Source organism: Schistocerca americana, chromosome 2, assembly GCF_021461395.2.
Source record: "Schistocerca americana isolate TAMUIC-IGC-003095 chromosome 2, iqSchAmer2.1, whole genome shotgun sequence".
Classification (NCBI taxonomy): domain Eukaryota; kingdom Metazoa; phylum Arthropoda; class Insecta; order Orthoptera; family Acrididae; genus Schistocerca; species Schistocerca americana.
The window spans coordinates 525,529,075-525,601,163 of NC_060120.1; the positions used below are offsets into that span (position 1 = coordinate 525,529,075).

The 72,089-nt window shown below is 40.4% G+C and overlaps 2 protein-coding genes across 2 annotated transcripts; both read left to right on the top strand.

Moving 5' to 3' along the window:
* The first annotated feature begins 9,558 nt into the window (after positions 1-9,558).
* LOC124596317 lies at positions 9,559-17,390 on the top strand. Its single transcript, XM_047135418.1, has 3 exons — positions 9,559-9,619; positions 14,292-14,516; positions 16,965-17,390. The coding sequence occupies exons 1-3, from the start codon at positions 9,592-9,594 to the stop codon at positions 17,024-17,026; spliced, it is 315 nt and encodes a 104-aa protein (XP_046991374.1). The 5' UTR covers positions 9,559-9,591; the 3' UTR covers positions 17,027-17,390.
* A 15,859-nt stretch (positions 17,391-33,249) lies between these two features.
* On the top strand, positions 33,250-45,410 carry LOC124596316. Its single transcript, XM_047135417.1, has 3 exons — positions 33,250-33,305; positions 42,038-42,265; positions 45,095-45,410. Exons 1-3 carry the CDS (start codon positions 33,278-33,280, stop codon positions 45,154-45,156), a joined length of 318 nt encoding a protein of 105 aa, XP_046991373.1. The 5' UTR covers positions 33,250-33,277; the 3' UTR covers positions 45,157-45,410.
* Positions 45,411-72,089: the final 26,679 nt, after the last annotated feature.

Consider the following 72,089-nt stretch of genomic DNA (forward strand, 5'->3'; position numbering starts at 1 on the left):
TGACAACATAGCATATTTGCGCAGGTAGAAATATTTCTAATATTCCGTATACACCATAGAACAAAGAAGTTCTATGTACTGCAATGATTTAAACAATTTATCATAATTTTCTATTCTGCTGTAAGTGAAAAACACATTCCATGAAACACCCGAAACAGTCAGCCTTCAATAACATAATTAAACTCTCTGATGAACAATGCACTTCAAACTGTATAACCAATCTGCTGTATGCTTTGTTAGGGGTCTGGGACTTCAGCCTTCATGACACTCGCCATCCACGGTGCACTTCTGTTACATGTCACTCCATCTTCAAGAGTGCTGTGTGAGCTGCATTCACTGATGGTGAGCCACTGCATGTCTGTGCCTGAAGACTTCCGTTTTGCCTATCTCCGTCACAACGCTGGTGAGACCCGACGTGGCAACGCCCACAGCCTCTATAGTGGTCCATTCACATAGTTGACTATGCACGGGCCTGCGACTCGACGCTCCTGAAACACAACTACTTGCTGCGATGTGATGGAACTAATGCATATCCCATGTGTGCAACAGATGGTTCTTAACTTAGCGCAAAGTATGTAAACAGCAATAGCTATTAATAGTAAGTTTTGCTGTCAGGCATTAAGACATTTATTCTTTGGTGGTGTTACCCTTGATATTAAATGTACGGAAATTGTCTTATGGATTAGCTTCTACACTGGTATTACAGTGAGTTATTTAATTCTTAAATTAAAACCTTATTTTAGGTGAAGACAGTGCTGAGATATTTGCAACTATCAAAGAGATATTGGCATGGTGCCTAATCCATAAGATCCACTTTAAACTGTACATGGCACATATACTGCCCAAACCAATGAATGGCATGCATAATACCCAACTATTACAAATTGACGGAAGTTTCCATCAAGAATGGCATGACTGGAACAAACAAACCATTTGCCTGGCGGCAAATGGCAACAACAAATTTTCCACACATAGTTGTGCAAACTATTTCTTCAGAATTATCACTACAGATGAAATTAATTAAAACAAAATCGAGTTACTCATGTGAAGTACGTAAAACAGAATCCAAATAACCTCAACTCCTCTAATGTACTGGAAGAGTGTGTCAACATCGAACGAATCAGTTTAAGGGGTAAATCAAGATGCATGGGGCATCAATGGAAATCCGGACTAAGGAAGGGGCCAAGCTAGGGTAGTCTTAGCAACTGTGCAAAGCCGTTCTGCCAGGGTGCTGACACGAGAGGGAGATGAAGGTTCGAATCCCAGGCTTGGTACAAGTACACGCAAAACTAGAAGGAACAAATTTGAAAGTTGTAACTAATGTAATAGAAAGGCAAGGGGATACGTAGTGGTATCAGGAGTGAAAGGTTAATTGGAGCGAGGAGTGAGTTAAGCTGTGGCAATCCAAGCAGCTGAGCAGAGAGACTCTGCTCAGGGTGTCGTCGTAATTACCGCATCTGGCTAGTGAGCATTAGACATTGGATAGAATCTTTGCCATGGTAAGATTCTCATTTTTCACATCAGTCTCTCAATATATGTTTGACACTTAAAAAGCTGCATGGAACCATATAGTTTCATTTGATCTACCATGTCGGTTTCTTCATTTGAGGTCTGGACATCGTTGGGGAGAAGTTCAGTATTGTCGTAAACAAATTATTGTGAACTATGATTCTAAAGTAACAGGGTTTGGAAATGATATTACAAATTAACTAAATGATATTAAAAATTAACTAAAATTTACTATAAAAAATTACATCTTCTGATATATTATATGCAATCCTTTGTTGCTGATTACATTTTTAAACAATACTTCTTGCATTACGAAAAGATTTTTTATTGACAATAACTTATCGTTTATTAATAATTTGTCATTATTTGCTATTTCCATGGTGTTTTTTACATAGATTTTCTGCGATAAGATATTTTTGCTGTATTTATACACAATCACACACACATGCACACACACACACACACACACACACACATACTAGTGACTGAAATTCGAATACCTCAGAGTCTTTAGTAAACAACAGTCTTAAATTCTGTTCAGAATGAGAGGATTGGTACTCTACAAGTGAAAGTTATCTTTTTTTCAAAACTTAAATGTTGTCGAAACAGTAGGTGGAATCACTTAATTAAAATATGTAGATGGCTTGTCTGATTAAGACCTTGATTGTAAGAAATTCACATCGAATGCTGAGACACACTTCTTCAGCTTTGAACAGAAGAATGCATTTGGAGTAACGAACATATCTCCCAAATATAACCTCATTGATCTGAATCTTCATTTTTTGAGAGTGTATAAAATGACATTTCAGAAGACGAAACAGGTAAAATCGATGTTTCGTGAATCAGACATCTGTATCTAAACAACCAGTACCAAATATAATTAGGCAGACGGTTAAGTAACCCATTCTGCCTATCTTCTGTTTTTTTTTCATTAATAACGCTATTTAAGCTCTCCTGGTGAACTACTACTGGAGATCATTCAGACAGATCAAGCTTCCTAACTTTTTTCTCTGGAGCAGTATCTATCGTCCTCTTCAGTTCCTATCGGTGGGTGACCTGCCTTTTGTATGTCCATGGTAGTGCTTGATTTTTCTAACGGCCTAGTGCAAAAACGTAATATTAATGTAATATTAAAGTAATTATCCTCAAACTGCAAAACTGAGGCCAGTACTTCAGGTTTCACTGCTGCAAGTGCAGACGCCTAATTCTTCACTAAGATCCCTAGTGGCCAATTCCCATTACTGGAGTGTCAGTTAAGTTGATTATAAATGACCAGATAAATATCCAGAAATGGCCACTGGTTCTTTACGAAATGTTGAAGATCATTTTACATGAAATGCGCGTTATTGTGGCCTTAACGACTGAAGGAAGTAAGTTCAGAGTTTAACGTCCTGTCGCTGGCGATGCCAGTGATATAGATTTTCATATCTGATTTGACATGTGAAAATGAGAGATGATTTATGATAGTTACATTTCTGGAAGCACGAAGTGAAGAATGGCTGTGGAAAATGCTTGGAATTGCCTTATGATGTACAAAATACGAGGCCTGTTCAGAAAGTAAGCTCCGATTGATTGCCAAATTGAAACCACAGTGAACATCAGAAATGTTTTACTTCTAACAATTAGCTACACCTTTCAGCTACTTCTCTACGTAGTCGCCGTTCTGACTTAGACTTTTGTCATAGCGTTGTACCAACTTTTCAATAGCCTCATCATAGAAGGCAGCCGCCAGTGCTTTCCGCCAATTCTCCACGCTGGCCTACACCTCGTTGTCTGTGTCAAAATGTTGTCTTCAAAGACAGCGGTTCATGTGACCAGAGATGAAACTCAGGGGGAGACAATTGCGGACTGTATTGTGGGTAATCTCACATTTCCATTTGAAAACGATGCAGGAGCACCTTCATTGCCCCTGCAGAATGCGGCTGAGAATTGTCTTGAAGAAGAAACAGCACGACAGTTATGTAATGTTAGCTGCATAGCTTCAGGCGAAATTTCTCACCAGGCCCTCGTACTTGGCGGCAGACACTATTTTCTAGACATCTTTACGCACTCACTGCGAGCTCAGAAATGAGAAGAGCGACGTGATGCTAACTGGGGTTATACTAGAGACACTACCCAACACATCTGTGCAAAGCTTTATCGGATTTTCATAGTCGTTTCCATTTCGCGACAGATCGGAGCTGACTTTCTGAACGCCCCTCGCATAATGACGTCCTAGTATATTAACTGACTTCGCCTTCGGCAAATAATACTTTGATGTTCTAATTCGGTAATTCTGTATTCTCTTCACGGATCCGAAATTAAATTAGTCACGGAATTACCAGTGAATAAAAGTTTATTTAACGTACCTATTTTAATGTACATATATCTGATCTAAATATTTTAAATCCTGATTATTCACCACATCAAATGTTGTACTCATTGATTATTTTCGGAAATTGGTTGAAAATGTGTATTATTATTAACTGATAATTCCTCAACCAAAGAAGTCAGTAGCAGAAGTACATGGACAACTGTTAGTTACTTTTGGATTCTGGATGGAATCTGTCGCTTTCTTGAGTGACTCTGGCGTTAATTAATGTACACCACAAGAGTCATCAGTCCAAACCCATCAGTTTCCTTCTGGATTACCGATTCGTTAATTTATGGTCCATTAAGATTTGTTGCCTCAAATAATGTTCCGGCGATTGGAAGGAACAAAGGAGAAGAACTGTATGGCGTAATGAGTGGCGGTGGACAAATTATTAAAGAGTTCTGGACATGACATTTGTTCAAGGTTTCAAAACAGCCATTAAAGCTTCGGAAAAAATAACCACACAATTGTGGCCTAGATTCCACTAGAGTTTTTAACTTTAAGAATTTGTGACACTAGTTACCGTCAGTAGGCAGAAGGTTGCAATGAGGAAGGAAATCAGGGCGCACTTGGCTGATAAAACTGTGTTTTCGGAGTTAATATTTGAATTCCTTAGGCGGTTTACCGAATAGCGGGAAGAGGGGTGGGGCCGGAGTCGGAATGCGGTGTATGCAATGTGTTCGTCACTATAATTATATGGATATGGTGTGTATCGATGCTGAAGTAATCTCTGCCACTGAAGTGACGCTGCAGCTATGCCAGTATAGCGGTAGAAGCGTGGGAGTGACTCTGTACAGCGACAACAAGCAGGAATTTCGCGTCTCGATGTGTGCACTGTCAATGCAGATAATTTTTCTTTACTTGGCCCTAGACGGTAGGTACCGGGTGGTCTCTTACTATATGTCATCATGTTGTATGTGTACTGATATCTGAAGTTAGATAAACGAATAAGCTGGGTAAAAACTGTCTACCTTATCAGTGTTGTAGAGTCGCTAATTTCAGATATGGTGTGATGATCATTCTGTCTCAGGTTATGACTTCTTGCGATCAAGCAATGCTATTATCTCGGAAGTAATTTCAAGATGTGGTGCCAAAATTGAGACTCTGGTGTACACATGAACTGTAAAGGCATTGTTTGAGTCGTTGTGCTCCAGTTATATTCTCCTCCACGCTGTGTGGCCAATGTGAGTAAAATTAATATAAGGTGATTTAACTACCATTTGCGCATGTGCCGCTAACTCAGTGGTAACAACTGCTGAGAATGCATTAAAATATATACAATGTATTTGCTTGAGTTTTCTTCCCCTGCATTCAAGTATTAGTGAAATAATATAGTTCTGTTTCTGATACTGCATTGTTTCAGGTTTACTATGAGATACTTTGATACTGTATGGAGGAATTATTAACAGTCTTTGATTGTTTATTTTGTATTTAATATTTAAAACAAAGTATTCATAACACTCAGCTGATGCGTTGTTCGACTGGCCGTTCGCATCTTCACAGTCGAAATTATTTGTTAAGTACTGAAGATTAATACTAGTGTCTCACAGCAGTTTACTGAAACCTAAGGATGCACATCGTAGGTGAATTTTATATATCTCTACTTTCTGAGTTAGTGCTTTTGTAGTTCTCGTTTTCGGTAGCTTTAACCATGACTTTTTGCTTCTGTGTCTCCATAACAGAAGGGTGTATGTCTTTGGATTTTTGTTGTAATTATTTTCAAGTATTCCAAAAGGAATTTTCATCTCTAAATTTAATTGTGAGGAGTAAACCGAGAGAAGTCTAGTAAAATTATGAAAACACTCTCGCTGTATATAGATAAACGTTAATTCCTTCACGTAGGTTGTTGCAAAGCAATATTAGTTCTCATTTAACTTGCAATTGGTGACTCTTTCAAATTTGTTGAAAAACTCTGTAGTTAGTCATATACCGGCGTAGGTAGGAACGTTCTGTATATCATAGCCACATCTTTGTGTGCTACATTTTGATAAAATTTATTTTGATATCCACAGTCGTATATGAGAGGTGCAAGACGTGGATATTCATTTCAGGCTGTATTGCTTGTGCACACGATAAGAAATATCATTTTGTTACTGGACTGATTGAATACGAGAGTGATTTTGAGTATAGAAACATGGGTTTAGTGAGGTGCTGACTTTGTTCTCGTCCACATTATTTTAAAAACTCCCGCATCTGCAGAATGAGGATTGGTATAAGCACTATCAGGTGTGTGGGATATATGTGTTTTGAGCTATATGATTACTTTAGGCAGAGTATTTTTGCACTGTTGACTGAAAATGCGTGTTACACTGACGTCATTCAATTACGTGTTAATATACTTCCATATACCTATTTACCATTTAATTACATCATGTTACTTTATTTCTCTGTATTAAAATGCCGCTTGTGGTAGAACACATCGTTCTGCATATAAATTATTCTGACCACTGGTTTTTCTACGATCGGGTGTTATTTTAAACATGGTTCTGTGCGGTTCCAACAGTTTGTTGTCAAAGCTATTCCTTGTTAGTAAAAAATACGAAAGTAGCCCATAACATTGTTTACAAAGCAGGAGAGGATGAAGAAATTAAAAGCTCATCAACAAAATGGAAATTATACTGTTAATGGGGATGTACTCCAAGGAAGTCTACATTCGTGACTTCCTGATCATGTTCAGCAGGGGCTGCAGGAACAGAAGTGCATGTGCTCTGTAGGAAAAAAGTGTTTGACATTTGCTGTATCAACAGTAAATGATAAGACCTCAGAGTTCATCTTTGTTGTCACATCTGTCCGCTTATTTATTACAGAGTACGAGGTAGTTCCTGATGAGAATCGATAGTGAGGTGCGACAGACTGTCCAGAGTCCTCGAGATCACACCAGAATTTACAGCTAGGGGAAGAGCCCGAAATGGCGGCGGATCAGAGTTCAAGCGGCTATCTTCATAAATTATTATTTACATACATTATTTCGGGTTTTTTGTATCCCTCGTTTTTGTAACAGGCTTACTCCTAACCGAAGTCAGCTTTATGATACTAGTTGCTACATTGTTAGTCATGAAATAAATATATATGTTTATATCACCGCCACGAATCAGCCGATGGTTGAAAAATATGTAGGAGCTCAAAAATCAACATTTATTTTTGTCCATGGCCGTTGCATACAATCGTGATTGTTGACCATTAGAAAGAAAGCGGCAGAGGAATAAAAATCGATATCGAAGTATATTTTTGTGCGTAAGAAGCCACGTAATGTGGGAAGATAACTATTTCTTGAGAAATGGGACACAAGCTCGGATATTGATATGGTGGGAAATCAGTGGCGTCGTTTTTTTGAAAGGAACCATTCTGACATACTCTTTAAGCCACAAACGAAATTCTCACAAAGTCGAATGAGATATGATATCTCTCTACTCGAAGTGAGAAAGGCTGTACCGTTCATTATGAAGATTTGTCTTCAGTAAAACTTAACAGAATGTCGTCTCTGCCATGATTACTTTAGGCAGAGTATTTTTGCACTGTTTACTGAAAATGCGTGTTACACTGACGTCATTCAATTACGTGTTAATATTCTTCCAAATACCTATTTACCATTTAATTACATCATGTTACTTTATTTCTCTGTATTAAAATGCCACTTGTGGTAGAACACATCGTTCTGCATATAAATTATTCTGACCACTGGTTTTTCTACGATCGGGTGTTATTTCATCGTGAAGTCACTCAAAAAATATAGAAAATCTCTCCATATGTCTTCCTCAGACAACTGATTAAAAGATAGTAAGTATATAAGTATTCGAAAGAAGCAGTAGGAAAGTAAATGGTAGCAGGATATGTGAAACGATACAGTGACATCGGAATTTGCTGTTTGCAAGATCTGAAAGCTGTGAAGCGATGTTAATCGTTATTCATAGTTCTTCTCTATTTATAGGAAGAGCGAACGGATATTCGTCTTGTTGCAACACCTTTGGGGAAGTGCAGTGCAACTGAAATTAATAGTGGTCTTAGCTCTCTATGGCCCATAACGTCTCTGTGCATGAGGTTCAAGTCTATATTACTTCCTGCAAAAGTGTTTATTAACGTGGCTTGTTTCTGTTCCTCTAGAACCATCTTCAGATCTGCAAATTTCGCTTACAGGAGGCAGCATGTGAAGGTTGCTGTGTGCGGACGGGCTACTCCTGTAACCGAAATTTGCATATCTGAAGATGGTTCTAGAGGAACAGAGACCAGCAACTTGAATTACATTTTTGCAATCAAGACGGATTATAAGTTTAAAAAGTGTTTGCGGTATTCCACCAGACATTACGTCTGTTTTTGCAAAATGCGAGGTTCAAGGCATTTAAAAACAATTTATTTCACTTCTTTTTCTAAGGAGAATGTGACATAATTAACTTCCACTTGGAAGAATGTACTACATATATAACTAATATGTCATTTATGCTAAAACCCAAAACAATTAAACATTTCTCATGTTAAGTACGTATGTGTACCTACGTGGAGCTGTTAGTGATATGTGAAGCATCGACTCTTTCTCTGTAAGTCGTTCCTTGTGTGACATTCCCTCTAACAGAAGGGTGAGGGACAAGGTTGTAATTCGAGACAATTTACACATTTTCGCTTCTAGCCGGCTGCGTATTTGATCTTTAAATTATTTCCTTATTTCTTATCCACTTTTTATGTGCTCCAGTCTTTTTCTGCATTTTAAATGCATTTTCCAAGCCACAACATTGTCTTGTGTTAAATTACTACTTACTAAGGTGCACGACCAACGCAGTATTCGGAAACCGTCAGTACTTTATATAGGATGTCTTTCCTAAGAGACGCTACGCGCCCTTTCTCTAGAGCTGTACCACATATTTGCCATTTCCGTTATGAATTGTGTATCTAGACTCAATCCTAACAAATAATGCTCATCTAGTCTTTCGTATGACGGCCAGTGTCTACAGAAGGCGTCAGTTGGTTCTTCTTTACACGCAAAATGATTTTTTAAGGAGGGGAATTTTACGTGCCCATAGGATATAGTGCTCCCACATTTAATCTCCTGCATAAGTATATGTATAACTTGGCATAACAATCTGTAACTTAAGAATTAACCAGATATTTCAAATATATTTAATGTATTACACAGGACTTAAAGGTGTACATCTCGAAAAATTACAAATGCTGCTTTATTGAGAAAAAAAATATTCCTTTCCAGCATGTGCCTAAATTGAGTTGTACTAATGTTAATAAGTACTACCAGCAATTTCTAGAAAATCGCTTCTGTAGAAATTTGTCTTCTAATTGCGGATTTGACAAGTACTGCCCCTAAGACGTGTGTGAAAATATCAACTCCATTGTGGTGGTGAGCCTTGGCACTTAATTTCCCTGGACACCTGTCTTTTCGTTCCCTCGCCTCTACTACAGTAACACACAACGCAAAAAAAAAGGAAGGGAAGAAAAAAGCAAATTAAACGACCCAGTATGGTAACCAGTTTTACTGAATGCTGTAGTTGTAATGCTGATAATACGTATGAAGTTGTAATGCTGATAATACGTATGACACAGCGAACGATCACAGATCCTTTCAAGTACAAGGAAAGTCAATCTGCTGCTAGTTGCTGCAACCACAGTACACGGAACGGAAAATCAGGAGGGAACTTAACGATAACATTCGATGATGACATTGGGTGTCTAAACATATATATATGGAAATATAACGCAGAGAGCGGTAGTAGTTTTTGTCGAGTACAATGAAGGCTGCTTTGTTGCTTGTTGCTGGTAAGTATCGGTAGAATTTATTATCTTTCATTCACGATAAGCATATTTTTCTTAACTCCATTTTACATTATTTCTCATCTATTGATCCTTGTGAAATGCTATATCCATGTATTGAAAGATGGTTGTATAGCGGAAAGAAAAAAAAAGTTTCCAGTAGACTTTAAAATGCATATCTTATTCCGAATGAGAACTTTTTAATCTTCGCTACTGTGAAGCTTATCTCGTCTACTGTAAGCTGTTTGCTATATCGAATCTTCAGCAGAGTGCATTAAGCAACTGAGTAAAGCACTTAGACCACATTACATTCTTGTATCATAAGAAAATACTCACATATACTCTCCTGTGTATAAAACTGTTGCACAATAAGTGCTTCACGATGGAATTTAGACAGTTACAACCCGATCGTTATTGCACGAGTATTTTCCGTGTACAACCACCTTATAAATGTAAAAAAAAAGAAAAAAAAGAAAGGCAACGAACGGCCGTCTTACTGTAGAAAGCCGTAATTATGTATGACAAAGTTGTATGAATGAATTTAGAAATCAGAATAAAATTTTTTTCATCTCCAGAACGATTGAAAGCTGCTTCTGGTAAATAGCTAATTACACTTAATTCACGCAAATACTGGACAACGAAGGTCACGCCTGAGCTTAGATGTAAAAGAAGAAGCGTTAAATGAATTCCAAAGACGGAAAATCTGTGATGAAATATTTTTAGTAAAAATTTTAATTGTGACTAGCAACACTTCATAGATACGGTACTGCGTCGCGCAATTCACGATAATGCTGCCTCTTTGAAAACGTCTTTAGTCGTAACAGAAAGTAATTAATTCCTTATCTGATTCTATTCGAGTAGTGCCGTAGAAACTTTCCTTTAAGGCTACAACCTATTGCCAGTAGTAATGGTATGAAGAGATATGTCATTTACAGAGCACAACATAAAATCATAAAATTACTTTGGCTACAAGACAGCCAGTATACTTTTGTCACTCAAGCCTGTATTGCGCTTCTATCACATTTCGTTTCAACTGATTGTCTGCGTTACCATAGCAGTGCTGCACCACATGAAGAACGATAGTTGCTACAGCTTTCTATTACAATGACTACTTGATTGAAAATGAGTTGTCAATTAAACGGTTCCTTTTTCTTTTACCTATATTTTTCCATTAGGTTTTTCTTGGAAGTTATGATGAGAGGATAGGACTACGTTCATGGTTTGACTAAACCAATCTAATGTTCCAAGAAAGCTCCAATTGTACTGGCTTGCGTATAACACAACTATAAAATTACTGGATGGATCTTACTTTGCGGTGAGTTGCTAGCGGTACGATATAATGCTTTTTATGAAATTCAATATAGACGGTAGTCTCTTTTTGATAGCGATCAACTTGAATAAACCTGGGCCACACTGATTTTTAATTAACTCTAAAAACCTTCTTGCGACCATGTACTACGCACATACACGTGTGCTCCCTCACTTATACCTTACCTTTCGGTATTCTCGTACGTTGTCCACTAAATGACAATTCGGAACTGTATCGAATATTGTTCGGAATATTTCAAGGAACGAGGCTTCGATGTCAGCGACATTGGCCATACTGTGATTCCTAGTTCATGAGTACCCCAAGACTTCTGTTTGCTGAATCAGTATGGTTTATTATGGAGGACACTTCCGTCTTCCGGGGTTCATTTATTCTGCAACGACAACGAGTTAAGCATTCAATCATGTGTGCTTTTTTCGAGTCACTTGGAATGCTTTGCCTCTCTTTCGACTTACGATTTACTTCTGCTGGAACGGCAGAAAGTTGTGTATAGGGCCTTAAAGACATCTTCTCAGATCCAGATACATTTCCACTACTGAGCGGTTTTAGTTTCTATTGCTCGATCAGTTACGTCAATGTCGACTAGATGGGTCTTATGAGACAAATCAGCGTAACCTCCTTGTGTGGTGAAATAGTTTCTGAAAAGCGAAATCAGTAATCCTGCCTTATCTCCGTGATTTGTTGCGAGGGTTCCAGTACGGTCAAAGAGTGACTTAATAAGTGTAGTAGATGTATATATTGGACCAATACATGTTAAGATTTTTGGTCAGATCGGCTAGTGATTGTTTAATTTAAATCTCATGGCTGCTTTCAGGTTATGCTTTTAACAAGGCTCCGAAGTCCTTTAAACCTGTACTGAAGCTCTTAATGTTTTGACAGAAACCTAGTAACGTATCACTCGAACTGTGACGGTCTTTGCATTTCTCTGAAACCTTACTCCGCACATACAGGTCTAAGATGCCGTTTGCAAATACTCGTGGAGTTGACCATTTCGTGTTTCACACCCTCGTCACTAAAGGAGCTGGATATTCGATCTTGACAGCTGAAATACACTGCAGTTCAATTCCTGATATTTCTTCTGAGGGGGAATTCTTTCCTATATCCAGTAACATTCTATTGACACCAATAGCAGTTGAATTAGTAACAGCCCTACGATTACTGACCTTCTCGTTCATAATAACTGATTCGCGAACTATAAGTCTGTTCCATTTAAGAGATTTCCCTAATAGTCACTTCTGTAAGTAAAATGCTGGAGATACTTGTCAAATATGAAGTGAAATGAGCATATGGCATTTGTGATAAAAATTGCCAAGAACAGTCTCATACAAATCCTGCCTGTGACACCAGTTTTAATCGAATGGCTCTATCATTTAATAGCTATATGTATTTTGAGAGTTAGTGACTGGTGTTGCAATCCTTTTACATTTGAGATATAAAGAAGCATGTCGCTAAAATGTGATACGTACTGGAATGCGCACGCAACACCTCTTGTAGGAATGGTGAAAAGAGTACTCCAGCTTTATTTATGCAACAAAAAAGTTACTGCACCAATTACATTTTTCTGACTTAGGACAACAGTTTTCGCAATTTTATTTCACCTTAGAGTGTTGTTGGAAGCAACATAAGTTTTAGATCATTTGCCTGCGTGTGTGTTATTCAATGATTTTTTCCCATGCGATCGTCTCTTTATGTAATTCTAAGAGGATACTACAGATCCGACAGAGAGAGGATACCTTAGTCTTCTTGGTAGATGCCATCGTGCCGAAGAACATTAAACAGTACGGAGGGGTGGACACAGTCCCCAAGCACAAACGCAAACTAGTTTAGATCAATTATGCCTTCCATTATGAAGAATAACCGACACGAATACATTCCTCAGACCATAACGCTCCCTCACTGATTGCAGGTTGTTTGCCCTGAGACGTTTCACGCCGTACACGCCGCCCGACTTATACCCGATCTAGCATAAAACGTCTTTCGCCTAAAACTATGGCCCAAAGCGGGTCCGGTTCAGGTATTGGAGTGAAAATTGAACCCTTCGTCGCCGGTGAACAGCAGTCGACGTGAGCGTACGAATGTGTCACCTGCTGTGGACAGCGGTAAATAGGAACTTTTGTTGGATGGTTGTTAGGCAGACATTGTTGGGTGTCCTATTGGTTCATCTGGGGCGTCTTTCCCTCTACTGTTGCATGCCTTTCCATCCGTACACATCTCCGCACCTGTCTTTCACTCCTGTCATCTATGGCCCATTCTGCCCCACTGGTCATGGTGTCAGTTATCAATAGTGCAGTTTTACCAGGCACAGTTCACTTTAAGCAGGGTGACACTTGAACAGCTTACAAACTGAGACGTGCATCCACTCTTGCCCCGAAAGGCAATAATCATACCCTTTTGGACGTCAGATAAATAGCTTCGTTTCCGCATTATGACACCGACTTCACTGTCCCCCGCGGCTCCCTGATGATCTTTACATAGCCTCCACTGTTAATGCTGCGCCCTACCTTCATTGAGTTGTTATCTGGCGCTGATGTCGAACAAAGGCGGTGGTCACATTACTGTGACGGAACCGTGTATGTACTAGTATCTTGGACTTAACGTAGATAGTGAAAGGACTCTGATGTCTCCCATCGTACAAAATGCGGAACATCACAAGAAGTTATGTGAGACATTCCATTCAAGGCTGTCACGTCTTTTCCTCTAAATTTAGTTTGAATGTAAAAGAAAAACAAACAAATACTAATCATCTCCATCACGGGATTTCGGAGGACGAACAGGGACAATATTTTAATAGGGTACGTTCATTATCTTGATGAGGAGCAAAAGACTTTACAGAGACATCCACTTGGAGATATGTGTGCTTTTCAGCGAAACCCCAGCTACATGATCGTAACGAGGAAGGCTTCCAGCTCTGTAATACTTCTTATTCTTTACGACTATGGGTAGAGTGGGCTGTTTGATGTCAAAACCAATGAAGAATCTAACTTTATCAGCCAAATATCTTGCTAGCTTTTAGTGTGGCAGAGCGTTACTAAAAAGGCAAACCTTCCCAAACATAATTAAGGAAAGAACTAATATTGTCAATTTAATTGTGTGATAATATCAGACCAACAAGAACTTGAAAAACCACTGTATTTGTTTACTGGAACACGAAATTAATTAGGAGAGCTAGTCCGACGTGAGCATAGCGTGCGTGTCGCTGTTGATTCGTTTTCTTTTATTTTCTGGGACGAGCGGACTGTTCAAATAACACCTATGTAGCATACAGTAGTGTTACATTGCTAAATGGGAGAGTTCCACTAGCAGCCGTTAGACGAAATGGCGATCTGTAATTACGTTCACTGACTTTTACAGCACTGGTAGCAGTGGCGGAGGTCCACGGACAACCAGAAGAGTCGACCACCGCCAACATCGGGAATGAGAATCTAAGCATCGGAAATATCACGGCTGAGAATAGATTTCTGGGAAGGTCGTCCTACACGGAAGATGATGATACCATTTGTGTCGCAGCAGACAACAGGTTCTACTTGTATGCTAATTCGTTGAAGCTGTATTCTTGCTACAACCAACTACCGAAAGGTAAGTTACTTTGAACAAAACAGTTTTCTGTTCATAATTGATAAGATAAAACCAGTTTGTTCAGCATAAAAATTCGCGTAGGGTTCCACAGCGAAAGCGAAAATATGAGTGAAATCAGAACATCAATGAACAGTGGCTACCCTTGCCTCGCCGAAATGACGAAATTGCAACTTTTCATGGTTCTTCACCAAAACCATTCAGAGCAATTTGCTGCGCATATTTAGTCCACCTTTTACAATAATTTTCTTTCCCCTTAAAACACCATGTTGGCATTGAATTGGGGCACAGACTCATTCACTGTTTTAGTGACACATCTACAATGTAATGTCGGAGCGAAATATAATCTACTTATAGACTATCACACACCGTACTACAATCAACCGTATAACCATCGCAAAAAATGTCCCAAATTTCAGGAATTTATGAATAGCAGCATGCCTCACATTTTAATCAGGAGTCAGTGAAGGTTGAAAAAAGAACCTGATAAAAACACGTTACTTAGGCGTAGTACCAGTTAAGATATTCATTGAGTTAGAAGTTCTGCCTGCACGCGTGTTGGTTAGCACGAGAGTACATGAAAGTTAAATAATGAATCTTTAGATGGAAATGTCTAGAAAACAAGCGGTAATTTCTACATGTATAGTAAGATTGTTACTACACAAACACGACATTCTCTAGCTAGTCTTTTCGTGGCCACTGTTGTAAGCAGGCTGATACATTGCAGTCACCAAGAACAGTAGTTAAGGAAAACGCACCTTCTATCGGAGCTTTCAGAAGAGCTGAGCTTGTACTGTGAAATTGCTCATCGTGTTCTAGCAAAATATCACGATTAAAACTCACCATGAGCCGACCGAAATGCTCCAGCCCCAGGCGCCATAGTATTGGGGACGATTATTAAACAGAAGGTTGCCTCGCATCTCGCACAAAGCTGAAGTCCATAACTTCACAGAGATCGTGCAGAGTATCATGGTCTCAGTTTCAAGAGAATAATTCTTCAAACTCTAACAAAATGTGAATCTTCTAGAGTTGGGGTAAATGAAAGGTCTCACTACTACAAACGTTTGGTCTGTCTCAAAACAATTAACATTTTGGTGATCTTGCGCTCTCCAAACTTGGCATTCTGAGTGATGGAGAAAGATACCTGAGTCATTCAGTGTTTCTACAGGGTGATTGGGTCGTTTAGCATCCGCAGTTCTGATTTTGAGGACGGTTCTGACAGCGCGGCGCAATTGTAAATTCTTTGTGATTGCGGTTATCTGTTGTCTATTCAAGTATAATAATTGAATTTATGTCAGCGATGGGTCTCTATCTGTGTCCTTTGATGTTCGTGTCTATTAAGTATCGCAAAGGCTAAGTCCCATCACAAAATTAGCAATCAACTATCCCGTTATCTGTCTAAACGGTAAAGACGATTTTACTTCACTCTGACTTCTGACTAATACTTCCAACCGTAAAACCTTTAAACTTCACATCGTCTTTAAATCAACCTAGAAGCGCTTAGCATGCGTACTACTATTGCAAGAGTACAAGAGAGAAATGACGTTACATTGCAGTCACCGCAGACTTACAGCTCGATAGGGTTACAACCCTCTTCTAGGAAAAATGTTATCTTTGGTCAGTTTATGATCTGGGGTTTAACCTCAGTGAATAATAATTTCTTGAATCCTTTCTGTCCCGTATCATATGGTATTCTCTCATTGAGTCCTTTCTTTATGATAAGTATTAGTGTTTACATAACATTCTTGTTAATTAAACTGTCAAGAGTGTAAATTTTGTTGTCAGTACCTGTCATCACTGTCGAGATGACTGATTTTTCAATTTCTTTTTGCAACAAAAGGGTGTTCGTTATGGGTTGGGCGAACGTTCACACGGCGGAATACCGTTCCTGACCTGTACACGAAGGACAGAGTAAACGCATTTCATCCAGTCACGTTGGATCGTTCTACTGTTAAGACAAAGTTTTACGGTTACTGGGGACCAGCGATGCTCGCCATTTCCAAATCACACACTCAGGGATTGCCAGATCAGTTCTCAGCAAATGAAACCGAGGTCCCTCAGGTTATCGTCATTTGCCTCGTCGCAGGATACACGTGTTGCTCACTGAATGCTTCGCACGCCAGGAGCATTACCCTCCTAGAGGAACTTGGTTCTAGTGACACCCTTAAACTTTCGAAATACGCTATAAGTCAGGTTTATTCGCGTCGTCAATCTTCCAACTGTCTGCTATAGTACCAGTAAGGATAGGAACCCTGTAACGTTTCACACTGTGTGACCCCAAATTATCTCTGATACACGACCATAACATAATCTTGTCACAATGCTGACAGTGAAATTCGCGCTATGTAAAAAAGGTGAAGGCTTACCGTTGTCTTATCACTAGTAAAATTAAACTGCTATGTTATTTTTGTAGTTCCTATCTTTAGCAAAGCGCATTTCTCTTCGTTGCAGTTTACGTGGTGAAACCAAAGAGTCAGTGTAAACCATACCTGTCAGATTGTCCCAGGAACTAGGAAAATTGCCAGTCCGTTGCCTCAGCTTGAATCGTCTGCGAGGGAGTGGAGACTAAATGGCTGACCTGCTGACTGAAGACATCTGCTGTTTCCAGAGGAGCCAAGAAACTGCAAGAGTGTCAGAACTTGACACATTTATTTAAACATAAACAATGGAATCTACACATACTATTCTGTGTCAGTTTCTGATTACTTCACGACATGCAGTAAATATCATTACTGTAAAGATTAGTATTAAAAACATAGCGTTTGTATTCTTTTTATGTTTCTGTTGTTTCCCAAACAGTTGTATGCCGACGCAAGAAAAGCGTAGTTTCATGAGGTCAACTGTTATATTAAACGATAGAAGATATTTCTCTACCTACAGGTTCACGTAATTACTGACAAACTACGGCTTGTTATTAATAACATCAAATGCATTTCATCCGTTATCCACGCTGACCTCCTAAATTCCCAGTATCCAAATCCAACCTTAACACACTGACTGCCACGAGGACACCGGCGGCCACAGCAAAGACATACGATTGACGCCTCGGCTGGACCCTACGTGGCATGGGAAAAACGTAAAAAATTTCTAATCCTGAGGAAATGGTGTCATATCTCACGGTTCTATATAAATTTATTGCAAGCTATTTGAAATATCACGACAAGATGCATTTTCGCATTATCGAAGTAGTAAAAGTGACCGTGTGCCGTCTCAATCACTAGATCTTGTAGACTGAAGCGTAAGTAAAGGAGCGTGCCGAAAAGTAATGCCTCCGAATTTTTATATGTGAAAACTTATAAAGCTTTTTAAATAAAATAAACTTTATTAACACTCTACATTCTTATTCTTCCTGTCACTGTGTTTATCCAAACAAGAGAACAGTTTCTTGATACCTTCACTGTAGAATGTTTGACTTTGTTCAAGGGGCCACAACATTACTTCTACTTGCACAGCTTCATCAATATCAAAGTGAAACCCTCTAAAAGTTTTCATCGAGTTTTGGAACGAGATGACGGGCTGATGGGGCATAGTCGGGGTGTATGGAAGATGATCTGTGACCTCGTATACAATGTGTCGGTTTGTTACACCTGTCGCAGCGCTTGTACATGCTCTGTCGTTGCCACGATAAAGGAAAGGTAGCTCCATCTGTGCAAGAACTCTTCGAATTCGTCTTTTCAGTCTCTCGAAGGAATACAACAAGCAGTATCTCGAGCTCTGTCACAGTTACGTAACACACCGCCATGTCACATGCTACAGTACGTAGCCCTCGATCGGCAGAGGGTTGCAATTGCGTTATGGAATCGTGAAAGTCGACCGAGTAATATGCACTATGCGTAATAGGGTAACATGCATTGATAACACGATGAAAAACTCGGAGGCATACATCCCCTCTTATCAATACTTACTTTCATATTTTTCTTGGGTAGCATCAGATATCCAAGGGAAAAAGCATGGTGCAAAGCGAATGCTACAAAATAGTCTTATATCAATAAACAGAAAGATACATAGAGACAGGTAAGAAAATCGTTATCAGTTAGATTAAGGAAACCATACATTAATCATAATTTATTCTGTTCAGTACTAAAACTAAATGTAAATCCCAAATGGCCACAAAACACATAATTTGCTTGGTAGGAGTAGCCAACAGCGCACACGTTTAAGAAAAAATGCCGCACGTCACGGTAGGCATTTGATTGCTCATCCCAGTTCAATATAAAAGTGTATCTACGTAACCTTAGTCCGACTCACTGGTTAACAGAAATGCGATTCAGAAAATGAGGCTCTGGTAATGCTGTTACTGCATGCAGCGGGGCTAAAAGAACAAGTAGCACTAATTCTGGGCTGAGGTGGAGCTCTCCCATTAGGTCGGTGAGACGAGAAAATGCCGTGGAAATCGGAGACTCAGACTCGATGATGTTCAAGTTGAGTTTGCTCCAAACGTTCTTTTTCAGTTAAAGCATCAAACAGTATCCAGTTGAAACCTCCAATTGTGGTATGTTATCTTTTTCTATCTCTCTTTATTTAAACATTAAGACATAACATAAACTTCTGACATATAAAACGTCTATTTTACTCTGTCCATGAGTTAATTAAAAACGGTTGAAAACAATAGTGCACACAATAACATCGTCGGTATCCAATGAGGTAAAAAAGACGCAACACGTAGGGGACACTAAATTGCACATTACGTTACCCATTATAATTCCATTCTAGACACCCATCGCCCAGGCGTATATTCACAGTGCTGGTACGTAGACACACGAACAAATTTCCATTTGGAAAGACAACGCAACTAGCTGTATCATACGTTGCTGGACCCTACACAACCCGCCTGCATAAACTTTCGTTAATTTTGCCTCGCCCCTCCCCTCAACCACACACACACACACTCACACACATACCAAATTAGACTCTAGTGGATTGCCGTCTTGGGATTCTGGACGCCATAATATCGAAGATCCATGACAGATTCAATTCCCTGGAAGTGCTTCAATTCCAAAGTGTGGCAATGTACCTTCGTTCCGAAGCCTAATGAGTAACTGAATACAAAGAAAAACCTTTAAAATGCATTGTGGAATGTGTTGCAAAGGAACTAATTACGCAAGGTACATGCAAATTGTCCAGTATTAGGTAAGGGATCAAAAGTACTTCTTTGACCATTCTAGCCTGTTGATTTATGTTGCTGCGTCAGGAACACAAGCCATGTGCAAGCGTGGTTTTGGGGTAACTTTTCTAAATTTCATGCAGCAATGGCTGGAAGGTAGTAGTTAAGGAACAGAATGTCGAATCGAATGGCTTTCGCGGGTGACGTTGATATTTAGCAAGCTGCTCTAGGAGGCATGTATACGACGTTGCACTTGGGAGGGAATGCAAGGCAAGACGAATACTGTATACAAGTGTGATGAAATCAGGGCAGCACAGGGAAGTGCCCTGCTGTGAATAACCGATACATTGTAGATCGAAGCGCACCTAATGGACTGTGTGTAGGGACCAAAGAGGGCTGAGGGAACCAGAAGTTGTAAAAATCAAAGAGCAGTCCACTTGTCTCCTCCAGAGGAAATACGTCACGGGTCTAGCCCGCAGGCTCAAATGGGGGGTAGTTGTACCGCCACTATGTCCATGTTTAGAATCCGAGTCAATAACGATTGTTTAAATTGCACGCGAACCTCGACGACATTGTGGTGATGACTCTCGGCGGCCAACGGGCCCGCTGAAACTACTGCCAACCTCTGCTGCACAGACGCGCAGTATCTTTGGCGGGGAGGGGCCGCACCTTGGAGGTGCACCGGCACGAGGAACGAGATCTACATCTACATCTACATCTACATTTATACTCCGCAAGCCACCCAACGGTGTGTGGCGGAGGGCACTTTACGTGCCACTGTCATTACCTCCCTTTCCTGTTCCAGTCGCGTATGGTTCGCGGGAAGAACGACTGTCTGAAAGCCTCCGTGCGCGCTCTAATCTCTCTCATTTTACATTCGTGATCTCCTCGGGAGGTATAAGTAGGGGGAAGCAATATATTCGATACCTCATCCAGAAACGCACCCTCTCGAAACCTGACGTGCAAGCTACACAGCGATGCAGAGCGCCTCTCTTGCAGAGTCTGCCACTTGAGTTTATTAAACATCTCCGTAACGCTATCACGGTTACCAAATAACCCTGTGACGAAACGCGCCGCTCTTCTTTGGATCTTCTCTATCTCCTCCGTCAAACCGATCTGGTACGGATCCCACACTGATGAGCAATACTCAAGTATAGGTCGAACGAGTGTTTTGTAAGCCACCTCCTTTGTTGATGGACTACATTTTCTAAGCACTCTCCCAATGAATCTCAACCTGGTACCCGCCTTACCAACAATTAATTTTATATGATCATTCCACTTCAATCGTTCCGCACGCATACTCCCAGATATTTTACAGAAGTAACTGCTACCAGTGTTTGTTCCGCTTTCATACAATCATACAAATAAGGATCCTTCTTTCTATGTATTCGCAATTCATTACATTTGTCTATGTTAAGGGTCAGTTGCCACTCCCTGCACCAAGTGCCTATCCGCTGCAGATCTTCCTGCATTTCGCTACAATTTTCTAATGCTGCAACTTCTCTGTATACTACTGCCTCATCCGCGAAAAGCCGCATGGAACTTCCGACACTATCTACTAGGTCATTTATATATATTGTGAAAAGCAATGGTCCCATAACACTCCCCTGTGGCACGCCAGAGGTTACTTTAACGTCTGTAGACGTCTCTCCATTGATAACAACATGCTGTGTTCTGTTTGCTAAAAACTAATCGCCGCTACCCTCCACTCCGTGGGTGACATCGTCCGGCGGACTGCAAGCTGCCATTCGCTGGGGCGGGTCGGGGGCACCAACTAGCGACCTCCCGGGTAAAGAGCAATCTGCGGTCTCTCACGAATATGCCCTGGCTGCTAAGGCTTACTACAACGATGACGGCCAGTTATTTTCCCTTGGGCGCTGTACGTGGGGTTCAAAATTTGTGCTTGAGGGCGCAGCCAGACACGTCCCAGGCTACCAACGCACATACACGCAGGTTAATGTATCGCGGCGAACCCTTAGCCGCCACGAGGGTAGGAGCGCTACTTATGCAACGCTGGGTGGCTGGACGCCGATGCAGCAAAACGCCATCACTGTGATCAGTGGGAGGCCTGCTGTTTAAATTCTATGCATTAAAGTCAACGAAACATTTTCCGGTTTTTCTATGCATTCGTATGCGTAAGTCACCCCTCTCTACCAAACCGTACCTCTGTGTCGTTCCGACAACCCCTGAGCGCTACAGGACGGTTGTGAAATATCATGTTCACATGCAGGTTGTGTTCCAATCAATAATGATTGTTGTGAGTTGAAAATAACTTCACAAGTGAAGCTAGATTCGTCAGTCCATCCCACGTTACTTTTAAAATGGCCTATATCTTTCAAATGGTGCTGAATCCATTCAAATAACTATACTCTTCCATTTCGGTCTTCTGGCCACTGGTGCTGAATTAGCTTGTTATGATACAGAAACAGGTCATTGTGCATCACTTCAAAAACCCGTTTTTCACATATCTGGAACAACGTTTGGTGATGTAGTAGAATGGTTTCAGGAACTGCGTTATCTGTAGGAGTAGTTTTCGTCCTTGGAAGGCCACTGTGCATTACTTGTATATGAAGGTTACCCGTTTCCCAGAAGACTGTGCTTCAGGTGACGAAAAGCATTCTCTTCAAGATGAAGTCTTCTGTGGTACTGTGTAGCATATCCACGAGCAACAGCAGCCTATTGATCGGAAACACTCAGCAACAAAAACATATTACGATATTTATCTTTTGTGGCTTTCATCGGGAAGCTGCCCTACATAAACTTGACAGGAGCAGTCATGGTTGCCCACTAAGCAGTCAGTAGACACATAAATGCCGGTTAATTTATCCCCCTCTAATGCCATAGGCCACTATCATTTTGTAGGTCATTGTCTTGTGTTCAAATAATGCCCAACTTACAAACTACGATAGCTGGGAAAGGGAATCCAAAAAATGAAAATGAAACCTTAACAAGATTTGAACAACGGCTCTATGGGGGTGTAGGTTTGATGTTTCACCAGACCACTCAGTGACCTGCAAGGCCTGGCACGGTTATGTGGGATGACACACAGTCCTCTTTACATTCCGATGCCCTACACGACGTGACAGTGTTGATAGCTCCTCGTTTTCACGAACTAAGTGGTTTCTAAACGGACACGATCTTGAAAGATAAATTTTTGATTGGATTCTGATTAAAGATTCGCCTGCTGGTATCTATTCGTCACCCTGTATGTTGATTAAGAAAGTTAGCCAACAAGAGTATGTAATAACAATTACTGAAACTACAATCGGCTACAAAACAAGAGTGTTGCTCAGTGGGAGTTTTTGTTGTTTACGTTACGGTATGAAGGAGCTCTACAAGCCTCTTTAGGTCTCAGAATGAGTCGTTTTAACTGATCCCTTTATCCACTCAAGCTCAGACCACTATTTTCTGTTCTCCGTCGTTCTGTTCAGTGCCTTCTTAACAGTTATATGGTGTAGGAATCTAATCTTCGGCATTATTCTGTTGCACCTCATTTTAAAGATTAGTGTTACTTGCTTGTCTAAACAGTTTATTGTCCATGTTTCACTTAAATACACGGCTACACTCCGAACAAATACTTTCACGTAAGATATTCTACACTTTAATTTAGAATCGATGTTAACATATTTCTCTCCTTCGAAGACTATTGTCTTGCCATTGCCAGTCTACATTTTATATCCTCTCTAACTCGGCCACCGTCTTTTTATAGACATCTGCATTTTTGTATCTTCTCCATTTGTCAAATGAATGCAGTATCGGACCTTAGTGTATCCCAGCGTATACAATCTTCAAAAAACTTACAGAAATACAGGCGGGAGACATCTTTGACAACCCCTAATATTTCTACAGAAGCACTGATGCCACTTTAAGAGAAAACTGCAAAAAGTAAGCGCTATGGAAACGAATTTAATAGTTTGGTTTTCGCTGAAAGTCCGTAAAGATAACACACACACTGTCAGCACTGCCGCCAACACAAGTATGGCCGTCGTCATGTGACCGAACCCGCCGGTTCCACGTGTGACCGATTCGTAGTATTAAATAATTCTCGTACTAAATCACGCGTATTCCTATTGTCTTTATGAAATGTACACCACTGGCCATTAAAATTACTACACCACGAAGATGACGTGCTACAGACGCGTAATTTAACCGACATGAAGAGGATGCTGTGATATGCAAATGATTGTCATTTCAGAGAATTCACACAAGGTTGGCGCCGGTGGCGACACCTACAACGTGCTGACATGACGAAAGTTTTCAACCGCTTTCTCATACACAATCAGCAGTTGACCGGCGTTTCCTGGTGAAACGTTGTTGTGATACCTCGTGTAAGGAGGAGAAATGCGTACCATCCCGTTTCCGTCTTTGCTAAAGGTCAGATTGTAGCTTATTGCGATTGCGATTTATCATATCGCGACACTGCTATGAATTACTTACTCCCTTCTTTGTACATCTCCTTCAAGTTCCTCATCCTCATCGCTTTCTCTATAGAGAGATGTTTAACCTAACTTTTGTGGTGTTTCGATAACTTCTTCTACAATTAACGCGAACTTACTTTCATTGGCTGTACACAGGTGAACACTGCCTACAGCTTCGATTACACCTGGAGGAAAGATAAATTCATCATAACTACTGCTTTCAGCTTCGTCAGTCTCTGACAGGAGCCCGTTTTTGCTATCTTTCTCTTTACAAGGTGCTAAAAATTCAGCTGTCACCCTATATATCTCTTGGATTTCTTCGTCCTCCTCTAACAATTACCGCCAGAACCGTACATGTTGCTTTCCTCCTCCTGTGTATCACTACTTGTTAGTTGAACACCATCGACTTCAGCGACACTACAGTCAGTTGCTTGCGTGTTTTGGTCGCCAGTTGGACAGTCAACCAGATTATCATCACTTTCGGAATCACTAGCATCATAGGGAACATCCTTTTCTACTGACAACTGATCACAATAGGAATTGGTTTCGTACTTCAGTTCGTGGATCAGGGGCAGTTCCACCTCCGAAAGTTGCCTCCTTTGGGACAGAATGCAGTAATTGTTGTTTAAATTCGTAGAATGGGATTATCTCGTCAAAATTTATTTGTGTATGCATCTTTGTGCAATACATTTTCCCTATTGAGGGTAGCTCCCCTTCCCAGTCACTACGTCTCGTATTCTGCTCAACCCTCCCATTTTTCAACTCATCATACATGTAACAAAGTTCCCCAAAATACGCAACATCATCTGACTCGTCCTCTATTAGGCCATGATTGCTACGCGAAGCAGCAACATGACCCTCCTTCAGTAATGGCAAAATACCTTGTCTTTGATCCAAGCTCTTCTCCTACGACTTTTTACATTACCCGTTCCGTTTGGCTATGTTCACCCTTCATTACTTGTTTGTCAGTAGTCTGGTTTGCCACACTATGCTTCTGTACACCGACAGTCACCATTACATTGCCACTGCTGGAAAATGTATTTACAACACGGTAACACTCGACTTGCCTACTTCGGTCTCCTTAATACTTCCGTGGTCGCTGTCGTCTTTTGTTGAGCCAGTTCCGTTCCTCCGAGCCTGGCAGACCAGAGATAAGCGCGGGCTTTGGTTTTCCTCATCGGCACTTCCATTATTGTTGAAGTTACCTCGACCACATCCTCTACCATGACCTCTACCACGTCCTTTGATCACATTTATCTGATGACCACCTCGGCCTCCTTTTTCCGATGAGTTCTGATATCTTGAAGATCGATTGTCGCGTGTTTCGCGCCATCGATCTTCATCCTCTATTTTTTCCAAGAAATCGTCAAATTTCGTGTGATTGCTTCCTACATAACGTTTGGTTGCGTCATGTAGTTTCTTCCGTAACTCTCATACGATTTCAAACTCCGATAGTCTGTGCTGAGATACACTAATCGTTTAAACCAATTTTAGCAATACTCCTTCATGGAATACCCGCCATTCTTGCGACGACAAATTCTCGCCACAACTTATCCTTCTTTTGTAAGGACCAAAAGTCATCCACAAACTTTTCTTTAACCTGGGAAAACGTCATGTTTGATGTACCCAAGTTTAAACCCCAGTCTTTGTACTACCTACCATAGCATCAATCGAAAAACTGATCTTTTCTCTGTCTGTCATGGCTGTCAATATAGGTGATTCCTGGCTTCTGGAGCCAGCGACAGTACAATTATGGAATAGTTCTCGGTGGTGTGCAATCAGACATAAAAAAAAACTGCTCTCAAATAGAACTCTGTATGAATAAAGTGGCCTTCTCGAATTGACACAATCCCTATAGCAACATTGCATATTTGGCAGGTAGTCATACTTCTAACACCATAGAACCAGAAAGTTTTCTGTACTGCAACTATTTAAACAATTTATTCTAATTTTCCAATGTACTTTAAAAGAAAAACACAATCGTTGAAACTCCCATAACCGTCACCCGACAATAACGTAATTAAAATATTTGATGAACGATGCACTTCATGCTGTAAATCTAGTCTCCAGTGACTCAAAAATTCACCAACTGTCACACACCGCCACACTCGCAAGAACACACAATACAAGACAAAATCAATTGATAACTAACACAAATATCCACTGATCGAAAATATGACTAACAAAAATTGTTTGATTACACATAGTAAATCTATCATGTCGCCAGAAACAAAAATTGATGGTGATGTAACATCACAGTGTAGCTTTTATCTACAGAGAACACTTAAAGCTTAACCTCAGATTTGTTGGATTAGAATCGCTGTTGTCTAACTATTTGCGTATCAAGCCTGACAAGTGAAAATCTTGTCTTATAAGTCTCAGCAATTCTGCTGTTATTGTGAAACATACATCGCTCTAGTAGGAGGGGGTCCCATTAACTTTTTCAAGGTGCGTTCCGATACTTCAATTAAGTGTTCCGTCTCATACGTGAGCGATAAATGTTTCACAATAACAGCGGAAATGCAAAAATTAATAAGACAATATTTCCACTTGTCAGGTTCATTATGCAGCTAGCTAGAGAACGCCGATTGTAAGTGTGCATGGTTCCTAGGTTTGCTTGATTCAGCAATTCTGGAGGTGCTACAGGAGCCCATCGACCCAAATATATTGAAAGACAGGGAAAGATATGAATAGAAGAATCGTAAACCAATACAAGCCATCCTACGAGCATGCGAAAGATTTAGGAATGCATTCCATTTGCCAGAGATTTAGGGTGAGAGAAGAAAATGTAGATCTGGATCTAGCATGCAAGGTTGCTCCAGTCATAAGTTCGTAACATAGCACATCTGTTATGTCTTCCTGAATTTCATTTGAAAAAGTTATTGCTTAATAACTTTCCACACAGTATAAGACAGGTTAGATGTGGAAGTAACAGTCCTAAGTTCCGTAATCGTCATATGTACGTATCATATATATTATTACACAAGAATATGCAATGAGCATTGTGTTGCAAAATTTAGCCTCTGAAATGACTCTTTTTCGACATTTTTACATAATGTGCGTGTCAGTTTTATAAAATGCGTTGAAAGAACAAATAGGTGATGTACAGAAGCTCTGACTTCTGTTAATTGATGTTTTCCATCCCAAATTTCCTTAAAATTCCAGTAAACAGCAGTAAATAGGGATGTTTTGTATTTGAATATTGTTGGGTCATAGAGACCTGATGTATCATATTTGATACATGGGCTACAGCTGCTTTTACTTGATAGGGACCTGCTGTAACACACGCAATACATGACGCATAGATCAGTAGGTCACGTATTTAATGACACTTTTTTTCAAATTATTGGCTCTTAGCGGTGCTAAGAAGTGAAACATTAGGAATTTTCCAATTCTTTTATTTAGAAGTTTGGTTTCAGGTCTGTGGAGGTTAACTGACTGTGGATAACAATGCAGGATATGTTTGGCAATCGTGTGACCAACAAGTTACTTCATGAATGACACAGAATTTGCCTACACGTATCACTTGAGATTTTTGTATGTATTGCATCAAATAATACGAGTGATTTTCACATAATGTGTGAAATAATGTTATCTACTTACGGTTTTGAGCCCATGGAAATCATGTGACTTGGAAAATGCGATTAATCTCGTCTTTCACGTTGTGAGACAATCCTTCGAAGCCAGGAGTGGAGGAGTAAGAGAGAGCACAATGCAGTAAAAATTTCGCCAGCTATGAGTAAGTTGGTTGCCAGGGAAGGGTGCCTGCTTTGGTTCCTGATTACAGTCTCGGTGGAGGATACACTTTTATCCATTTTGTGTCACAGCTAAAATAAGTTAAATTGAAAATCAATATGGAACTTTTATTTATTTTATTTGTAGCATTCCACATTAGCGAACCACTTCATTGTGACATGGGAAAGCAAGTAAACACAGTTTGTTTCTGTGCCTAGGCTAAATAATACCATAATAATTGAATCTAATGCAGCCACGCTGTTTTTATAGATACTTTATGTTTTACTAAAATCGACTTTCGTGTTATGACTATCTCGGTGATATGAATTTCATTTCATTTAGTACAGTATATATTTTCATAGCGTTTTCCGTTACTTTATTGCACACACCATTGAACATCACAGAGAAGTTAAATCTAAAACAATCTGGGAGAACTAAGTAATTTAACGATTCCACACCTGTATACATCTAGTGGCTGTGAGTTAAAGATGTTAAACACAAAATATAAAGACAGGGATACTGATTTTTAAGGACAGGAAGAACCTGAACCTGAGGTGGCTATTCGAACAGTAGACGACGTTCATCTCCAGAGCAACAGCAACACTGTAGTCAAAGTGAGTACGATCTATTTACAAGCAATCCGTCGAAATCCACTGTAATAGAAGATATTGACGACAGCCTATTAGAAAACACAAAAGAAGGCTGTGGGTATCGTGTCTTTAATTCCTGTAGCACACTAGTGAGACACTATAGGCGCATTAAAAGTAAATCAAATTACCGATAAATTGTAAATTGTGCAGCTAGTGAAAGGCAGCTAAAGATCGTTTTAAAGAAGACAGACTGTCCAATTAGAAGCTCTGAAAGAGCATGTGGTATCTCAATGTGATAGAGAGAGGTCGTGTGGATCGACAGTTCACTGTTGGCATCTGCAGATGTGGGCACTAGAAGCGTCTAAAATGTATGACTTGGATAATTTTAAAGCTTCGAATGCTTTTATCGACAGTCTTAAAGCTGAGTATCGCATTTCATCTAGGCATTTTACAAAATTTGTCACACAGAAAGACAAAGAAGACATTAATAGTATTCGTCAGATGGCACAACAGTTTGTGGATGAAGTGAACGTGTTTATGAGAGAGCAGAGTGTGGAGAGAGAAAATGTTTGGAACAATGACCAGAGCCAATTCCAGTACAAAATGTCTTCACCAACAACACTGTCATGCTCTACCCACAGATACACAATTGATATGGTATTATCAATGAGAGACTGATTAATAAACAAGTTGTACATCTGGTTTCAAGAGACAAAAGACACTATTGTCCCATATATTCAAAGGAACTTGAAACAACCTGCCCACGAAACATTCATGCGGGAGCAAGCAAAAGTAGAACAAGGACCAAGGATCAACATGAAACGATATCTAACTTATATCCTTGGCGAACTCGCAGCAAGTGGAAAGAACGTGTTGCCGCATAATTGATGGGGAGGGTAGACGCATCGTACTCGTCGAGGTGCAACTTTTCCAAACAAAGATCTTATGCTGAAGATATTCCACTGTAATCCACAAAACACCACCATCTCTTGATGGTTACATCTTTCCCCAATATAAGCTCTACATCAGAAGGATTGCTGATTATGTAAGACTACAATGTTCCAAAACACAAGCGAAGATTCACATACGTTTGTCAATATACCTTCGCTCTATTATGTACAAACAACTTGCACTATATATGTTGAAAGGCCTGTTTGACTCTGACATACCCACATCATCATTTAAAATTGTAATTAAGTAATTAATTTCACTTTTGTTGTTGGACTGATTGAATACATAAGTGATATTGAATATAGTAACGTGGATTTAGTCAGGTGTTGACTTTGTTCTAGTCTGCATTGTTTTAACCACTCCAGCATCTGCAGAATGAGGATTAGTATAAGCACTATCAGGTGTGTAGGATATGTGTGTTTTGAGCTATATGATTACATTAGGCAGACTATTTTTGCACTGTTGACTCAAAATTCATGTACACTGTCGTCATTGAATTACGTGTTAACATTCTTCCGGTTGCCTATTTACCTTTCACTTAAATCTTGCTACTTTATTTCTCTCTACTAAAATACTACTCTATGTAGAATGCAGCGTTTTGCATGGAAATTACACAGACCACTGGTTTTTCCGTGATCGGGTGTGGCCGTGCGATTCTAGGCGCTTCAGTCTGGAACCGCGTGACCGCTACGGTCGCGGGTTCGAATCCTGCCTCGGGCGTGGATGTGTGTGATGTCCTTAGGTTAGTTAGGTTTAAGTAGTTCTAGGTTCTAGGGGACTGATGACCAGAGATGTTAAGTCCCATAGTGCTCAGAGGCATTAGAACCATTTGTTATTTTATACATGATTTTCTGCGGTTCCGAAAATTCATTGTCAAAGCTGTCCCTTGTTAGTAAGAAGTAGAAAAGTAGCACGTCACTTTGTTCACTAATCAGGCGAAGATGAAGCAGTTAAAGCTCATCAACAAAATGGATACTATACTGGTAACAGGGATGCAGTCAAAGAAAGTCTACATTCGTGACTTCCTGTTCATGTTCTGCAGGGGCTGCAGGAGTAGTACTGCGCGTGCTCTGTGGAAAAGGGAGAGTCTGACATTTGCTGTACCAACAGTAAATAACAAGACCTCTGCAGAAGTTTTCACAGAGTTCATCTTTGTTGACACATCTGTCCACTTATTTGTTACAGAGTACGAGATACTTCCAGAAGAGAAGTGCCAGTGTAGTGCGACAGACTGTTCAGAGAACTCGAGATCATACCGGAATTTTAAGCTTGAGGAAGAGCCCGAAGTGGCTGACTCGCCGGCGGCGGAACAGATTTCAAGCGGCTGTCTTCACAGATTATCATCTACACACATCAGAATTATAACACAAGCTCGAATAAGGACGTGGTGGGAAATAAAAGGCGTCTTTTTTTTAAGGGAACCATGCGGATTTGCGCCTAAAGCCATAAACTAAATCTTCACGATGTTTAAAGAGGAGTAATAGAATGAGATTTGGTATCTCTCCAATCGAAGTGAGAAAGGCTTTACCGTTCTTTATGACGATTTGTCTTCAGTACCACTTAACAGAATGTCGTCTCTCATGATTAGTTCCAGTTAACAGTCAAATTATCATCAAACTGTTTTGTTTACTTTATTGTCAATGTTGTTAATTTCATCTTCTTCGTGAAGTCACTCAAAAAAATAGCCTTACTAATGGAGAAAATCTCTCCAAAAGTCTTTCTCAGACCACTGTAAAAAGATACTAAGTATATAAGTATTCGAAAGAAGCAGTAGGAACGTAAATGGTAGCAGGATACGTGAAACCATAAACTGATATCGTAGTTTGCTGTTTACAGCATCTCTGCACTGTGAAGCTATGTGAATTCTTCTTCATACTTATTCGCTAGTTATAGGAAGAGCGAAGGGATAATTGTCTTGTTACAACACCTTTGGGGAAATGCAGTGCCACTGAAATTGATTATTATCTTAGCTCTGTATGGCTCACAACATCTCTGTGCACGAGGTTCAAATCTATGTTACTTATAATCCGTCTTGTTGCAAAAATGTTAATTCACGTGGCGGGCTTCGGTGCCTCTAGAACCATCTTCAGATCTGCAAATTTCCGTTACAGGACGCACCATGTGAAGGTTGCTGTGTATAGACGAGTTTCTCCTCTAACCGAAATTTGCAGATCTGAAGATGACCGAAATCAGTCATGTGAATAAATATTTTTGCAATCAAGACTAATTGTAAGTAACTTTGTATAACCAGTGATCGCGGTATCCCACCAGACATTATGTCGTTTATTGCAAAATGAGAGGTTAAATGCATTAAAAAAGTTGTTTCACTTCATTGTTCTAAGGACAATGTGATATAATTTTTTCACATGATAGAATGTACTACATATATAACTAATATGCCATTTACACTAAAACCCAAAACAATTAAACATTTCTCATGTTGAATACGTCTGTGTACCTCTGAGGAGGTGTTAGTGAGAAGTGAAGAATCGTCTTTTTCTCTGTGAGTCGTTCCTTGTGTGACTTTCCTCTACCAGAAGAGCCAAGGACAAGGTTGTAATTCGAAACAATTTACACACTTTCGCTTCTAGCTATCTGAGTATTTGGTCTTTAAAATATTTTCTTATTACTTACCCACATTTTTGTGCTCCAGTCTCTTCCTGCATTACAAAATTTTCTCCGCCACATTCAAGGATTTCCCTTTTTCCAAGTCACAACATTGTCCTGTGTTAAATTACTTCTTATAAACGCGAACGACCGACGCAGCATTCCGTAACCGTCAATACTTTATATAGGATGTCTTTCCTAAGAGTCTTTATGTGCCCTTTCTCTAGAGTTATAGCAAATATTTGCCATTTTCGTTTTAATTATGTAGCTAGACTCAATCCTAAAAAATAATGCTCGTCTGGTGTTTCATATGACGGCTAGTGTCTACAGAAGGCGTCGGCTTGTTACCCGTTACAGACAACATGATTTTTTAAGGAGGAGAATTTTACATGCCCATGTGATATAGTGCTCCCAAAATTAATCTAGTGCAATATGTATGTATAACTTGGCATAATAGACTGTAACTAAAGAATTAACCATATATTTCAAATAGATTTAATGTATTATATAGGACTTGAACGTGTAGATCTCGAAAAAATTACAAATGCTGCAAAAACACAGCCTTACGCCCAAGAAAAATAAAAAAATTTGAAGATTGTGGAAACTGCTTCGGTAGTCTCTAGAGTACACTTCCTCATGTAATTCTAAGATTGGTAACTAGACTGTAGTATATAGGTACTTAGGTTCCTAAGTATACAAACCTCTAGGCACAAGTGTTTCCTCTTCAAAATGGAAAGCTATTTACACTGCACGATGGACGGTATAAACGATCACTAACATTTGTTCACCTCCTTTCATCAGGATTCGAGCCGTACTGCATTAAAAGATAAGCTTTATTGAGAGAAAAAAATATTCATTTCGAATCTGTACCTAAACTGAGTTGTACTAATGTTAAAATGTTGATAAGCAATTTCTAGAAACTCGCTTTAATAGAAATTGGTCTTCTCACTGCGGATTGGACAAGTATTGCCAATAAGACGAGTGTGAAAATATCAACTCAATTGTGTTGCTGAGCCGTGGCAGTGGACACCGGTCGTTTCGTTTCCTCGCCTCTACTACAGTGACACGCAAACCAAAAAGAAGGAAAGGAAAAAAGAAGCAAAGTAAACGACTCAGTATGGTAACCAGTTTTATTGAATGCTATAGTTGTAATGTTGATAGTAAGTATGACACAGCGAACGATAACAGATCCTTTCAAGTACAAGGAAAGTCAACCTGTTGCTAGTTGCTGCAACCACAGTTCACGGAACGGAAAATCAGAAGGAAACTTAAGGATAACATTCAATGATGCCATCTTGTGTCTAAATATATATAAACGAAAATATATCGCAGGGAGCAGTTATAGTCCTGTCGAGTACAATGAAAGCTGCTCTGTTGCTTGTTGCTGGTAAGTATTGACAGAATTTATAAACTTTCATTCACGATAAACATCTTTATCTTACCTCCATTTTAGGTGATTTCTCATGTATTAATCCGTGTGAAAAGCTATTTCTAGAGTTGAGGAAGTACATTTTATTGCAGCAATTTGCGACGTAAAGTTCGGAATGGAAAACACCTTAGAGCGTAGGGAGTGTTCTAAGAAGATTTTTTAATATCCTTTGCTCGCGAGCAATGGTACTTCATAGATAGTTGACGAAAGGTGTTTGTGTTGTCTATATGAAAAGTTTGAATGATTTGAGAGTAAGACCCAAGCAATTACAAATGTACAGTTTGGCTGACTAGTTCTTATACACCCATGAGAAGCAAACTAGGAATCGTAGCGAGTATCGAGATAACAGATGCAAAGATAATCATACAAATATTTTACGAAATTACAGATAACAAAATTACAGGTAAAAGCTGATAACCAATATCACGTAAATAAGTACAATATGTATCTTGTTACAGTTTGAAATATCAGTTTGACGATGAGGAGGTTGAGCTCGTTCAGCATATTCGTAAAGCCCCCGCACTTACTGAACAAAACAACCATTCTTCGTCTTCTCCATCTTCTCAGTCTGTCCTATCGATTCAAGTCGGACGAGAAGTACACAGGAACCTACAGACATTGTGCTTTGAGAACCATCTCTTTCGTGGATGAATTTCATTTCATTAAGAAGTTTCCAATAACTCTCACACTCGCAACTGCTTATCCTGCAGCCAGTTTTACTTGGTCGTTCCACTTGAGGTCTCTTCGGGCTATTACTCCTAGGTATTTCCTGGTTTCAGTGAATTTTCGCCAATAGTGTAAATGAAGTGTTGTGGGTTTTTTCACGTATTTATGCGCAGTGCTTTATTCTTAATTACCTTCAATTTCAACTACCAGCGTCTCAAACAATAATCGATCTTCTGCAGGTTTCCATTTCCCTACAGTGTTTTAACGCAGCAACCTTGCTACAGACATCACTGCCGTCCGTGAGATATCTTGTAGAGGTTTCGTCGGTACCAAAGGATCATTTACGTAGAGGGTGAAAAAACAATTTCCTATGTTTTGAAAGATGGTTGCATTACCGAAACAAAAAAAAATCCAATAGACTTTATAATGCATTTCATATTTAGAATGAGCACTTCGTAATCTTCGCTATTATGAAGCTTATCTCGTCTACTGTAAGCTGTTTGCTGAATCGAATCATCATCAGAGTGCAGTAAGCAACTGAGTAATCCAGTGCGACCACATTACATTCTTGTTGTATCATAACATATTACTCACGTATACTCTCCTGTGTATAAAACTGTTGCAGAATAAATATGAACAAAGCGTCTAAATCGAAGATCGATGCTTATCGACGGAATTTTGACAGCGACAACCCTATCGCTACTGCATGAGTGTTTGCTGTGGACAACAACGATAGAAAAGCAAAAAATAAATAAAAAAAGGAAGGCAACGTGCGGCAGCCTTACCGTGGGAGGTTGCCTGAACGAATTTAGAAATCAGAATAAAAGGTTTCCCATCTCCAAAACGATTGAAAGCTACATTTGGTAAATAACTAATGACACTGAATTCACGCAAATACTGGACATCAAAGGTAATGCGGTAAATAAACAGAAACCCCTGCGCGAGGTTAGATGTAAAAAACACGCGTAAAATAAACACAAAAGATGTTAATCTGTGATCAAATAATTTTAATAAATATTTTGAATGCGACCAGCAACACTGCATAGAAACTGTAATGCGTCACACAAACCACGATGATGCTGTCTCTTTGAAAATATTTAGTTGTGACCGGAAGCAATTAATTCTTTATCAGATACTATTCGAATAGTGCCGTAGAATCTTTCCTTCATGGCAACAACCTCTTGCCAATAATAATGTTGTTTAGAAATATGTCATTTACAGAACACAACATAAAATCAGAAAAAATTGCTTAGGCTACAAAATAGCCAGTTTACTTTTGTCACTCAAACGTGTATTGCGCTTATATCACTTTTCATTTCAACTGATTGTCTGCGTTACTATAGCAGTGCTGCACCACATAGAACCGTGGTTACTACAGCTTTCTATTACAATAACCACTTGATTCAAAATGAGTTGTCAATTTAACGGATCCTTTTTTCGTTTAACTATATTCTTCACTTGTGACTTTCTCGGAAGTTATGATGAGAGGATACGACTACGTTGATGGTTAACGCGTTGTGTCAGTAAAGACTGGTGTGACAAGACAATTCTAGTTTTCCAAGAAAGCTACTATTCTACTGACATGCGTATACCACAATTATAAAACTACTCTATGGATCTTACTTTGCGATGAGTTGCATTCAGTACGATGTAATGCTTATTATAATATTCAGTATAGACAGTAGCCTCTTTTTGATTAGCGATAATCTTGAATAAACTTGGCCCATACTGCTTTTTTCGTTAATGCTAAATACTTTCTTGGACCATGTACTACTCACATATACGTGGTCCCTCACTTATATCTTACCTTCCCACTTATTACAACACCAATTCTCGCACAATTTGTCATTTCTGCCCAAAGACACACGTCTGTACAACAACGCACATTGTACGCAACGCAGCACTCCGCGCTTTCTTACGCTTGTGATATTATCGTGACATGAAAAGTATGACATGTTTCATACAAATATAACATCCCTGATATTGCCAGAGTATTTACTACAACTTTAATTATTTGTTATTTATTCTTCCAGCATATATTACAATCTCATTTACGATGGAATTCTCAAGTACATACAGTTTCAAAAATGGTTTTATACTTATGAAATTAAGTAGCTGGAAAATACGTGTGGTACTGTGTCGTAGTTTTACAAGCTATTACATACGACCTGCATTTGTGATCAAAATGGAGTTTGGTGTTTTCCTTGTGAAACAGCAGGCTTCAATTTCCTGGCAATTACAGGGATAAAATGACAACGTTTTTCGTAAGTTGCTCAAAATACGCACCGGTTCTGTTAGAATTAAGGTATCTGCTGCACTTGCAATGAACTGTGAATACGGTTTACAGTATCACGAAGTACACATAGCTCTAAAAGTATGGATCTTAGAGCTCATGTCTTCTGGATATTTTGCTTGTGTTTTCATCCAAACTACCACCTCCCAGACTATGGAATACTTCTACACTGTGTATATTGTGAACAGTTATAGACATATCACAGCTTCTTTCGGACTATCACTTTTGATCCATTAAGAGAGTTCTGTTGAATTATTTCTGAAGTGAATTACCGAATAAAATCATAAATCAGGTCTGATATCGGGTATTCAAAATGGTTCAAATGCCTCTGAGCACTATGGTACTTAACATCTGAGGTCATCTGTCCCCTAGAACTTAGAACTACTTAAACCTAACTAACCTAAGGAGATCACACACAACGACGCCCGAGGCAGGATTCGAACCTGCGACTGTAGCCGTCGCGTGGTTCCGGACTGAAGCGCATAGAACCGCTCGGCCACGGCGGCAGGCTATCCGGTATCCTCGTACATTGTCCACTAAATGACATTTCGGAAGTGTATAGTATGTTGTTCGGAATAATTCAAGGATCGAGGCTTCGATGTGGGCGACATTGCCAATACTGTGATTCCGCGTTAATGAGTACCATAAGACATAAGACTTCAGTTTGCTGAATCAATTTGGTTTCTTACGGAGGACACTTCATTCCTCCAAAACGGTCGTCATCCGAGGGTATAAAAGGGGTTCTGCAACGACAACGAGTTAGGCATTCAATCATGTCTGCTTTTTTCGAGTCGCTCGGAATGCTTTGTCGCACTTTCGAACTACGAGTAACTTCTGCTGGAAGGGGAGAAAGTTGTATATAGGACTTTGAAGACATTTTCTCACATCCAGATACCTTGCCACTACTGAGTCGTTTTAGTTTATATTGCTTGATCAATTACGTCAGTGTCGACTAGGTAGGTCATTTGAGCCCACTCAGCGAATCCACCTTCCGCGGTGAAACAGTTTCGGAAAAGCGAAATCAGTACTTCGACCTACTCTCCTTGATTTGTCGAGAGTGACATAATAAGTGAAATAGATGTATATACTGTACCAATACATGTTAAGATTTTTTGTCAGATCAGCTAGTGACTGTTTAATTTAAATCTCATGGCTGCTTTCAGGTTTTGCTTTTAACAAGGCTCCGAAGTCTTTTAAACGTATATTGAAGCTCTTATTGTGTTGACAGAAACTTAGTAACGTATCACTCGAACTGTGACGGGTCTTTGCATTTCTCTGGAACCTTTTAAGGCACATACAGGTCTAAGATACCGTTTGCAAATACTCGTAGAATTGACCATTTTGTGCTTCACACCCTCGTCATTAAAGGAGCTGAACATTCGATCTTGACAGCTCAAATACGCTGCAGTTAAATTGCTGAGGTCGAATGCTTTGCTATCTCCATTAACATTCTTTTCACCAGAAGCCGTTGAATCTGTATCAGCCCAAAGATCACAGAACTTCTCATTCATAATAAATGATTCGCGAACTTTGGGTCTGTTACCAGGTCATGTAAGAGATTTCCCTATTAGTCGCTTCTGTAACTAAAATGCTGGAGGTACTTGCGAGAAATGGAATGAAATGAGCTTATGGAATTTGTCAGAAATATTGTCCAGAACGGTCTCATACAAATCCAGCCTGTGGCACCAGTTTTAATCATTTAATAACTATATGAATTTTGAAAGCTTGTGACTGGTGTTGCTAACCTTTTACACTGGAGAAGTAAAAAAGCATGACGCTAAGATGTGATACATACTGGAATGCGCATTCAAAACTTCTTGAAGGAATGGTGAAAAGACGACTCCAGCCTTATTTATGCAACAAAGAAGGTACCGCACCATATACGTTATGCTGACTTGGGACAGTAGTCAATTTAGAGTGTTGCAGGAAGCAACACAAGTTTTAGATCATTTCTCTGTGTGTGTGATATTGAACGATTCTTCCCATGCGGTCGTCTGTTCAAGTCCTCATTGTAATTAAAAAACCAGAAAATGTAAATCTTGAAGTGTAGGTTCTGCTATTTGGGATAATATTTTTGGAATATCTACTTAGGCATATCATGCCGCCTTCACAATACAGAGATTGACTCGTGAGTAACACTGCATTCTCAGTGTTTGTTTGTGTACACTGAATTGTAACACAAGACGTCACGTTCTTCGTTGCCTCTATGAAATGTTTTGGTGTGCTGACTGAAAAATTTTCTCATGTGTTTCATTTCAGAAGTTTCCTTAAAAACTATACGAGGGACTTACAAACGTAAGAGGTACTGCCGTAATGAAAAGCAATGAAAAATGCGCTACAAGTCTCTAACTAAACACACTACTATCAAAGGGATTAAAGGAAGGTAAAAGATAAGTACGAGCAGGCGCATAAAAAACAATGTTAAACAATAAGTAGCATGAACAACAAAACAGAGGGAGAATCATGAAACAATTAGAAAGTCAAATAGGGGCCACATTATTGACGCTATGGAAGAAAGCGAGTACAATGAAAAAACTCTTACATTATTTACAGGAAACAACGTAGTGAAACTGACAACAAGTGTACAAAAAACCTGCTGCATAATAAAAACAAACTGCAATTACTGGAAACACATTACTAGATCACAGAGTATAAAGAGAAGTACAAGAGCCCTATAGTTACCATATTGAGTTCTCATTCCAAAGAACAGAAGGAAACATGTCCAGTCATATTAAGAGCAAACTACAGATCCAGCAGTGAGAGGATGTATTGTCTTCTTGGCAGATGCCATCGTGCCTAAGAACATTAAACAGTATGGAGGGGTAGACAGGGTCACAAAGCACAAACGCATATTAGTTTGGATCAATTATGGCATCTATTATGAAGAATCACCGACACGAATACATTCCCAGACAATAGCACTCCCTCACTCATTGCAGGTTGTTTGCACTGAGTCGTTTCACACCGTACACGCCACCCGCCTTATACCCGAACGAGCATAAAACGTCTTTCGCCTAAAAAAGCCGCTCAAAACAGGTCCAGTTAAGATACTGGACAGCAATATCAAGCCTTCGTCGCCAATGAACAGCAGTCGACGTGAGCGTACGAATCTGGCACCTGCAGTAGACGCCGGAAAATACCGACTTTCGCTTGATGATTGTTGAGCAGACACTGTTGGTAACCCTTTGCTTTCGCTTGATGATTGTTGAGCAGACACTATTGGTAACCCTTTGGTTCATCAGGGTCGTCTTTTCCCCAACTGTTGTATGCCGTTTCATTCGTACACATTTCCGCAGCTGCCTGTCACTCCTGTCATCTGTGGTCCATGCTGCCCCACTGGTCATGCTGTCGGTTTTGGATAGTGCAGTTTTGCCATATGCAGTACAGTTTAAGCAGGGCGTCAATTGAACAGTTTACAAACTCAGGCGTGCATCCACCCTTGGCCCGAAAGGCAATTATCATACCCTTTTGGACGTCAGATAAATAGTTTTGTTTCCGCATTATGACAAAGACTGCACTGTCCGCCGCGGCGGCCTGGCACGCTTTATACAGCCTCCACTGTTAATGTTGCACCCTACCGTCAGTCAGTGAATATCTCGTGCTGATGCCGAACAAAGGCGGTGGTCACATTACTGTGACGGAACCGTGTAAGTACTAGTAAATTGGTCTTAACGTAAATAGTAAAAGAGCTGTGATGCCTCAATCTTACAATATGTGGAACATCACAAGAAGTTAAGTGAGACTTTCCATGCAAGGCTGTCACTTCTTTGCCCCTAAATTTAATTTGAGTGCAACATAAAAACAAACGAATTCTAATGGTACCTATTAATCTTCTCAAACAAGTGATTTTCAGGAGACTTAACAAGAACAATGTTTTAACGCGTTACGTTCTTTATCTTGACGAGGAGTGAAAGACTGTTGGAGAGTCATCCACTTGGTGATATTTGTGCTTTTCAGTGAAACATCAGCTACAAGATCGTAAAGAGAATTGCTACGAGCTCCTTCAATACTCTTCATTCCTTACTACAAACGGTAGAGCGGGGTGTTTGATGTCAGAACCAATGAAAAGCCCAACTTTTTCAGCAAAATATCTGGCTAACTTTTAGTGGGGCAGAACCTTACTAGAAAGGGAAACATTCGCAAACATAATTGAGTAAAGTACTACTATTGTCAATTTAGTTGTGAGATAATAACAATCCAACAAGAACTTGGAGGACCACTGCATTTGTATATTGGAGCACGAAGTTAAATGCGAGAACTTGTCCGACATGAGCGTAGCGTCTATGTCACTGTTGATTCTTTCTTTTTTATTTTCTGGGACGAGCGGACTGTTCAAGAAATGACCCATTTTTCTGTCATATACATCATAGCCAATTACCGTGTGGGATGTTAGGCGGACAGATTGGATTCCAATACCCACCTTATGGGGAATGATTTCCAATTACAGCATTTAGCTTATAGCCAGGAGAGCACTTAGTATAATTCAATGAAAGTATGTAATTTTGGTAGGGTACACTCAGAACAAGGGATAAATTACTCGGGGCAATCGTACTACTGCACTTATGCCATTGTCGCTACCAGCTGGAGTGGCAAGAGTATTCTACTTTCGTCGAACGGATTTCAACTGCCAGATTCTCCTAGGCCATGTGTCTCCTGTGCCAAACGCAATTATCGTTTGATAGTTCAAGTTACTAACGATTAGAGTGACGTACATACTGCGATGTATTGGTACTACTCTTATGGAGTTCAAATAATGCATGGGACGATATTAGGCACTTACGACATTTGAGCGCTCTTTGTAATATTGGGTTGATATTGTAGGGTCGAGCCTACATGACTGCTTTCTTTCCCCGTCAAAAAATTATGTTTGCCCAAAAATTACCGAAGCATCACTGAGGAATGCGAATGTAAGCAAATACAAGACGCATTAAAATAAGTATTTAAAAGTGGTAAAAAATGTTAGTCTCCTGAAGAATTGATGTAGCTAACATCAAGATGCTAATACAACAATGAACGGATAATTTTTTAGGACAGTGAGATAACTCACATGGTCATCCTACGAATATTGCTTAAGAATGAAACGAAGTAACAAAAATTATTAAAGGCAATAAAGTTTGCGTGATTGTGTATTTTAGTGTTAGTAATTTCCAACTTGTTTATTAAGGTCGGACAGTCAGTAAAAACGTCCCCTGTCATCGATTAAACACAAAATATTCCCCAGTTCGTAAATAATTACAGTTCACTATAGAGTTCAACATATTAGAATTCTCTTAATCATGAGTAGATATGATAAGTTAATGATAATTAGGAATAATTACAAATTAGTGGTGATATTTCCGTCCTATCTGTTGTACTTGCAAACAAGTGTGCATGCTTTCGAGATGCAGTACATCTTCATATATTCTACATAAATGTCAGAAATATCCGGTATTCTCTTACTGTAGCTTCCCTGAATGTAGCCATATGGTTTTCATGTACGTCGAAGACACTGTCGGTCTCAGAACCACACTACCAGACAACATCAGTATCATTACCATATGGCGGACATATGTTTAGCACGTGGCAGAGTTCGTGGTAAGAGTCTTTAGAGTTGCACTATACCTCAGTGTTGTCACGCTAGCAGATGGTGCAAATATAGCACACAGTAGTGTTGCAGTGCTAAGTGGGAGAGTTGCACTATTAGCGATTAGGCGAAATAAAGATCTGTGATTACGATCATTGACTTTTACAGCACTGGTAGCAGTGGTGGAGGTCTACGGACAACAAGAAGGGACGACCACCGTCAGCATCGGGAATGAGGAACTAAGCACCGGCAATATCACGCCTGAGAATATATTTCTGGGAAGGTCGTCCTACACGGAAGATGACGATGATACCATTTGTGTCGCAGCAGACAACAAGTTCTACTTGTATGCTAATTCCCTGAAGCTGTATTCTTGCTACAACCAGCTACCGAAAGGTAAGTTAATTCAAATACTACTATTTTCTGTGCATGATTGACAAGATAGCATTAGACCGTTTTGCATCTTATTTTGCCAACGGTTCTTCCGTGAATGTGAAAACATGAATGAAACTAAATCATCAAGGATCAGTGACTGCCCTTACCGAAATTACGAAATTACATCTCTTCATCATTCTCCAACAAAACCATTCAGAGGAATTTTGCTGCTCATATTTAGTCCACCTTTTACACTAACTTTCTTTCCCCGCAAAACTACTGCATGTTTTTAACTTCTACACACCTTTGAATTCTTTTACGAGGATTATGTCGTGTAACGCGACGTCAAGTTCGAAATGGGCTATAGTTTCAGCATTTTACGAAAAGACATTTTAACAGGCGACGGAAGTTGCCATCTGTACCGCGGTCCATAGCGTGTGCTTAATTTTCACAGTCAATGTGTTGGCAGCGTTGTACACAAACCTACACTAAGTTAAACACTGTAAATCGATAGCTAACGTACACTTTTCGCCGTACCCTGTAGAAGGCCGAAAAGTGGATTAGTGTGTATAAACAATACCCGTCATACGTTTAGGAACATGTAGAAATAGGCTTCTACGTTTAAAATTTAGCGACGCCTTGACGGAGAGACGAAGGATTAGGTGAACATGGGCAGTGATAGGTGAACGTTCTGGACTACATCTAATCGGAAAAATCATGCTAGCATTAAATTAAGGCACACACTCATTCACTTAGTTAACATGTACAATGTAATATCAGAACGAAATATATGCTACTTATAGACGATGACACAGTGCGCTAGTACAACCATTGCTGAAAATGTCCGAAATTTGAGGCATTTATAAATAGCAGCATGCCTCATATTGTAATTAGGATTCAATGAACACTGAAAAAAGAACCTGGTTAAACCACTTTACTTAGGCCAGACCAAAGTATCTAGAAAAAAGGATAGTGAAGTGGCGTTGTGGTAGTACTACTTAAGATTTCAACTGAATTAGAAATTGTGCCTGGATGTGATTTGGTTACCACGAGAGTAGCTGTTACATGAAAGGTAAATAATGAATCTGTAGATGGACATGTCTACAAAACTAGAGGTAAAATCTACATGTGTAGTAAGTTTGTTACTACGCAAACACGACATTATTTAGCTGGTCTTTTCGTGGCCACTGTTGTAAGCAGGCTGATACATTGCAGTCATCAAGAACAGTGGTTAAGGAAAACGCACCTTCTATCGGAGCTTTCAGGACAGCTGTACGTATACTGTGAAATTGTTCATCGTGTCCTAGCAAAATATCACAATTAAAACTCATGATGAGCCGACCGAAATGCCCCAGTCCCAGGTGCAATAATACTGCGGACGATTATTAAACAGAAAGTTGCCTCTCATCTCGCACAAAGCAGAAGCCCATAACTTCACAGGGATCGTGCAGAGTATCATGGGCGCAATTTCAAGAGAATAATTCTTCAAACTCTAACAAAATGTGAATCTTCTAGAGTTGGGGAAAACGAAAGGTCTCACTACTACAAACTTTTGGTCTGTCTCAAAACAATTAACATTTTGGTGATATTGCGCTCTCCACACTTGGCATTCTCTGTGATGGATAAGGGTACGGAATTCATACAGAGTTTCTGCAGGGTAAAATCGTCGTTTAGCATCCGAAGTTCTGACTTTGATCTAAACGGGAGAGATGATTTTACTTCTGTCCGACTTCTGACTAATACTTCCAACCGTAAAACTTTTAATCTTCAGATCTGTTTTAGAACAATCTAGTAACGCTTAAGATGCGTACTACTATTGCAAGAGTACAAGAGAGAACTGAATCTAACATCTCCATTGCCGAGTTACATTGTAGTCACAGCGAACTTAGAGCTTGATGCGGCTCCATCCCTTTTCTAGGATAAATGTTATCTTTGGTGAATTTATGGTCTGGGATTTAACCTTCGTAAATAATAGTTTCTTCAATCGTTTCCTTACGGTTTCTGTTTAGTATCATATGATATTCTTTCATTCACTTCTTTCTTTATGAGAAGCATTAATATTTACATAAAATGGTTATTTATCAAACTGCGAAGAGAGTAAATAATGTTGTCAGTAGCTGTCATCACTGTCAAGATAACTGACTTTTCTATTCCTTTTTGCAACAAAACGGTGTTCGTTATGGGTTCTACAATCGGGTTGTTACAAGTGGTTGGGCGAACGTTCGGACGGCGGAATACCGTTGTTGACGTGTACACAAAGGACAAAGTAAACACATTTCTTCCAGTCACGTTGGATTGTTCCAGGCTTAAGATGGTCTCGTGCGGCGCAGCTTTCCAATGAAATCGCTGACGTGCGACAAAGTTTTACGGTTACTGGGGAACGGCAGTTCTGACCATTTCCAAATCACAAACTCAGGGGTCGCCAGATCAGTTCTCAGCAAAGTAAACCGAGGTCCCTAAGGTTCTCGTCATTTGCCTCGTCACAGGATACATGTGTTGCTTACTGAATGCTTCGCACGCCAGGAGCATTACCCTCCTAGAGGAATGTGATTCTAGTGACATCCTTAAACTTTCGAAATACGCTATAAGTCAGGTTTATTCGCGTCGTCAATCTTCCAACTGTCTGCTATAGTACCAGTAGGGATAATAACCCTGTGAATAGCACACTGTGTGACCCCACATTATCTCTCATACACGATCATAACATAATCTTGTCACAATGCTGAGAGTGAAATTCGCACTATGTAAAAAAGGTGAAGGCTTAGCGTTGTCTTATCACTAGTAAAATTAAACTGCTATGTTATTTTTGTACTTCCTATCTTTAGTAAAGCGCATTTCTCTTCGTTGCAGTTTACGTGGTGAAACCAAAGAGTCAGTGTAAACCATACCTGTCAGATTGTCCCAGGAACTAGGAGTATTGCCAGTCCGTTCCCTCAGCTTGAATCGTCTGCGAGGGAGTGGAGACTAAATGGCTGACCTGCTGACTGAAGACATCTGCTGTCTCCAGAGAAGCCAAGAAACTGCAAGAGTGTCAGAACTTGACAAATTTATTTAAACATAAACAATGGAATCTACACATCCTATTCTGTGTCAGCTTCTGATTACTTCACGACATGCAGTAAATTTCATTTCTGTAAAGATCAGTATTAAAAACATTGCATTTGTATTCGTTTTATCTTTCTGTTGTTTCTGTAATAGTTGTATGCTGACGCAATAAAAGTGTAGTTTCGTGACGTCTACTCTTACACTTAACCAGCAAGAGATATTTCTCTACCTACAGGTTCACGTAAATACTGACAAACCAAAAATGGTTCAAATGGCTCTGAGCACTATGGGACATAACTTCTAAGGTCATCAGTCCCCTAGAACATAAAACTACTTAAACCTAACTAACCTAAGGACATCACACACATCCATTCCCCAGGCAGGATTCGAACCTGCGACCGTAGCGGTCACGCTGTTCCAGACTGTAGCGCCTTTAACCGCATGGCCACAGCGGCCGGCTACTGACAAACAAATGCTTATTATTAATATCACCAAGTGCATTTCATCCATTATTCACGCTGACCCATTATAATCCCAATATCCAGTTCCAATCGTAACACACTGACTGCCACGTGGACACCGGCGGCCACAGCAAAGAATCACGACTGACGCCACGGCTGGTCCTTACTTGCTCTGGGAAATACGTGAAACATTTGTAATCAAGAGGAAATGATGTCATATCACACGGTTCTATATGGATTTATTGCAAGTTATTATGCAAAGTAAACTTTGAAATATTACTCTAAGATGCGGGTTCACATTATCGAAGTAGTAAAAGTGACCGTGTACCGTCTCAATTAGTAGATCTTCTCAATTGAAGCGTAAGTAGAAGTGCTTACTGAAAAGTAATGTCTCTTAATTTTTATATGTCATAATTTATAACGCTTCTTGAATAAAATAAACTTTATTAACATTCTACACCCTTATTCTTCGTGTCACGATGTTTATCCAAACGAAGAACAGTTTCTGATACGCTCACTGTAGAATGTTTGACTTAGTTGAAGGGGCCAACACAATACTTCTACTTTCACCCACTAAAAGTTCTCTTCGTGTTTTGGAACGAGATGACGGGCGGATGGGGCATAGTCGGGGTGTATGGAAGATGCTCTGTGGCCTCGTGTACAAGGTGTCGGGTTGTTGCACATGTCGCAGCGCTTGTGCATGCTGCGTTGTTGTCTTGATAAAGAAAAGGTAGCTCCATCTGTGCAAGAACTCTTCGATTCGTGTTTTCAGTTTCTTGAAGGAATACAACAAGCAGTATCTCGAGCTCTGTCACGGTTACGTCACACATAGCCTTGTCACACGCTACAGTACGTAGCCCTCGATAGGCAGAGGGTTGCAAATGCGTTATGGAATCGAGTAATATGCACGACGCGTAGTAGGGCAACCTGCATTGTTAACACAATGAAAAATTAGGAGACATACATGCCGCCTTATCAAGTGCAAAGCCATTTTGCACAATAACTATTAATTCAATTGGATGACATGATTTCCCTATTAATATACTCTGACTTTTGAATTTTAATTAGTAACGTCTTTTATTGAAAGAAAAAATACTTTCAATTTTAACCTCCCTAGTACCAGAGAAATCAACTGTAAAAAAGAGTCCTTTGTTTTCATGACTGTTAGTTTTAAACCAGATGACTTTCTCCGTCAAAGAAAGTTTTATCTAGACATGATCAGTTCAGTTTTATATTTACAGAACATCGAAATTTATGTGTAGCTTTTCACTAACGGGCGCTGGGGTCAATACGAGCGCTGTATGAATTTCCTTTCTTCATTTGAATGCAGCATTTCTGCAATTATAATGATGCCTTATGCGAGAACAGTTTTTAATTTATGTTTCCGTGTTTGTTCATTAAAACACTGTAAATTACTTGCGGCTTCGATGACCTCAAGGGTACTCAGTGAAACAATGAATTTTGGTAATAGATATGCCAATTTAATAAGCCAAAGAAAGAAACGAAAACAATATAATGGGAATTAAAACTTATTATATTTTAGTTTTATAGTCTTATAACCAGCGAGTAGAGGCGAAGAACGACAGAGAGATGAAATTATGCATTCACAGCACTAACGGAATCTAATGCAATCGCTAACAATGGTAAACAATATCCTGAATCGCGTTAACACGATATACGTATTAACAGAAGTTTTTTACCAGGTAAGTAAGGCTATCGCCATTGTGGTTGTACTTTCTGAATAAAAGGTAATGTTTTTCTTCTTGTGTTTTTCTTTCACATTGCCAAATTATATTTTATATTTTATTTCAGAGGGAATTGTGATTATCTTTCACTGATATAGGAATGAGAGGATAAGATTATCGTTAAATTCTTTATGCGTACATCAACACTGAGTACTACCGTAATTTAAAGTATTGACATGAAATAGTAAACATTGTTCCTTTCACAGAGTCGTATTTGGAGGACGAATATATTACACAATTTGCAACATCGTCGATGTTGATCTTGCTACTCATCTGTTTGCATTTGAGATTGTGCCATGGATTAATATCTTCTTTTGCTGCTCCCTTCGGTGTAGTTCCACGGGAAACCAGACAAGATTCGTCCTATCTCACAAGACGATTAAGCGGTTACATTACTGTTATTCACACATATGAAAGTTCAATGATCTATTAGTAACCACGGTCTTACATTCCAATATCGATTACCGAAAACTGCTTTTTTTTTTTTTTTTTTTTTTTTTTTTTTTTAGTCGATTATAGTCTGGTACAACCCGTTCAATTATTCTTTGAGTAGAGAAACATGAATTTACGAGTATGAGAATTTATGGTACTACCAGAAGTCTTGTGTTTAAATCTCTTTTTTGGAATGCATCCAGCTTTGGTGACACGCTCAGCTGTCGTCAGATCCCTATGTACATCAGTTATTCGAGGAAAAAAGCATAATGGCATATTAATGATACAAAATAGTGTTATATCCACATACAGAAAGATAAATCGAGACGGGTAAGAAAATTATTGTCAGTTCGATTAAGGAGACCATAAATTAATCATAATCAGCACTAAAATTAAATGTAAATCCCAAATGGCCACAAAACAGGTAATTTGTTTGATAGGAGTAGCCAACAGTATACACGATGAAGAAAAAATGCCGCACGTCACGGTAGGCATTTGATTGCTCATCCCAGTTCAAGACAAAAGTGTATATACCTAACCTTAGTCCGACTCACTGGTTAACAGAAATTCAGTTCAGAAAATGAGGCTCTGATAATGCTGTTACTGCATGCAGCGGGGCTAAGAACAAGTAGCATTAATTCTGGGCTGAGGTGGAGCTCTCCCGTTAGCTCAGTGAGACGAGAAAATGCCGTGGGAATCGGAGACTCAGACTCAATGATGTTCAAGTTGAGTTTACGCCAAACATTCTTTTTCAGTTAAAGCATCAAACAGTATCCAGTTGACACCTCCTATTGTGGTATGTTGTGTTTTTCTTTTTAACATAAAGACGTAACACATACTTCTTACATACAAAACGTATGCTTTGCTTTGTCTATGATACAATTAAAAACGGTTGAAAATAGTAGGGCACACAATAAAATCGAGGGTATCCAATGAGGTAAAGAAACGCAGTACGTAGAGGACACTAAATAGCATATTATGTTAGATATTATATTTCCATTCTAGACATCCATCGTCCAGGCTTATCTTTACAGTGCTGGCACGTAGACACAAGAACAAATTTCACTTTAGGAAAGTTATTCAGCTACCTTGCATTTGCAAAGACTATACAACTAGCTGTATCATATATTGCTGGACCATACACAACACGTCTGCATCAACTTTTGTTAAATTTCGCTTCCCGCTCCCCTCACACACACATACACACGAAATTAGACTCTAGTGGATTAATGTCCGGGTATTGTGGAGTCCAGTACTTCGAAAATCCATGACCGATTCACTTTCCTGTAAATGCTTCTATTCTAAAGTGTGGCAGTCTGCCATCGTTCCGAAACCTAAGGTGTAACTGAACAGCAAGAGAAACTTTTTGAATGCATCGTGGAATGTATTGCAAAGGAACTAACGATGCAAGGGCACATGCAAATTCTCCAGTAATAGGTAAGGGATCAAAAGCACTTCTGTCACGATTCTAGCCTGTAGATTTGTGTTGCTGCGCCACAAAAACAAGCCACGTGCAGATGTGTTTTTTTGAGAATTCTTCTAAATTTCGTGCAGCTGTGGCTGTAAGATGGTAGTCAAGATACCGACTGTCACATGAGATCGCTTTCGCGGGTAACGTTGATATTTAGCAAATAATTCTGGTGCGCACGTTTATGACACCGCACATAGGAGTGAAGGCAAGGCACGGTGGGCGCTGTACACAAGTGAGATGAACTCAGGGCAGCACAGGGAACCGACGTGCTGTAAAGAACCGATACATTGCAGATAGAAGTGCACCTATTGAACTGTGTGTAGGGACCGACGAGGGCTGAATGAACCTGACGTTGTAACTATAGAGAAAATACGTCAGGGGTGTAGCCTGGAGGCTCAAATGCAGAGTAGTCTTGTCGCCACTATGTTTATGTTTAGAATCCGAGTGAGTAACGATTGTTTACGTTGTACACCAACCTCGACGAGATTCTGGTGATGAATTTGGTGGCCAACCGGCCTGCTGAAACTACTACCAACCTCCGCTGCAAGGACGCGCTATAGCTGTGGCGGGGCGGGCCGCACCTTGGAGCTACGCCGGCGCGAGGAGAGAGAGGGCCGCTAGCCACCGCTCTCTGGGTGACATCGTCATGCGGACTACAAGCTGCCATTCGCTGGGGCGGGTCAGAGGAACTAACTAGCGACCTCCCGGGTGAAGAGCAGTCTGCGGTCACTCACGAATATGCCCTGGCTGCTAAGTCTTACTGTAACTATGGTGGCCAGATATTTTCCCTTTGGCGCTGTACGTGGGATCCACAAGTTGCGTTTGAGGGAGCAGCCAGACACGTCCCAAGCTACCTATGCAGCCAAAATACTTGGCGACCGCTTAGCCGTGAGGTGAGTAGGAGCGCTATGTCTGCAACAGCAGGTTGGCGGACGCCGATGCAGCAGGTTTCACCGTCGGTATTGATGCTGATCCACGCATGAACGCCATGTGGCGTCATCAGTGGGATCAGTGGAAGGCCCGCTATTTAACTTGGATGCAGTAAAGTCAACGAAACAATTTCTAGTTCTTTCTGCATGCTTACACGTAAGTCACCCCATTTCTACCCGACCACACTCATCAGTGGTCATTTCTTGTATGCGAAGGTTACCCATTTCCCAGAAGGCTGTGCTTGAAGTGACGAAAACGGTTCTCATCATGATACCTTCTGTGGTAATGTGTACCATATCCACGAGCCACAGCAGGCCATTCATCGGAAACACTCAGCATCAAAAACGTGTTAAGACACTTATCTTTTGTGCATTTCCTCAGGAAGCTTGAGAGACTGCAGGGCATACTCACTTCTGATTCGTTGTTATGCCACTTCGTGTTCATAGGGAATATGATATTTACTGTGATTTGACTCCATACGTTATGAAACGGTGGGCAGTAGTTAATAGTCATGTTTGCGTGCTCTGGGGAAGGTAATATGGTAAGCTTTACATGCGTTCAAATGAACAGGGTGCCGACTTAAACGACTGCAGTGGAAGCAAGACGTTGGTGGGCCGACAAAGCGCGTTTTTCTGGGGAATGGTGAGGAGACACTTCCAGACGGCTGCGTGCCATGGTCGCATTGTGCAAAACACATTACGTTGGTGCCAGATGGGAGGCTGGCGTCCAGGTATATGGGGGAGCGCCGAGGAGTCGTCGACAGTGCATTGTAGCCTGGGAATAAAGCAGGGAATGGGCTTCTGTTAGTGACCAAGCCGCCAAAAGAAATGTAAACGTTCTGTGAATTTCGGTGGGACAGGGAAATTGGCGTCCAGATGTCCAGACTCTGCTTCCAAACTTGTTTGTGAAAGCATGAAGCTTTTGGCGAGTTTATGGCTATTCTTTGGAAACTTTTAAATGGACGCAACAGGGATGTTGACAAACAGTTTACGGATGGCTGTGCTTCCACTCTGTATTTTGTTAGCAAGTGACATGGCAAACATGTGGGAAAGAGGCTGCGGAGCTGAATCTTTTTTCTGTTTTATGCCAATTAACTTTAAAGTCTCTGATTGGTGAAATCGGTTTGCAGTGCTGAGACCATTCTCCGAGCTTAGAATGCCAGGCTCTAGCTCGTGATTGGCTTGTACGAAAGTGGGGGAAGTCAACAATGAGAAATGAGCTTTTCGAACCGAGCTGAGCAGGAAGCGCAGTGAAAGGAAGACGAATCACTCTTGTACAAATCTCTTGTACTGGGGCTTCGGTAGTAAAGACGTGCAGGTCTCTACCTAAATAGTGAGACTTGCGTCCATTGCTAGTGTGCAACTTAGAGCCTGTGCCCGTCACCTTCTGAACCGTCATAGGTACTGCTTACGTTATCATGGTCACAACGAGTGATGCGTGCGTGTGCTTATTTGTCTTCAGTCGGCTGTCTAAACATTTGACATATTGCAACACACACAGTTGTGGCACGGAGTCAAATTGGTTTGGCAGACCAGCAAATGGGTCCACGTGCACATTGGAATCCATCAGGATTTCCGTGGCTCATAGGGAAGTACCTGTGTTCTGAATTAACTGAACTCGAGGCCATGTACCTGCATTTTTCGGGAAGGTGCATTTAATAACAGATTGCCGCCATCCATGACTTCAGTCGCCGAACGCATCGTGGTGTGGCGCTTTCAACAGCAGGAGGATAGAGTATTCACTGCTGCGACGTAGGGCTATAAAATATATTTTTCAGCACACTTTTCTTTCAAAACATATCTTTCTTTTTTTTTGTATGTTAGAATATAGATACTTGGTTTTGGCATAGTTTGGTGCCTTAACCTGGATTCACGTGTATGAAGTCAGACAGAGCGATTAGTGTTCTAGTTAGTGTGAAGCGTTGATCCCAGCAGATCACCTGTCCACCATAGATCCAATGTTAGTAAGGCGTTTGTTAAATAAAAGTGTTTGTGAAATAATTCTTTAATAATTTTGTTGTCTTGCCATGTTTAAGATAAATAAATAGAATGTCAATTAGAGTACAACTTCTCCCTGACTTCTAATTAACAGTTCCTTCCCATTCTATTATTGCAGTCTAGATCTGGTACATAAGGAGTACCTTTTCACTTGGTGCCCGCTGCATGGATCTTTTACTTCATTATCGATAATCTTCTTTCGAGCTGCCCTAAATAAACTTGACAGAAGCAGTCATGGTTGTCCACTATGCAGTCAGTAGACACATACACGCAGTTTAATGGATCCCACTGTAATGCCATAGGCCACTATCATTTTATAGTCCATAGTCCTGTGTTGAATTGATGCCCAACTTACGAACGATGAGAACTAGGGAACGGGAATCCAAGAAATGAAAAAGAAACCTGACAAGGATTTGAACAACTGCTCTGTGGGGGTGCAGGTTTGTTGTTTCATCGGACCACTCAATGACCTGCAGGGCCTGGCACGGTTATGTGGGATGACACACAGTCCTGTTTATATTCCGATGCCCTACACGATGTGACAGTGTTGATAGCTTCTCGTTTTCACCAACTATGAGTTTTGTAATAGCACCCAATCCTATTATGACAGATAAATATTTGATTGGAATCTGGTTAAAGATTCGCATGCTGGCATTTATTCGTCACCCTGTATATTGTTTAAGAAAGTTAGCCAACAAAATTATGTAATAACAGTTACCGAAATTACAAACGGCTACAAAACAAAAGTGTTGCTCAGTGGATGTTGTTGTTTTTGTCGTTGTTTATGTTATGGTTTGAAGGAGCTCTCCGAGCCTCTTTATGTCTGAGGATCTGTCGTTTCAACTGATTCCTTTATCGCTAAAAGTCCACAAGGATAACACACACACCGTCAGCACTAGTGCCAACACAAAGATGGCCGTCGTCATGTGACCGAACCTGCCGATTCCTCGTGTGACCTATTCTTAGTATTAAATAATTCTCGTACGAAATCGAGCGAAATCGTATTGTCTTTACAAAAAGTAGCTGAAAAAAAAACTGTTAGCTACGTACGTCTCTCCTTACATCTTTCTTTCTACTATTTCTGTTTAAATAAATACATTTTCAGTGTACATAATAACCTTAGCTGTTTGCTGAGAAGGAGATTTTCACTCTTCAGCGAAGTCTGCGCTGATATGGAACTTACTGGCAGATTAAAACTGTGTGCCGGACCGAGACTCGAACTCGGGACCTATGGTTATCGCGGGCAGGTGGTGCAAGTTGTTTGCTGCTGAGTGAAAGTCCCACGCCAGCTGTCCAGACTAGAGTGAACGACCTTCGATAGCGGGTAGCGGCTGCCCCTCCTCTGACGCCTAGCGGACACTGGAGCAAAAAATTTTAACAGTGTCTCTGTGGTAGCTTTCCGCTGCTTTTCTCCATCTTTACACGCCGAATTCCATCATAAAATTCCGAACTGATGCATACTGGAGACGTTTTTGGGGCTTAAAAGCCGCTGCCGTCCGAATGTTTGATAGCACTTTTTTCACAACTTTAGCAACAAATACTACCCCCTTCCCACCCCCCACCCCCCATGAACCATGGACCTGGCCGTTGGTGGGGAGGTTTGCGTGCCTCAACGATACACGATTCAGATAGCTGTACCGTAGGTGCAACCACAACGGAGGGGTATGTGTTGAGGGGCCAGGCAAACGTGTGGCTCCTGAAGAAGGGCAGCAGCCTTTCCAGTAGTTGCAGGGGCAACAGTCTGAATGATTGACTGATCTGGCCTTGTAACACTAACCAAATGGCCTTGCTGTTCTGGTACTGCGAACGGCTGAAAGCAAGGGGAAACTACAGCTGTAATTTTTCCCGAGGGCATGCAGCTTTACTGTGTGATTAAATGATGATGGCGTCCTCTTGGGTAAAATATTCCGGAGGTAAAATAGTCCCCCATTCTGATCTCCAGGTGGGGACTACTCAGGAGGACATAGTTATCAGGAGAAAGAGAACTGGCGTTCTACGGATCGGAGCGTGTAATGTCAGATCCCTTAATCAGGCTGGTAGGTTAGAAAATTTAAAAAGGGAAATGGATAGGTTAAAGTTAGATATTGTGCGAATTAGTGAAGTTAACATCGAGTATAGATTTAATTGTCAGGAAGTCGTTTCTGAAAGTATTTGTATGGAGTGTAGCCATGTGTGGAAGTGAAACATGGACGATAAATACACTCCCGGAAATGGAAAAAAGAACACATTGACACCGGTATGTCAGACCCACCATACTTGCTCCGGACACTGCGAGAGGGCTGTACAAGCAATGATCACACGCACGGCACAGCGGACACACCAGGAACCGCGGTGTTGGCCGTCGAATGGCGCTAGCTGCGCAGCATTTGTGCACCGCCGCCGTCAGTGTCAGCCAGTTTGCCGTGGCATACGGAGCTCCATCGCAGTCTTTAACACTGGTAGCATGCCGCGACAGCGTGGACGTGAACCGTATGTGCAGTTGACGGACTTTGAGCGAGGGCGTATAGTGGGCATACGGGAGGCCGGGTGGACGTACCGCCGAATTGCTCAACACGTGGGGCGTGAGGTCTCCACAGTACATCGATGTTGTCGCCAGTGGTCGGCGGAAGGTGCACGTGCCCGTCGACCTGGGACCGGACCGCAGCGACGCACGGATGCACGCCAAGACCGTAGGATCCTACGCAGTGCCATAGGGGACCGCACCGCCACTTCCCAGCAAATTAGGGACACTGTTGCTCCTGGGGTATCGGCGAGGACCATTCGCAACCGTCTCCATGAAGCTGGGCTACGGTCCCGCACACCGTTAGGCCGTCTTCCGCTCACGCCCCAACATCGTGCAGCCCGCCTCCAGTGGTGTCGCGACAGGCGTGAATGGAGGGACGAATGGAGACGTGTCGTCTTCAGCGATGAGAGTCGCTTCTGCCTTGGTGCCAATGATGGTCGTATGCGTGTTTGGCGCCCTGTAGGTGAGCGCCACAATCAGGACTGCATACGACCGATTCACACAGGGCCAACACCCGGCATCATAGTGTGGGGAGCGATCTCCTACACTGGCCGTACACCACTGGTGATCGTCGAGGAGACACTGAATAGTGCACGGTACATCCAAACCGTCATCGAACCCATCGTTCTACCATTCCTAGACCGGCAAGGGAACTTGCTGTTCCAACAGGACAATGCACGTCCGCATGTATCCCGTGCCACCCAACGTGCTCTAGAAGGTGTAAGTCAACTACCCTGGCCAGCAAGATCTCCGGATCTGCCCCCCATTGAGCATGTTTGGGACTGGATGAAGCGTCGTCTCACGCGGTCTGCACGTCCAGCACGAACGCTGGTCCAGCTGAGGCGCTAGGTGGAAATGGCATGGCAAGCCGTTCCACAGGACTACATCCAGCATCTCTACGATCGTCTCCATGGGAGAATAGCAGCCTGCATTGCTGCGAAAGGTGGATATACACTGTACTAGTGCCGACATTGTGCATGCTCTGTTGCCTGTGTCTATGTGCCTGTGGTTCTGTCAATGTGATCATGTGATGTATCTGACCCCAGGAATGTGTCAATAAAGTTTCCCCTTCCTGGGACAATGAATTCACGGTGTTCTTATTTCAATTTCCAGGAGTGTACTTTGGACAGGAAGAGAATAGAACCTTTCGAAATGAGGTGGTACAGAAGAGTGCTGAAGATTGGATTTGTAGAACACGTAACTAACGAGGAGGTACTGAATAGGATTGGGGAGGAGAGGAGTTTGTGGCACAACTTGACTTGAAGAAGGGATCGGTTGGTAGGACATGTTCTGAAGTATCAAGGGATCACCAATTTAGTATCGAAGGGCAGCGTGGAGGGTAAAAATCGTAGAGGGAGACCAAGAGAATAAACTAAGCAGATTCAGAAGGATGTAGGCTGCAGTAGGTACTGGGAGATGAAGAAGCTTGCAGAGGATAGGGTAACTTGGAGGGCTGCAGCGGGCCGGTCTCAGGACAGAAGACCACAACAACAACAGCACCAAATAAGACTCATCTTAGAGGACCCATCAGAGCTCGTTACACACGCTGTGAAGGCTCCCACGCAACTGCCTTTCTTTCCATCATCTTTTCCCTTGGCGCTACTCTTGCCAATGTCACCTCCACAACTGGTCACATAAAACCCTTTGTACTTCCCCTCATGTTATTCTGTACATTTGTTTAACATTGTAACCATGAAAATTAGCCCTGAGGTAGTAACAGTCATTACAATTTTTTCATTGAATGACAATAACGTTTTCCTTATCGTTAATTTACAATTGGGTATGAAATTATTACTTTACGTCAAAGAGTTTTGCATACAAACACAACCCTTTCACAAATTCATTTGCTGACTCCCATTACATCTCTTGTTAGCACCTAATATCGATCTTTCAACGTACCAGTACCCTAAAGCAAAGTTAAAAAATATTGAAAAATTTATTTAATTTTTAACAGTGGCTTCACATATGCCGCACATATCGTTAAATCATCCTGAAGGGATGACCTTAACGAAATGTTTCTTCAGTGAAACTCTATTCCTCCATGCCAAAATTTTTGTTATACCTTCCAGCAAGATAACACATTACCAAGAGAAAAACACAAATCTAGGTTACATCAACTTTGCATAATCTACTATTCCTTCACCATCTCCTCCTCTTATTTTTGCATATTTGGTCCACTCTTTGGTAAAATACACACTACTCATTACTTGCTTTTGTTCAAATTATAGATTTTTCTATGTTACTCTTATAACTTGAAATAAAATTGGGCCAAAACTTTAACACGTACAGTAACTTTTCGTTTAGCTTTTGTTTTTAGTTACGCTTGTAATTCCGACCTTCGAATGAAGTAGGCGATAGCTTCTATTTAAAGAAACTTATTCCAGAATGTTAGATGAGTTTAATGCACCTTTCCAAAAGTGTTGATGAAAGAAAGGTGGTGTTTTAGGGCACAGTTCTCGAATGCATCAGACAATCACATCGAGAGACTACAATTTTTTGCCATATTTACCGCAAAAAGGCACTACCAGCTAATGGTACGTCACACCACTAATTATGTCATATACACAATGCTGCAGCCTCCACTGCTCCGAGGCAAGGATCTTGGAGGCAGGTATGATGTAGGTGTGATATCACAAGATGTAGGTGTGATATCACAAGATGTGGGATGTTTCTAGTTTAGGATTTTCCATTTGACTTCGGACACTCGGACGGAATGCTCTTGTTGGACGGTAACGCAAGCCCCCACACTGCCAATCGGACTAAGCCTAATCTTCAACAATTCGGTTGAGAAACACTGCAACATGCTCCGTTCAGCCAGAACCTTACTCTGCGTGATTTTCACACCTTTGGTTACCTGAAGAAAAACATGTGTAGACGTCCGTTTCTGCCGGTCAAGGAAGCACAGTTGACAATTCACTTCTGAATTCGTCAGCGGCCGACCACATTTTACGAAACAGGAACTGTTCATCTGCTGACACAATGGTATATACATCTTAATATGTGTGGTGACTCCTTTTGACTGGAACCATTCTAAGATACCCTTGTTAAAACAACATGTACGCAGGACACATTTCATTAAGTGACGTAAAAGTACAACTTCACTAAATACACTCCTGGAAATGGAAAAAGAACACATTGACACCGGTGTGTCAGGCCCACCATACTTGCTCCGGACACTGCGAGAGGGCTGTACAAGCAATGATCACACGCACGGCACAGCAGACACACCAGGAACCGCGGTGTTGGCCGTCGAATGGCGCTAGCTGCGCAGCATTTGTACACCGCCGCCGTCAGTGTCAGCCAGTTTGCCGTGGCATACGGAGCTCCATCGCAGTCTTTAACACTGGTAGCATGCCGCGACAGCGTGGACGTGAACCGTATGTGCAGTTGACGGACTTTGAGCGAGGGCGTATAGTGGGCATACGGGAGGCCGGGTGGACGTACCGCCGAATTGCTCAACACGTGGGGCGTGAGGTCTCCACAGTACATCGATGTTGTCGCCAGTGGTCGGCGGAAGGTGCACGTGCCCGTCGACCTGGGACCGGACCGCAGCGACGCACGGATGCACGCCAAGACCGTAGGATCCTACGCAGTGCCGTAGGGGACCGCACCGCCACTTCCCAGCAAATTAGGGACACTATTGCTCCTGGGGTATCGGCGAGGACCATTCGCAACCGTCTCCATGAAGCTGGGCTACGGTCCCGCACACCGTTAGGCCGTCTTCCGCTCACGCCCCAACATCGTGCAGCCCGCCTCCAGTGGTGCCGCGACAGGCGTGAATGGAGGGACGAATGGAGACGTGTCGTCTTCAGCGATGAGAGTCGCTTCTGCCTTGGTGCCAATGATGGTCGTATGCGTGTTTGGCGCCGTGCAGGTGAGCGCCACAATCAGGACTGCATACGACCGAGGCACACAGGGCCAACACCCGGCATCATGGTGTGGGGAGCGATCTCCTACACTGGCCGTACACCACTGGTGATCGTCGAGGGGACACTGAATAGTGCACGGTACATCCAAACCGTCATCGAACCCATCGTTCTACCATTCCTAGACCGGCAAGGGAACCTGCTGTTCCAACAGGACAATGCGCGTCCGCATGTATCCCGTGCCACCCAACGTGCTCTAGAAGGTGTAAGTCAACTACCCTGGCCAGCAAGATCTCCGGATCTGTCCCCCATTGAGCATGTTTGGGACTGGATGAAGCGTCGTCTCACGCGGTCTGCACGTCCAGCACGAACGCTAGTCCAACTGAGGCGCCAGGTGGAAATGGCATGGCAAGCCGTTCAACAGGACTACATCCAGCATCTCTACGATCGTCTCCATGGGAGAATAGCAGCCTGCATTGCTGCGAAAGGTGGATATACACTGTACTAGTGCCGACATTGTGCATGCTCTGTCGCCTGTGTCTATGTGCCTGTGGTTCTGTCAGTGTGGTCATGTGATGTATCTGACCCCAGGAATGTGTCAATAAAGTTACCCCTTCCTGGGACAATGAATTCACGGTGTTCTTATTTCAATTTCCAGGAGTGTATTTACAGCTCATTACTGATTATTCTAAGTGTCTTCCACAACATGGCAACTGGTTAATAATGCGTGTGTACACACACTGTTCTACGTATACATACATTTGTACCAAGAACACATGTGCCTCGTACTAAATGTAAATGGTCGAGTTACATGGACTTTTATTTACAAAACGTGGAATCTAAATTCATTCATACATCATTATGTGGACATCAGAATTGAAAACCATTTTAGATGCTGCTCATTAAATAGTGGTGTGTGTATAGTCTTTAATATTGTTTATCCAGGATATACTTGCAAGTAAGCACCAACATTTAGCAGAATGCCTATTTCAAATGGACCAGTATATAATGTTTGCCTGTTGTTGTCTTTTCTATTCACGAGAGAGAGTTTTGTGTGATTACTGATGAGGTCTCTACCTCCTACGGTTAATATATCCATCTCGATACTTTTTTGTATTCTCCAGTGACAGCGGGTCTGTCAACTTACTATGTGACTTGTAATGTGTTTGGTGAATGGAAGGCAGGATGTTGCTGTCGGGTAGTAAGCTGAGCAGAATGTCTCTTTCATTTCAAATTTTTAACAGAAATTAAGTCAACCAACGTGATTCCTGGCTTCTGGAGCCAGCGACAGTGCTACTATGGAATAGTTCTCGGTGGTGTGCAATCAGACATCGAAAAAGACTGCTCTCAAATAGAACTCTGAATGATTTATAGCAACATTGCATATTTGGCATGTAGAAATACTTCTAACACCATAGAACAATAAAGTTCTATGTACTGCAACGATTGAAACAATTTATTCTAATTTTATAATGTACTTTGAAAGAAAAACACATTCCATGAAACACCGGTAAATATTTTGTGGACAATGCACTTCAAGCTGTAAAACTAATTTTCAGTGACTTAAAAATTCGCACAACTGGCACATACTGGCACACTCGCAACCACACACAATAAAAAAGAAATCCAATTGATAATTAACACATTTATCAACTTATCGAAAACATGACTAACGAAGATTGATTACACACATCGAATCTTTCATGTCGCCAGAAATAAAAATTGCTGTTGACAATAGGTAAATGTGTGTGCCATTCAGAATTGAGTAGTAACATGTAACATCTCAGTTTAGTGGTTGATGGCATCTTAGCATTCGTGGGGAGAGCGAATGGAGCGGAAACCGACAATAACTCAGACACCTCGGCGAGGACAGACTACTGGCATCTCCAGTTAGTGATGGCAGATAACCACATCGTCTGCCATGATTACCTTAGGTCTAGCTTAAATACCTTCCATTTGAGAAGCCCCAGTCTCATTGTCTGGTCATACTGAATGAATCTGATTCTGACAGCATGCCAGTCTTGCCAGTTACAGCGTAAACTATTTCTGCAACTCATTATGTGCTCCCGCTGCCTGAGTGAAGACTGTTTGCAAGACATCTGCCAGCTGGCTGTGATGGAACGCAGCCACTGTAAACTACTGATGCTATTGCTTACACCCGAGATTGACAGAAGACGTCGTGAAGACGGCCATATCGAGAGACTTCAAGCTAGTGACTTTAATCCGTTAGGAGAGGTACCTGAGTACCACCCACCAGGCTCTACATGCTACAGTCACCATAGCTGTAAGTTGTATGCTATGTTGTGGGTCCGGGTTTTCAGGATTCATGACAATCGCCATCCACATTACACTTTTGTTACATGTCATTCCATCTTCAATATCATGTCTGCGCCGGCGTCAAATCGCTGTTGAGTCGGGACATAACATCCACAGCCGCCATGACTGCGACAAACAAAGCATTTGCAGCCAGGCATATGGCAACAACAAATTTTCCTTACACAGGTGTGCAATCAGTTTTTTTAAGAATAATCACTACAGATGATATTAAATCGAATCGATTCATTTATCCAACGTACACAAAACAGAGTCCAAGTAACCTTACGTCCCTCTGACATTCTGGAAGAGTACCTCAATGTTGAACGAATCAGTTTAGGGGGAATATGAAGAGGACTGTGGCATCAGTGGAAATCTGGATTGAGGCAGGGGGATGCTAGGGTAGTCCCTGCAGTTGAGCAAAGCCGTTCTGCCAGGGTGTTGCAGCCAGCAGGAGACGCAGGTCAGAATGCCGTCTTTGGTACAAAAATGCGCAGAAAAGTATAAGGAACAATGTTATGGCAGAGCAAGGGGGATATCAAGTGGGACGAGACGTGAAACGGAACGTGGACTGTAGTGTGACGCATGCTACGGTAATGCATGGAGCTGTACAAAGCCTCTGTGCACAGGGGTTCGTCGTAGTAAGCGCATCTACCTATTGAGCAGGAATCCTGCTTTCTGCTCTTGGCCTTGCAAGAGATTCTCATTTTTCACTTCGGTGTACCAATATAGGTTTGAAACTTATAAACTTGCCTGGAACCACATATCTTCATATGATCTATATGTAGACGTCTTCATTTGAGGTCTGGGCATCGTGGGGAGAAGTTCAGTATTGCCATAAACAAAACGTTATAATCTATTATTCTGAATTAACAGGGTTTGGGAGTAGTAACTACAATATAACAAACTGACTAATAATTTATCATAAAAAATTACTTCTTCTGATATATCATATACAATCCTTTGTTGTTTATTACACTTTTGTACAATACTTCTTGCAGTACCCATATGAGTTTTTTTATTTGCAAGAACTTATTGTTTAATAAAAATTTGTAATTATTTGCTACTTCCATAGCGTTTTTTACTTAGATTTTCTGAGATCAGATTTGTTTGCTGTATTTTCACACACACACACTCACACACACACACACACACACACACACACACACGCACACACACATGCACACATATTCGATCATTTTCTCATGAGATATGATTGTAGTGGATGAAATTTAAATACCTCACAGTATTCAATTAACAACAGTATTGCACCCTGCTTTTGTGTTAGAGGATTGGTGTGCTACGAGAGAAAGTAATCTTTTGTCAAAAATTTAATGTGTTTGATCCAGTAGGTGTAATCACTTAATGAAAATAGGATGTCGGCTCGTTTCGTAAAGAACTTTATTGTTAGAAATTCGCTTAGACACACTTCTCCAGCTCCTAAGAGATATACGAATTTTGGAGTAACGAGCATATCTCCCAATGTAACCACATTACTCTGAATCTTCATACTTCTTTGAGAATGTTTTAATTGGCATTTCTGAAGACGAAACATGTGTAACCGAGGATTGCACGAGTCAGACATCTGTCTACTCATAATGAAGAGTGATCAGTTCCTCATCAAACATCGGATATTGCCAGGTGCACACAAGGGATATTTCCTGTAAATACGTATTTGTTGTGAAATCATTTTTTCTTTAATTATTACATAAAATTTTTGTATGTGTACCAGTATAGGAAACGGTTAATGAAACAGCTACGTAATCCAGTCTGGTTATCTTTAGTTTTTCATTAATAACACTATTTAATCCTTTTAAACTGCTGTTACAGCTCTCTGGTCAGATCAAGTTTCCTTCCCTTTTTCCGTGCAAGCAGTAACTCTCAATTCTCTTCAGCTCCTATCGGTGGGTGACCTGTCACATGTTTGTCCTTGGTAATGCTTGATTTTTTTGTAACTGCCTTGTCCAAAGACGTCTCTGGGTTCTTAACATCTCTGCCTTAGAGACTAGTGTTTGCCCTATGATTCTGTTGCAGCTGGAGCATTTTTTATTTTATTATACTTCATATTTGTGGTATACAGTTAGGAAACTAGTAAATTTACAGTTCATTTACTTATTCTTTCCATAGCATTAATCGCTTGGGAATATTTATATAAACCTACATACTTTCGACAGAGATTTTAGATGTTACTGAATGTACAGGTCATTCCTCCATTCATTCATTAGACCATAAAGATTTTTTTTTAAAGCACAATACGATGGATTAGCTTCTTACAAGTCGCACGTTTACAGCAATTGAAACGTCCCCTTAGAAAAATTATACGTGACGAAATTTGACTTTCAAAAATCCCTACAAGAGAATGGCCCTGACTAAATTAACCAATACGTTTCACAAATCACTTACCTCACAAACATCTTCGTTACTCAAACTACTGCCATACAGCGAGCACAAGTACTGCCAGCTAAATAAAAGATTCAAACTACTGAAGGCACTAACTACTGATAGACATAATTAGCAAATGAAAGATTTTGATAGAGAACAAACAATGTATTTACCTTAAAAGTGTTCAAAAGTCATAATATATACAGCAGTTCATGACATCCATTCTTACAAATTTACTGTCTCTGATAGACGGACGTCCCGACCATCCGCTCTCAAAATTGCGCCATTTATCTCCCCACATCCACCACTGGTGGCGGCTCACCTCCAACTGCGCAACGCTACACACTGTTCACAACCAACTGCCCAACACTACAATGGCAGACAACAATGCAAACTAGCCACAGACTGCACACAGCACAGCCAGTGATTTTCACACAGAGTGTTACGTGGTGTTACCAATAAGAAAACCTAAACAGCCTACTTACATAGCCCCCATGCTCCCCACAAAAAATTTTACAAATTGTTTTGGGTAGTGGCCAATAATGATTTGATGAATTTTTTTCATAATTACAATAACAAAGATATCAAATGCACACAGTTATTGATGCAATTTTGGTCAAAAGCTAAAATTTTCTCACAGTCCATAGAGACAGTCTTGATCATTCATCACATTAAAATTGCAGTGTTTTTTTTTTTCTCAAAGTCTGAGCAGTAAAAGAGAATGCATACGGAAGTAGTGGATTTCCGTGCAGTCTTGAAGATATAGTGTTGTGCTTCCAACGGAAAGAAAGAGCTGACTCTTGACATGCAGACAGGTAATGGGTCACAACAGAGCAAACCCACCGCAGAGTCAGTCGAAGTTTTGAAGAATATTGGTAGGTAGGTCATCACAGAGTAGACCCACTGTAGTCCTGGTAGAGATTACGGCATTGGTGGGCCACCAGAGGTGCAGACCACTGCAGTCTTTGTAGAAATAATGGTATTGGTGGGCCATCAAAGATCCAGATCCACTGTAGCCCTTGTAGAGATAATGGTATTGATGGGCCATCAAAGAGGCAGACCCACCATAGTCATTGTAGAGACAGCCAGCAGCCATCTATTGCGACTGTGCAGGTGCACAATCATTATCGAGGAGTCTTGCGGAGAACATAGCACGTCCATAAACCACAACTAGTGCACGCACAAAAGTTTTTGGAATTGTCCTTAGAAGTCTTGCAGACAATATAGCAAGTCCATAAACCACCACTTGTGAACTCACAAAGTTTTTGGAATTGTCCTTAGAACCAGCAGTGCTGTTAACCAGTCCCTTGCTGAATTATCAACAGACGTGCAAACACTAACAGTCCCTACTTTTCACATATTGTCCATATACTATGACCAACAGAAACGTGTGCACTGAAACGAATGCTTACAAGTTACTTCATTTGCTGAACTGGTGTCCAATACGATTTTATAACATGAGAATACAATTCCAAAGATACAGAAAACATCACTAAAACTTAATACTACAGATAACATTTGTAGTAAAACAGGCTTTACAAAAGAACAGAAATAAAAATGCACTTCAGTGTTACAAGAATTATGACATAAGTACATACATAAAGATCAGAATAACTTTTGAAACATCAGCTTCACAAATGAGCAACAAAACAGAACAGAATAAATAATGTCTCAACATCTTTACAAAGTAAATAACATATTATCAGAAAAATTCTACAACGAAACTCTCATCAGATAAACACATCAAGACCGGAAGAACACAAATACCCAACGGTACACATACACATAGTGGGATAACACAAGGAAAGGACAGGGTTTGTTTTACTGCAGTATTTTCATTAATTCCAAAAGGTCCTATCTATACCTGCTTTCTGTACTTTTTTCATATAACTTCTCAATGCATTTCTTCCAATTCATCGCAACTAATTCTCTTATGTAGTCTACCCCCTCTTAAGCTAACTTAAATCTACTGAGCTCAGATGCATAAACTAAGGGACGAGGCAATGCAGCAGCACAAAAAAATTAATACAAACAGCAATGACAAAAAAAAAATGCAAATTGGCAAAGCAAGCGGAATTATAGAAATTAGCAAAGCAAATACAACTAATATGAGGCAATGAGCAGCAACAAGAAAAATAAATCAGTAGTATAAAACTGGCTTAACAGAGTAATACAAAGTGAAATTTAGTAGCACTATGCCTGGAAAACAGCAGCAGCAAATGCAATAACTAATATCTGAACATGACAAAGCTCAAGCAGAAAAAATAGTACACTAAAGACAACAATGCAGATAAGGAAAATGTCTATTCACATTTTAATGTCTATGTCACTAAAGTGGTGCACCACAATGTACTCTACCATAAAAATTACCAAGTACTTGAAAAGAAACTTATGTATGCAGTTACTGTTACTAGTCCCTTCTTATTGTTCTTTTCTTTCCAAGTGCTCCTTTTCTTTTTTTTTTTAATGTGGATCATAAAATTATAATCTAACAGATCTGTTGACAGAAAGTGTTCACATTAGCAAATGCATTTAATTTTATTTTATAAAACCAATGATGCAACACACCTGGAAAATAGATATCAAATAAAATAAGCAACTATGCACAAAGTAAAGCAGATATCAAATAAAATAAGCAACTATGTACAAAGTAAAGCATAAAAATATCATTCAGTAGTCATGAGGGATTTCATAAGTTAGTAGATATTCTCTCAATTCTCGTAGAAAGACACTTGTCAAAAGCAGGTGTGGAGATGTACGAATATTTCCCATCAATTCATAAGCATTTCAGTAAGTAGCACAAAGTACGAGTAATCATATGTTTCCAAGTAATGGCGTGTCATATTTGTGATGCTTTGTACAAAGGAATGTCAATAGCGAGGTTAATGGCCTCATTTTTCTCCACCTGTGCCTCTGAAAGGCACACACTAATGGCTTTTTTCCAGACGACTGTCGCACAGTTGGGTGCTTACAGTGCATTACGTCAAGGTGACCTACCTTCCTTCTCTAAACTTATTTCAGCACCGTTAGAGTTTAAGATTGCTTTGTATTCATTCAAAAAGGCTACTCCCAATATAATGTCTGTCGACAATAATGGAACTATAAGAAAGTTCATAGAGAAGCTATGGCTTAGACAAAAGAATTCTAAGTTGGATTTTTGGCGTACATCTACACTTTTTCGAAAGATTCCATCTTGTAATTTAATCTTACGTAACGGAAGTGTGGGGCAATCGTTCGATTTGTTGCATTTGCTAAAGGCTGTTTCACTAATTACTGAAATGGGACTGCCAGAGTCTAGTACTGCCGTAAATTTTACGTCATTTACTGTAATGTGAATCACAGGATATGCAATGTTGTTATGTTTTACGTCATGTCCCTGGAGTAAGATGTCCCTAATGTCTTACATTTTTCCATAATTACTAGCTACGGCAGCATCTTCGTCAGTTTCATAAGTACGTTTTGTGGCTGCCAGTGGTATGAGTCATTGCCTATTGTCTCTTTGATGGCATGCGTCGTTATTGGGATTTGGAGACCTAACTTCTACAAATTCACCTTGTAGAGAGGGCCCTGCCCTGTTTAAAACCCGCCAGTTCTGATGCAATTCAGGTCTGTCGTTACGATTATATTGTCTGTCGTCAAGTTGGTAGATTCCATAGTATCTTTTCTGTTAGTCACGTGGTGGAGAATTTCTCCCTGAATCGTAATTGTGCGCTGGACTGTTGCGTCTAAAGTTATTCTGTCTCCCTTGATAATAATTATTTTGGTTCCCATATTGTCAGTTTCTCTGATTGTCTCTGTGATAGTCTCTACTGCAGAGAGGTGATAATTCCCTGTAATTATTACTCCTCTGCCAACGATAGTCATACTGGTGGTGTCTGTTTTGGTCACGATTTGTGTTGTGGGAATAGCCTCGTCATGTCCAGTTATTATTTCTTTCATCACGGAATTGCGACTGATGTGACCTGTAAATGTTGTGTTCCTGTTTTCGCGTTCTGCGATTGTCAGGGTCAATTTCTAATTCTTGTAAGAGTCCCTGAAAAGCTTCAATGTCGTCTTTGCAACGTCCTGCCAAAATTATATGTCGTAAATGTTCAGGTAATTTCATTAAGCAAATGCGGATGAATTCTGAGGGGCTGTATAGGTTTGACAGGTACTGATTCTTGTGCAACATGTCTTCAAAATATTTCACAAGACTGGAAAATTCAGATTGTTCGAAATGTTTCATGATTATGATGCTATGTTTTACTTGGTCTTGTGTAGCTTGAGACCAATATGCTGAGAGGGAGGCATGATAAAATTCTCCTTCACTGTGGCAATCGTGAATGACCAATCGCATTGTTACAGCTGGTTCATTCTCTAAACAGCCACACATAAATTCTAATCGGTGCTCTAATGACCAGTTGGGAGGAAAACAATGATAGAATTGATGATGCCACACTTGTGGATGAATGTCGTTGCCGGAATTCTTAAATGTTTTTAATTTATGTGTAGTAATAAACAGCTTATAGTCAAAATCATCATGTTGGCGAGTCGCATATCGATCATTGTTACTTCGTTCCGGTGGTTCCATCTCAAAATTCGGTGTACCTTGCCAATTTCTTTCATAATTTCCGAAGTACCCCGTGTTATTATTTTGTGGCTGTTCCGTATTTCTATGTCCCTATTCCCGTATTGGAGCGCGAGTGTCCTCTGAAATACGTAATTTTTGTATTACCTGTGTCAGTTGATCTTGTACTTCCCGGATTTCTCTTTGGTGTTGCGTATTAATTTGATTTTGATTATGTTTGAATTTCCTAATTTGTTCCCTCTCTTCTGTGTGACTAAAGACTGCCAGTTTTGTGTCATTCACATTATCATCTACCTTCGTAGATAAATTATTTAGCTGATCCGAAAGTTCAACTACTTTCTCTGATAATGAACTAATTTCCTCCATTTGCCTTTCTGAACCAATTTTCAGGGTATCTACTGTGTACTTTACGTTTTCCTGAGTTTTTGCAAGTTGCGTAACCGAATCGGTAGATGCAACTGAGTCAATTTTAGCTTGCAAAATCTCATGATTTTCATGATCAGTAGTTTGCAGTTCTTTCATGGCTGCTTCGTTATTCTGTAATGCATTTTCATGCAGCGAAAAAATAGGTTGAAAATACTCAAAAATTTGTGTTTTACGTCATTCCAGACTTTTTGACATTTCGATTCAATGTTATGTAACTCAGTAGTTAAATCTTCACGTGTTTGTTCAAGTACGGTGTCTAACTTCGTAAGATTTTCTTCCATTGTGTCTTACTTTTGAAGCTTTTGCTGTGTTTGTCTCTGATTTTGTTCCATTGTGTTTAACTTTTAAAGCTTTTGCTGTGTTTGTCTCTGATTTTGGTCCATTTGTTGCATTAATTGCAATAATAATGCATTAGTGTCTGGAATCTGTTTCTCTATGCTTTTTGGCAGTGCATTTTCACCGGCAACATTCACATTTTGACGAGCAGAAAATGTGTCTTGACTCATTTGAGAAAACGGTGAGGACCCAAAACCTGAGTCTACAGTATTTGCAATATTGTGTTCAGTCATTTCGGATTCCTCAGGCGAGCTGTTGCCGAACGATCGACCGATAATGCTTCCCTGTTCAATACTTGTTTCACTGAATACACCATTATTTGCCGCCTGCTCCATTTCCATACGCTCAATTACCAAATCACTATTTCGAATGTCTGTTAATTCATTACACAGTGGTGTAGCTACGCTCGTTGTCACTACTATTTCTCAGTTTACTTTGGAGCCTAGTGTTACGTTTTTCACACGCCATTATCGTCACAATATTTCACACGATAACACAGAAAAGGACAATTTGAGGAGGAAAAATAAGAGAACACATTAACATAGCACTGAAAATAATATCTAGTTAATTGCAAGCTCAGCTGCGAAATACTTGGTGCAAATCTACATCCATGCCACAACTGTTTTACTGTAAAACAATGAAAGACTGCAACTAAAATAGAGATTCTCTCTACAATTAAACACTAACAATAAACAAAAGCTACACTAATTACACAAACTACAAGAAAAAATCAGAAGATTCCAGTGAGGTATCCTCGGCTAAGGGTCGGCATATGAAACATCCCCTTAGAAAAATTATACATGACTGTGCTTAAACTGACACCCAATATTTTTTAGCGCAACGCAATCTGACTTTCAATAATCCCTACAAGAGAATGCCCTCACTTAATTAACCAATACGTTTCAGAAATCACTTACCTCACAAAAATCTTCGTTACTCAAACTACTGCAATACAGCGAGCGCCAATACTGCTAGCTAAATAAAAGATTCAAACTACTGAAGGCACTAACTACTGATAAGCATAGTTAGCAAATGAAAGATTTTGATAGAGAACAAACAACGTTTTTACCTTAAAAGTATTCAAAAGTCATAATATATATAGCAGTTCATGACATCCATTCTAACTAATGTACTGTTTCTGATAGGCACACGTTCAGACCATCCGCTCTCAAAATTTCGCCATTTCTCTCCCCACATCCACCACTGCTGGCGACGCACCTACAACTGCGCAACGCTACGCGCTGTTCACATCCAGCTGCCCAACACTAGAATGGCAGACAACAATGCAAACTAGCCACAGACTGCACACAGCACAGCCAGTGATTTTCATACAGAGCGCTACGTGGAGTTACCAATAAGAAAACCTAAACAGCCTACTTACACAATGTATTAACGTTGGTTATTGATGGTGTTGTCGCACATGTCGTGTTGATGTGTGTGCCATGTTGTTATTTTCTGGTGTTGACCGTAATGAAAAATGCGAAAAGAAAGTAATTAAATTCGGAAGTGTGTAAAATGTGTGTGTAATCCTTATAGTAAAGTCACTGTTCCCCTTGGTATGAATAAATGAAACCAAATCCACATACACAAAATTTAAACTTAGTGGCTTATCACCATGTTATGTGAAATGAACTTGAATACAACCATTTTGTATATTGAAAAGAAGCTATCGTTTAAGCTAATAACTATTGTCGTAAGTCCGATGCACTCGCGAATTCTCAGAAAACTAAATAAAATGAAATGAATCTGAATGAATTTAACGTTTAATCTAGAGATTGATTATGCACACTGTAAACTGAATGCAAATGCGCATATGCTGTGTCTTACCGTAATCTGGAAACTGGATCCAAAAATTCAGTTTCGGCCAAGTCATATCCGAAAATTTTTGATTGTTTTCAAAACAATGGTTGGTAATTGTTTCTCTGGTTGTTGTTGATTGTCATGGAAAAGAGGACAGATTGTACAATACATGTAACAAAGTCCTAACACGCAGTCGCCAATATAAATAATAATAATATTCCCACATGTGAGGATGAGAATTCAGATCATATAGTTAATAATATTTGAAAATAATAAGATTAAACAATATTATTTTCCCACACATTGTCTGGCGTGCGAACAACGGCATTGGCAGCTGATGTTGTGCGTTTTCTAAGTATTTTTGCATGACTATGAAGACTGACCTATGGTTCCTTTATGCTAGGGCTTTATAAATTTCCATCAGTTTGTACACAGACCTCTGCCATGTCGCAGCCGCTTACATCCTTGTTAACATCATTAAAATGAAAAAAGAACATAGAGATTACTGAAACCTATATTCAGGAAATTACCTAAGCACATTAATTATGAACTGGCATTTCGATATAAATAATAATTGTTGCCTGACATACAGTATATTAATGTAAATGAGTACATCGATACCCTTGATATTAAATGTACGGAAATTGTCTTATGGATTAGCTTCTACACTGGTATTACAGTGAGTTATTTAATTCTTAAATTAAAACCTTATTTTAGGTGAAGACAGTGCTGAGATATTTGCAACTATCAAAGAGATATTGGCATGGTGCCTAATCCATAAGATCCACTTTAAACTGTACATGGCACATATACTGCCCAAACCAATGAATGGCATGCATAATACCCAACTATTACAAATTGACGGAAGTTTCCATCAAGAATGGCATGACTGGAACAAACAAACCATTTGACTGGCGGCAAATGGCAACAACAAATTTTCCACACATAGTTGTGCAAACTATTTCTTCAGAATTATCACTACAGATGAAATTAATTAAAACAAAATCGAGTTACTCATGTGAAGTACGTAAAACAGAATCCAAATAACCTCAACTCCTCTAATGTACTGGAAGAGTGTGTCAACATCGAACGAATCAGTTTAATGGGTAAATCAAGATGCATGGGGCATCAATGGAAATTCGGACTAAGGAAGGGGCCAAGCTAGGGTAGTCTTAGCAACTGTGCAAAGCCGTTCTGCCAGGGTGCTGAAACGAGAGGGAGATGAAGGTTCGAATCCCAGGCTTGGTACAAGTACACGCAAAACTAGAAGGAACAAATTTGAAAGTTGTAACTAATGTTATAGAAAGGCAAGGGGATACGTAGTGGTATCAGGAGTGAAAGGTTAATTGGAGCGAGGAGTGAGTTAAGCTGTGGCAATCCAAGCAGCTGAGCAGAGAGACTCTGCTCAGGGTGTCGTCGTAATTACCGCATCTGGCTAGTGAGCATTAGACATTGGATAGAATCTTTGCCATGGTAAGATTCTCATTTTTCACATCAGTCTCTCAATATATGTTTGACACTTAAAAAGCTGCATGGAACCATATAGTTTCATTTGATCTACCATGTCGGTT

Bases quoted from the DNA above. Each gene is read 5' to 3' on its own strand.
- LOC124596317 (XM_047135418.1), top strand. From the start codon at position 9,592: ATGAAGGCTGCTTTGTTGCTTGTTGCTG. The intron at 9,620-14,291 runs GTAAGTATCGGT...TGACTTTTACAG, and splicing joins TGCTTTGTTGCTTGTTGCTG to CACTGGTAGCAGTGGCGGAG. The intron at 14,517-16,964 runs GTAAGTTACTTT...TCTTCGTTGCAG, and splicing joins CTACAACCAACTACCGAAAG to TTTACGTGGTGAAACCAAAG.
- LOC124596316 (XM_047135417.1), top strand. From the start codon at position 33,278: ATGAAAGCTGCTCTGTTGCTTGTTGCTG. The intron at 33,306-42,037 runs GTAAGTATTGAC...TGACTTTTACAG, and splicing joins TGCTCTGTTGCTTGTTGCTG to CACTGGTAGCAGTGGTGGAG. The intron at 42,266-45,094 runs GTAAGTTAATTC...TCTTCGTTGCAG, and splicing joins CTACAACCAGCTACCGAAAG to TTTACGTGGTGAAACCAAAG.